The sequence below is a fragment of the Nuphar pumila genome, chromosome 11 (genome assembly GCF_984573655.1).
Source record: "Nuphar pumila chromosome 11, dmNupPumi1.hap1.1, whole genome shotgun sequence".
NCBI classification, from domain to species: domain Eukaryota; kingdom Viridiplantae; phylum Streptophyta; class Magnoliopsida; order Nymphaeales; family Nymphaeaceae; genus Nuphar; species Nuphar pumila.
The window spans coordinates 34,362,968-34,435,056 of NC_143259.1; the positions used below are offsets into that span (position 1 = coordinate 34,362,968).

General features: G+C 36.6%; 1 protein-coding gene and 1 long non-coding RNA gene across 3 annotated transcripts; one reads left to right on the forward strand and one right to left on the reverse strand.

The window, feature by feature from the left end:
- The first annotated feature begins 20,312 nt into the window (after positions 1–20,312).
- On the forward strand, positions 20,313–32,368 carry LOC149822245 (uncharacterized). Of its 2 annotated transcripts, none has more exons than XM_089980681.1 (7): positions 20,313–20,556; positions 23,170–23,271; positions 24,759–24,842; positions 25,880–26,026; positions 26,169–26,252; positions 29,362–29,500; positions 31,431–32,368. In XM_089980681.1, the coding sequence occupies exons 1-7, from the start codon at positions 20,458–20,460 to the stop codon at positions 32,261–32,263; spliced, it is 1,488 nt and encodes a 495-aa protein (XP_089836807.1). In that variant the 5' UTR covers positions 20,313–20,457; the 3' UTR covers positions 32,264–32,368. The 2 variants fall into 2 exon arrangements, with proteins under 2 accessions (XP_089836807.1, XP_089836808.1); XM_089980682.1 differs by having other exon boundaries at positions 29,374–29,500.
- Positions 32,369–44,816: 12,448 nt separating this feature from the next.
- Positions 44,817–46,673, reverse strand: LOC149822246 (uncharacterized). Its single transcript, XR_016426024.1, has 2 exons — positions 46,482–46,673; positions 44,817–45,125 (listed from the first exon to the last, which is right to left on the reverse strand). It is a non-coding gene; the product is annotated as an uncharacterized LOC149822246 (long non-coding RNA).
- Between the last annotated feature and the right edge of the window lie 25,416 nt (positions 46,674–72,089).

Here is a 72,089-nt window from a genome sequence, read left to right on the forward strand (position 1 = left end):
TTTTCTTTGGTTCCTCAGTCTTGGATTTTCTTTTGAGAAGAGGACAGTCACGTCTCAGGTGACCTGGCTTATTACACTGGTAGCACATAGAATCTTCTTTTGGGTCTTTTCTTTCTTTGTGCTTATTTGGAAGCAGGTTCCTTCTCATAAAGCGTTGGAATTTTCTGGTGAGTAGCGCAATCTCAGTTTCTTTTTCTGAGTCCTCATCCTTAGAAAGGGCTGGGAAGGCTAGAGTTTTCTTCAAAGGTTGTTCTTCTTCCCTTCTTTCTTTCATATGGACTTCATAGGCCATAAGATTGCCTATTAAATCGTCCAGGGTAAGTTTGGACAAATCTTGAGCTTCTTCAATAGCAGTAGTCTTTTTCTCCCAATCAGTTGTGAGAGATCTCAAGATTTTCTTCACCTTTTCTGTCTGAGAGTGGGTTACACCCATAGATTTCAGATCGTTGGTGATGTTGGTGAATCTGGTGAACATCTCTGTGATGACTTCATCTTTGTTCATTTTGAACAATTCATATTTTCTGACAAGAGATGAGATTTTGGCTTCTTTCACTTTGTTGGTTCCTTCATGAATTGTTACGACAATGAAGCCATACATGGTACTTCAAGTACAAGGTTTTGATGATGAGCAAGTGGAATCAACTGTATTTCAGCTAAGGCTATGAAGAAATTGAAGAATTCGGTGAAGAATCCTTGAAGACTAGTGTGCAAATGTTTAATTCATTAAAAGTCTTAGATTCTTGTAAGAGCCTTACTTAGAGTGCATATTTAGGTTGCATTTCACCTTAAAAGTCTTTAGAAAAACTTTTCTAAAAGAAACTCTTTTGAAAATCTTTTTAGAAAACTCTTTTCTTAAATTTTCATGTTTATTAGTCGACCAATAGACTTATCAGTCGACTAATCCTTTCGCGCCATATTTTCTAAAAAGTCATTTTTGTCAAATTAGTCGACCGAAGGTTTTATCAGTCAACTGGACAGAATGCATGTTTTCTGGAAAATTAGCAGCAGTCGACTAATGGTTTTTCAGTCGACTGAACAGAACATGTGTTTTCTGAAAAAATTTAGCAGCAGTCGACTAATGCTTTTTATCAGTCGACTGAACAGAATGTTTGTTTTTCAGAAATTTTTAGCAGCAGTCGACTAAAAGGTTTTTCAGTCTACTGATGATATTATCAGTCGACTAACTTTTCTCAAGTCGACTAAGTTTCAAAAGTTCAGATTTTCAAACGGCTCGATTAATAGATCAGTCGACCGACGATAACTGTCAGTCTACTAATAACTAACTATTAGTTGACTAACTGATGTTTCAGTCGACTAATTTTGCCGTTTTCCTGAAACTTCAAAAAGGCGTGTCTTTTCATTTTTCAAACGTTTTGATCGTTCAAAATGGACAATTTTGACACCCTTTCATACTCTCAACGTATGGAATATTTTAACTATAAATATGAGTGCATTCTACACTCAAAAACATCAAATTCAATAGAATTACCTTGAATTACTTCTTGCTTTTCACTCCTATTCATTCAAGTATTTGTTTTCTCACTCACATGATATTTTCACTTCAGTTTTTCACTCAAATCACTTTGAGAGATAGTGAATTCGTGAGTAGAGTATTTCAACAACCTCAAAAGCCAATTGCATCTCATTTGCATTCAAAAGGAAGGCTCATAGGTTGTATTGTAAGTTGTTATTTCTTTTGTGTAAAAAGGACTCCTTGGTGTAAAGGAGTTGTTTGCTTTCAGTATGATTGTTACTGAAAGTGGGACCGGTTATGGTCTGTGTGATCTTGTAGTTTACAAGGTTGATAGTGGAAAATCTCAAGCGGGTTTTGCTTGGGGACTGAATGTAGGTCGGGTTTGATCGAACCAGGATAAAATCTTGTGTTCTTTGTGTGTTTGCTTTGAGATTTGCAAAATCATTCAATATTCCGCAGAAATTTTTAAAAGCACTATTCACCCCCCTTCTAGTGCTCGTTGCCTCGATCCTAGTGCACTTTCATGAATAACCTCCAAAGAATGACAAATATCATATGCAGATTCACATATAGATATTCTATTGAATTCATTCTGATCGATGGCACAATATAAGACATTCATAGCCTTTGCATTTAGGTTTGCCATTTTCTTTTCTTCATCAGACCATAAGTTATAGTCTGCGGAAGGAGATGTGTATGGATGCTCAACAATTTTTCATACAAAAAAATCTATGGATTTGAGAAATATAGCCATTCTGCACTTCCAGTATCCATAGTTGGAGTTGTTGAAGAAAGGAGGACGAGATGCGTGTTGACCTTCAATATCACGAGCATAAGAGGTAGATGCCATATGTGTTGGAAGACTTGTTATGTCAAAACCAGCAAACCTGCTCTGATACCAAATGAAATTCCACTAGAGGGGGGGTGAATAGTGAAATACGATGCACGTTGATATAATAAAAAATAAAGCAATAAGGTACAACACAATAAACACAGGATTTATACTGGTTCGGTCAAAACCCTGACCTACATCCAGTCCCCAAGCAAACCACTTGAGCTTTCCACTATAACATCTGAGTCACCGGATAAATAGTACAACACCCTCTTCCTCAGAGGTCTTCTTCTCTCAACAGAGAAGGGGAACACCCTCTTTCACAGAGATCTTCTTCTCTCAACAGAGAAGGACAACACCCTCTTACACAAAGGTCTTCTTCTCTCAACAGAGAAGGGCAACACCCTCTTTCACAGAGGTCTACTTCTTTCAACAAAGAAGGGTTACAGTGAATAACAGAAAGATACAATACTTCCTATAGAACCTTCAGGATGATATGAATGCACGAATGAAGGATTCTCAGAATGTTCTGTTTGTCACTCAGAAGATACTCTTTGTCAAAGAGTTATTTTTGACTTTTTCTCTTTCTTTTCTCTTTCTTTTTCTAGGCTCTCTTTCAAATATCGAATAGGTATTTTTCTCGTTGTAAGCTCACTTGTCTATTTCATTCCCTTTTGTTTTGAATAGTTTATTTGAGTGTGTTTTTATAGCTTAAAAAATAGTCGTTGGCTTTTTGAAATCGTAGCCTTTTTGAGATGTGAAATGTCATGTCATTTCAAAAAACATCTTTAGAGAAGTTCGAGAAAGTCTTTTTTCCATAAAAGTAAAATATAGGGTACACTGGTCGTTGTAATATTTTAGGTAATATATATTTTATGTAAAAAGTCTATTTCTTACAATAGTACATTGAACGTTGGATTGTAGGTTGTCATGTAGTTTTGTCTTTATCCTAATTAATGATTTGTGGTACATAAGTACTTCTTTACTTTAAATGAGTGTAAGTACAATAAATGCTTTGAGATATTTATTTGTACATAGTCATGTCAAGAGTTTTCTTTATGTTGTGTTTTTCAAAGTCTACAGAGAGAATGAAGACTACAAGTAAGTCGACATTCTTGAGAAGGATATTTAACAAGGATTTCTTACAAGAGGTATTTAATGCTATACAAAGAGAATGATGACTTCAAGTAAGTCGACATTCTATGGGTTTGTAAAAAGGTAACTAGAGTCTTTTCAAAACCAATATTATATTTGTTTTCTTTGTGTAGCCGATTTCATGTTTTGTCTTTTTCCTATATTTGAAATCATTTCTTTAAAGAAGGTAACTAGAGTCTTTTCAAAACATATTATATTTGTTTTCTTTGTGTAGTCGATTTCATGTTTTGTCTTTTTCCTATATTTGAAATCATTTTTTTAAAGAAGGTAACTAGAGTCTTTTCAAAACATATTATATTTGTTTTCTTTGTGTAGCCGATTTCATGTTTTGTCTTTTTTCTACTTTTAAAATCATTACTTTTCAAGTTGTCTTGTATATGATATAAGGTACAATTATTACATTTTGAAATCATGTCAAAATACCTTTTTCATAAAGGGTTGTAAGAAGGTACAATTATTTGTTTTCAAAAATGAGCTTTTTGAAACTATCGTATACTTTTATGAAATAGCTTTTATGAGTGAGTATGTAATATGCAATATGCATGCTTCTGAAGGTTCTGTTACATATGACTCTAAAGAAGAAAAAATCTTCAACTTGTGGAAGCCGATCTCTTTAGATAGTCTTTAGGAGTGCATGGCTCAACAAGCTTTTTCTTCAAGGAGTATGATTGCACCATAGTTGTACTTGAACAGGAGGTCTCCATCCTTTTTTAGTGAGATATCCTTGCATCAAATACTCGTTAGATATATGGCAAAGCATATCCAGTCATTATATAACATTTTTCAAGAAATATTATCATATCATATGAAATCAAATAAGACAGTGTATCATATTATGTGACATCTACTTACATAGGCAGTTATAAATGCATGTTAAGTTGAGATTTAATTAAATAAAATCTAAAGTTTTATTTAAGTAGTTAAACCTGAAAATTTAGCCTGACATTAAAGACTGATTTTCTTTTGCTTACTATTACTAAATCCTTTTTATGTAGTAAGAACCACGAACATGATTATTTTTTTAATTTAGTTCGTGGTTGGATTTCTTTGGCTTGTCATGAATCTGGGATTAGCCATTATGTGTTATTATGTGTTTTATTCCATATGGATCTGATTCGTATACTTTTAACCATGTTAAATCAGATTTTTCAAATCACATGTGTGTGTGTTGAGTCAAGTTTGTATAACTCATATGTATGTGTTTTGATTTAAAACTTTGTGTTTTGGAATAAAAGTATCGATTCAAGAATTTGTACCTTAGGTTGGTATTGATCCAGTAATTTAGTTCGAGTTAAATTTGGTAGTTTTGGTTCATGATAAAATTTGAATGTTTGATTAGTAAAAAAATTTGGGTTTGCAGTCATGTTATCAATCGAATTTTTGGTTGGCATCTTAAATTCAATTTTTATTTGTAATATGCATTAAATTTTTAGCCATGAATATGCATCAGTATTATCATTTCCTATGAGTTTGATTTGAACACACACATCAATGTTATCTTATCCTTGTGTGTTGGTGTGCACTTAAATTTGTAATAAAATTTAAGTGCATTATTTGTGTAGTGATTATGATTGAACCACTAGTGGGCCTTTGGAGTTCACATGTTTGTGTGTTATTCTTGAAATAATAAGTCTTGAATGCATTGCAATATTGTTTTATTATGCTTCTGAGTTAATTTAGAAGTAGTATATATATTACACCATTGAAATTAATGGGGCAATGACTCAATTAGATAATGCATGATGATTTGCATAATAGTTCTTGTGAATAACGTTTAATGAATTAAGAATGGTAAAAGAGACTAAATAGTGTAATAATTTATTCTTCCTTGGTTGCCTCTAAAAATGTGGGATCCTTAGATGGCGGTCATAGGGGATCGTGAGGAAACTGAACGTCGTGTGCATTGCTTTCTCCGAGAACCGAATAAGTGTTTTGTGTTCCCTGCCACGATTATAGAAAAATTCTACCACTTTTCATGGGGGTGGTGTTGTTTGACTCAACTGCAGTTATTGGTATACCAAGAAAAGTGGCATCAAAGGGTGATGATGCCCTTGTCGTCCTGATATTAGGTGATGATTCCTAATGTTTTGATTTAGGGTGATATTCTCAACGTCGATCAAGGGACAGGTGTAGGACCTAGTTAATAAAATACAATTATGTGATAAGATACAAAAAAGGGATTGCCTTGGACCTCAAGATTTGGCCAATTTCTAGTATCTGTGGGTTTTATACAAGATGAAACTTAATGTGTTGCATTAAGTAGAGACATGCATTCAAAAGCAGTACTTGATAATTAAATTAAAAAGTCATTCATGCAAGTTGCATTGGTTCATGCATCCCTAAATGATTATATGGCATGTGGTTTTTGGTTGCCTGTAATTGAACTGTTTAAATTTCAAACTTGTTCGAAGTATGACTTGTTTGCTAGAGCTCTCTTAAACTTATGTTTGATTTGATTTGTGTTGTCTTTCTTATTGTTGAATTTTGAGAGGAACTTGTACAAGAACTTTAGTTCTTACCTCATTTTTAAAAACCTTGTTCAGGTATTGAAGTTCAGTGATGATGGGATTGGTTGGCTGGAAGAAGCAAGGGGTTATGATTTGGTGGACTAGATTCTGATCATTTTGGAAGTTTGTGGTTTTTGGGAAACTTGTTGAAGCTGAAATAGGGAATATTCAATTAATTTAAATTCAATTTAAATTTATGTTTTGAATAATTCTATGTTGGGAATGTATGTTGGTTTGTGGTTATGAAATTTGTAATGTGCCCTTGGATCTTTGGGATATCTTTCCACAATGTTTTAAAATCATTTGTTCATTTAAAAAAAAAATCTGCATTTTTTAAGGGTCAGTTTGGGGTCATTACAACTAGCCTGCTGCCCAGGTCACGACCAACTCTTCTGCATTGTGCATGCATCTTTTCCGAGCCATGACCCGTTCAGCATAGCGGATCCACTGGGTCACTTTCTGTGGGAGTTTGGATCCTAACACTTTTATAAAGTGGAGGTCAGGCCTAACCAACTATAACTACTTAAGAGACCAACCAAAAACAAGAAATAAGAAACTTGATAAGAAAAAGAGAGACATACACTAATCATAACTCCCTATGTAATGCCCAAAAAAAATCTAACCAAAAAATACATCTATTTTTTTTAAAACCACTTATAATGAAAGGACTTTATTTTTAAATCAAATCACAATGGAATTTAAAGACATAAAGTTTGGATAGAAACTTTGGGTGAGTTACAAGTAAGTTGAGTCGGCTTATGACTGACATTGATTCCTATACTGGATATTGGGTCCAGGTCTATAATAACTACAGATCTATTATTATAAAACTGAATCAGAGTTAACAAACCATTCATGAATTGAATTAAAAAGCCATTAATAAGAAAATTGAACTAATAAATGTATCAATGTTAAAAAATATCCAGGACAAGCAAATTTATGTTTTTCCCTAGGACTAAGGACAGGTGAGTGACTCGCAACATCCCGCCATCCGCTAGTATAGTATTCTGCATCTGTGTAAAAATATTGAGTTCAGACTCATTCCAAGCCTGAGTAGGGTAAGACTAACAAAGAATACATATACAATCTAACATACAAGATACATGCATTTGTTAACATTACACTTAAACAATTAATATGCTATCAACAAGCGGTTAATTAAGTCATTCATGAAAAATATCATATTCAAAGAAACTGAAATAATCTACATGTAATTCAGTATAATAGTTACAAACAATTGCTAACCAACTATAGTTACTTAAGAGACCAACAAAAAACAAGAAATAAGAAACTTGATAAGAAAAAGAGAGACATACACTGATCATAACTCCCTATGTAATGCCCCCAAAAAATCTAACCAAAAAATACATTTATTTTTTTAAAACCACTTATAATGAAAGGACTTTATTTCTAAATCAAATCACAATGGAATTTAAAGACATAAAGTTTGGATAGAAACTTTGGGTGAGTTACAAGTAAGTTGAATTGGCTTGTGACTGACATTGATTCCTATACTGGATATTGGGTCCAGGTCTATAATAACTACAGATCTATTATTATAAATCTGAATTAGAGTTAACAAACCATTCATGAATTGAATTAAAAATCCATTAATAATAAAATTGAACTAATAAATGTATCAATGTTAAAAAACATCCAGGACAAGCAAATTGATGTTTTTCCCTAGGACTAAGGACAGGTGAGTGAATTGCAACATCCCACCATCCGCTAGTATAGTATTCTGCATCTGTGTAAAAATATTGAGTTCAGACTCATTCCAAGCCTGAGTAGGGTAAGGCTAACAAAGAACACTTATACAATCTAACATACAAGATACATGCATTTGTTACAATTAATATGCTATCAACAAGTAGTTAATTAAGTCATTCATGAAAAATATCATATTCAAAGAAACTAAAATAATCTACATGTAATTCGGTATAACAGTTACAAACAATTGCAATCTAATATGCAAGTCCATAGCATACACTAATTCGATCATGCAAACAACTCAATGCATGAACATTTGGAACATGAACAAGACCCTTAACTTATTTCTCATATTAGTGCATGTATTCACACATGTTCAACAACCAAACTGTGCAAGTTTAAGGCTTTTTTTTCTCTTTTAATTAACCAACTTATCAGGTACTACAGGCCTTAGCAACAGAGAACATCACATGAAGGTTTATTATGATAAGTATTTTAATACACCATGCTACTTATTGTTACGTGATCCACCATGGACGGCCTACAACTAAGAGAAGATTCCCACTTGGTGTGATTGGATAACTGGATTGTACAACCTATGACCACTGGATTGTAAAAGTTGAGTTTGGGATGATGTGGAGTGGATCTTAGAGTTTTGCTCTGATCCAAGGCCTAGATGGACCAATTGGATCCACTTTTGACCCGGTTTGCCCCAAGGTCCGACCCATTACACTGTAAATGCAATATTTCTCTCATTTTAAGTCTGATTCAAACGAAATTCGAACCGTAGCTCAATCATACCTAAATGCATCTAAGTGTAGGTTCTAAACCTATAAATGATGCTTTTGCATATGAATAATGTGTTATCTTTACATGCAATTCATGCATCATCAAATACCCCCATGATAGAATGATTGCTAGTCATGCATCATCAAATACCCTCATGCTAGAATGATTGCTAGTCCCTAGCAATATACGCTACCCTGGCAATGAAGATACGGACTAACCTAAAAAAATGCAAATTTGTATTAACTAACTAACTCACTTTCGTAGGAATCACAGTTGCATTTAGCTTATGCAACAAGCCCTTTTTGAACCCCTAGGTTACCTCAGTGGACGAGCAAGGTCTCGTGAGGGTTTGCAAAGATGCTACTCACAAACATTAGAAATCATGCAGAAATTCAAATTTTTCTTCTAAACATGCTAGACAATTCCAGAAATCAATTTTAGCAAACATTTCATATAGTTTTCACTCTCAGGACACAATTAGAAATTTTATGCCTCCACGATAAAAAAATTTCTTTCACTCTTCTAAAAATTGTGTTTATCTATACTTGTTTCTTAGAAAATTGTGTATTATCATGCTATTGTTCATTTTTCATCACTTGTATATTTTTCTGCACAGTCTTTCATTCTACTTCTAAGCAATGAATTTTCTTTTATTAAGCTCTCATTTTCTTTTTCATTGGATTTTTCAATTTTTGCAATTTTTTAATTCTTTTTTTTCTTTTAATGTCGTGCGTGTGGTATGCTTTTGTGTCTTGTGCAATGTTAATGCCTTCTTATACCACTATCTGTATGTCAAAAATATTAACTTAGGTACAAAAGTGACTTCCTTCATTTACTCCGACATGAGGTTCAGACACTTCAACTTATGGCTGATCTTAGCTTCTAAGGTTCACAAAGTTTTCACTTTCCTTTTCGAATGAAACTCAAACGCTTCAACTTGCATCTGAATTCATCTTACTAGAGATTGTGAAATTATCCAAACAACCTAGCGCAAGCTCTTTTCTTTTTGAGCTCGAGCTTTTTTCTTTATATTTTTTATTTACTTAGTAGTTTATTTCAAACTGTGCATACTTGTACTCTATGATTCGAAATTAGCTTTTCACATTCAAATACAGTTTTTCCTTTGAACTTCACATAAATACTCACTCTTTTTAGCTTTGTTCAGAAAAAAATTTCCTCATGGGGCTTCTAAAAACTTCTAACATGTCAGATTATGTCAAAAACATTCATATATGCTAAAAAAAATTTTGAAGCGCCTAATTTATGAGTTTTAGCTACTTAAATAGGATAAATAGAACAAAATAGTGTGTATCTACTGAACCACCCCCCATGCTTGAATGACATTGTCCCTAGTGGCATGCAGAATGTAAGGATGCAATGTAGATGCACACTAAAGAACTTGAAATCAAGACGGGAGAAAGGATAGATACAACCTGATATGCGGGGTCTCTTGAGCTGATTCTTGACTTGATCATGCTCCACCACTAAGCATATACGAATGCTTAGTTTTCAGCTAACCTTGCTAATCATCTGCTCTTAAAGCCATGTCTTGAATCCAGTAACCTGTACTCATACACTAATCATCAAATAAGCCTTATGAATCAAAGCAAATGTAAGCTCATAAGAAATCAAATAACTAAACAAAAATGCTAAAATTGAAAGTTCTAATCCTACTATATATATAATACATCTTTCTGCTTAGACCCTATTCTTTGCCCTTCGGGTTCATAATAGCTTGACTCGGCAAGCTACCCTCAGGTCTCCTATTTAGTGCTTCTGCTAATTGTCCCATTTGCGATTCTAACTTTGCAATGGACTGTGTATGGGAACTCAACATCTAACTACACTTCTCAAAGGCATTTTGACTCGAGGTTTTCACCTCTTTGAATGCTTGGAGAAGTCTCTTCTCGAAAGAAGTCTGCGAGACAGACTCTTGTGAAGGTTGGGAGGATAAGGAGTGGCTTGAGGAAAGCTCGACCTCTGAAATGTTTGAGTGAATGGAGGCGGCCGAGTGGGATATGAGGGCAAAATCTGGGTGGAAAACTGTGGGTTCTTCCATGAGAAGTTAGGGTGATTATGCCACCCTGGGTTGTATATGGAAGAATATGGGTTGTTCGGGGGGGCTGGCGTAAGCCTGAGCAGCCTGAACTTACTCTTGCACCAATTGAGGGTATTGAGCTGTCGAAGGGCACTCAGTAACAACGTGTGTCAGACTGGCACATAACGTGCACACCGGATGAGATTGGGGTGGTTCTGAGAGGAGCTGGTCCAACTTCTAAGAAAATAAATCGACTTTGCTTTGTAGCTCAGTTGTGGGTCCCACCTCAAGAACACCACCCCGCTTTGATCCGCTTGGTGTGACTCTATCTGAACGTAAGGTAGATGCATGATGCAATGAATTTTTGGCAAGAGTATCAAATAAGTTCCATGCCTCATCCTCGCTTTTTAACATGAATGTCCCTCCACATGAAGCGTCGATCATCTGATGATTTCGAACAGACAATCCGTCATAAAAGCTTTGCACCAGCTGCTACCTGGGCACTTGGTGATGGGGACATTTTCTAAGGAGGCCCTTCATCTTCTCCCAGGTCTTGTGAAATTGCTCGCCATCCAGTTCTGAGAAACTGGTGATGGCTCACTAGAATTGGTTTGTTCGACCTATAGGAAAGTACTTTTTGAGGAACTTCTACTGTAACTGATCCTATGACCCTATAACGATGGTATCTAAGGATTTTAGCCAATATTTGACTTTATCCATCAATGAGAAAGGAAAGCGGGTCAACTTGAGTGTATCATTCTCAAAATTTTGGATTTTAACCGTTGAACATATTTCGAGGAACTCATCCAGATGCTGGTACGGATCCTCGTGACTAAGGTTGTAAAATGAAGGTAACATTTGTATTATACTGGCCTTAATCTAATAATGTGGTGCCTTTATAGCTGGTTTTTGAATGCACAACACCTAGGTGTACTCCGTGGGTAGGAAGTACTCCCTGAGAGGGTGCATTGGAGCTTCGGGTTCTAGGTCCCCTATTTTGGGTCGGTTCCAAGCAGAATATAAAATTCTCTTTGAATCCTCAACGAAAGGTTGAAGTGGGACACCCAAATTCTTGCGCCCTTGTATACACTGGCACTAAGTCCAGATGTGTGCAACCTAACCTACTATCTAACACTCTAACTACTTAAATGGGAAAGAAAAACAGAAAACAGTAATAAAGCATGAATTAAACTAACTACAATTAAGCTACGCTAAGCATACTTAAACAGAATTCAATTAACAGAAATAAATCTACTCTAAGTATGCTTAAGTACAAAAATAAAAATTCACACTATGTTGTCTAGAACTCACCTGTCTAATTGCTTCAGAAGCATGAAAATTTGTGAATCCTAAATGAACAGAACGTGAATCCTATATGTAGTTACTATGTTAATCCTATGTTTACTTACTAATCCTACTAACTAGAAAAACCAAATACGACTAACTAAGCAAATATCAACAAATTGTAATATTAAAAGTAAAAGAGTATATTTGTCGTTCCCCAACAATAATGCCAAAAACTTGGCCAAACTTTTAGCATCGTATTTTTAAAACATTATTTTATCATTGAAATTGTTTAGAAAATCGCCAACCAAGTTTTAATACCGATTTTTCACGTAAGTGGTGAGTTAGATCGATCCACAGGGAACAAGATATACTCTATTTAAAACTAAATTTTTCACTTTATTGATATTGAACTTGTTCAATTACAGAAAATATTATAGTGAAATTAAAATTGAACAAGAACGAATAAGACACGCGTAGTGACTTAAGCCCGCAGATGCAAGGGCATTTTCATCATTTTACTGATGCGACAATCGACCACTGGGACGAGATGCTTTTAACTTGCAACTTAATATCACCTGAACGATACAAAAACAAAGTTAGTAAAATTACGTAAAGAAATCAAAATGACTATCTCTAGATTAATTCTAAAATTTAACTATTCACCTAATTTATTCGTAAAATGAGAAATTACAAGAGTTAATTTCCTAAACTAATTATCCTGACGCTACAATGAACTCTAGACTAATATTAAAAGTCTAATAAAATACTTAAAAATGAAATTAGACAAACTACGTAAAATAGAAAATGATTGTTTTGCCCCCGCGCTACGCGAAACCCTAATTTCTTATAGGTGATCAAAAAATGAATCATAGATGACTCAAACGGAGTCCGATTGGAGTGATTTTATTGCGTTGAATTCTTGACAGAATCATAAATTCAGCAAAACTCTCGGATCTTGAATATCACTTTGAGAGCTTCAGATATAGGCATCACAAATTCAAACAAAAATATGAAATATACCTATCTAGAAATATCAAAATCGCAAAGGGCAAAACTATGAGAAAATAAACCCTAAAATATTAATTATCAAACTAAAACATGTCCATGCTAATTATAAACCTAAGTAAATTGTTGTCCTACAGAAAATACTAATTTTAACAATGGATCCTATGCTCACAAATCGACAAACCCGACTAGAAACGCGGTTCAAGCCGATTTTGACGTAGGAGTCAAGACCCATTGCGATGAAGCTCTAGAACACAACCAAAAGCAAATTGAATCTAACTAAAACCTATATTAGTCTAAATACTAACTAATCAATGCGTAAAAACAGACTGGAAACACAAACTTAACAGGAAATTAACAACCTTACCTATTATGCAAAACAACAATCGATACAAGGAAATCTACTTCTAAATGATGCTAAGATTAGAACTAAGCTAACTATAGCTAATCTATATTAACTAAAATACTTAGTGCAACATCTACTAACTAATTAACATCTAATACATGCTGGAAACATAGCTTTAACAGGAAATGCATAAATCCTATATACTACGCAATGCTAATGTCGATTACCCTAAAGTTATATCAAAACATTTCAACACAAGAACTATCTAAAATTGAAAATGAAACTTAGTAAACTACAGCTACTGTATGCTAATTTAACATACTGTATATTAGCTAAATTAACACAGACATGATGCTGGGATGGAAAATATTAATCTATGTGCTACCTAACAAACAAGCCTGAAATGAAATATCATCTAAGTAAGGTTAACCCGAAAACTTATTCTAATTCAAACATGCCATTTTGCAAACTAAAAACATTTCATACTGAAATAACCTGCAAATTTAGACTAGAAATTATCAAAACTACTGAGAAAGCAGAATGTAAACAACAATTTTCACTTGCTATTATTCTTTACAAAATGCCTAAATTGCTTAAAGTAAAAATGCACCTAAACCATGCAAAAACAAAACTCAACAACCTAAATTTACATCATACTTAACTAATCTACTAATTAACAATTAAAACAACTAATTCTAATGCTAACACAGAAAATCAACAATTAAAGACTATTTACATGAAAATGCCTAAATTGGGTAGGGGGAATCTACCTGATTTATTTGCTATTTGAATACAACTCAAAACAAAACAGTAAAAGACATCTCTATAGTATTAAAAATTGCGTAAACACACACAACAACACAACTAATTTATGCTAATTAACTGAACTAAAAATTCTAACACAAACGATTCAGCTGGCTAGAATCAATCTAGTCAGTTTTAGCTTAGAGGGAAAAACGATGCAAGTTTCATTGAAAATGCAACCAATACAAAAAATTAATAGAAACCGTAAACCTAGACTCAATCTACCATGCTGGTTTAAGCACGAACAACCTAATCCTAAGGCTGGAACAACAAAAAATGCAAGCAAAATGTAAATATAAAATCACACGCACAAGGTTCTAGCTATAAGAGAGGGGTGAGAAGAAGACTTACCGCTGGCCGGACGGTAGTCTGACGATTGAGAGGGTAGGAGGAGAGGTGGAATTTGCCAAGGAAGGTGCACACACAGCCCTCGTTGGTGTTTTCTAACCTTACTTTGTTGCAGGTTGTTGGAAGCCGCAGGTGGTGGTGCTCCGAAGGTGGCGTGAAGGACCGGCGGCGCGGGTGGTGTAGAGAGCCAGAGAGGTAGAACCGGCTAGCCATGGAAGGGCAGACGACACCCCATCCATGGCTGGCGCACTTCATTGTTGCTGCAACCTGCAAAATACATCATGAAGCATTAGTTTTAGCAAGGGGAGAAGAAGGGGAGATGTGGAAGATGAGAAATGGAAGGCATTAGAGGTGGCAACTCCATGGAAATGCTTGAAGCTCTATGCAAAACCAAGGAAGGAGGAGAGATGGGCGTAGAGACGGTCGAGAGAGGAGAAGGAGGAGTGAGAGTTGGGCAAAGAGGGCACACTTCCCAAGGCAAAGTCCACGATTTAGGGTTTTAGTGTAGTTTTTATAGACAAAACCCCAAATTTTGCTATTTCCAAATGAAGGATTAAAAAGAAAATAATGGCTAGGTGCCTTTTCTGAAGAGGCTCTTCGCAAATATTCTAAAACTCGAGTTTGGGCTGATGTGGGATGGATCTTGGAGTTTTTGCCTTAATCCAAGAACCAGATGGGCTAATTGGATCCACTTTTGACCCGGTTTGCCCAGAGGTCCAACCCGCTACACTGTAAATGTGATATTTCTCTCGTTTTAAGTCTGATTCAAATTAAATTCGAACCATAGCTCAATCATACTTAAATGCATCTAAGTGTGAGTTCTAAACCTATAAATGATGCTTTTGTGCATGAATAATGTGTTATCTTTATAAGCAATTCATGCATCATCACTACTTACTGTTACGTGATCCACCATGGACGACCTACAACTAAGAGAAGATTCCCACTTGGTGTGATTGAATAACTGGATTGTACAACCTATGACCATTGTAGTGTCCTAAAACATACTATCATAGATTTATTTAAGATAGTTCTGGTCTCATAACCTCGAAGACTGGGGACAATAAGATGCCCACGGTTCTCAAGGTTATAACTGTGTCCAACAGAGTTTGTACCCCTTATCCTTTCCAGGTAAGACATATCAGAATGGGTTATGGGAGTTGTTATATTTGACTAGATCTATTTTACAAAATTACAATCTGGATTTAAGAATACAGAAAAACAACATATTCATTATGATATATATCAAGACTTTATCATTTAACAAGATCTAACATTCAAACATGCTAAAACTGACTTTAAATCATCAAATCAATATTAGATCATGCATAATAACATCCTAACATAATTCTCACATAGATTCAAACATCATTTCATAAAATCATCCATAACATACATTGAAAATCATACCAAACATGAATCTTTCAAAAAAATTGATTTCTCAAAACCATTTTCAGGATTTGAAACCTTGAAAATATATTGAAAAACATCTAATCTCGGATCTAATTCAGATTTGGACTATTCATCATTCGTAGGATGTGCAGGGAGTAGATTCTATCATATGAATAATGTAGGCTAAGCCATACATGGGTCTAGTGTTAGAAAAATCCTACCTCGATGTATATAGGGATCAAGAATCTTTCTTTTTCTTTGTTTGAATCTTCCTTGCAATGCAACAAACACAAATAAGGTCCATCAAAGTTCCAGATAACGTTAATTGAGGTCCACCTAGGGGGTGGCATGAAGGAGGAGGGAGAATATATATATATATATATATATATATATATATATATATATATATATATATATATATATATATATATATATATATATAGAGAGAGAGAGAGAGAGAGAGAGAGAGAGAGAGAGAGAGAGAGATGTGGCTAACCTTAAAACCTTTCTTTTAAAGTATCCTCCTCAACCCCTACTCAATCTCGACCCTACGTTTAAAACTTGATATCTTCTCTTGTTGACATGTGTCATAATCTCTTAATTATTTAATTAATTAAAATAATGAAATGGTTTAATATGAGAGGAGTGCTACGTATTGCCCCACACTGAACCCTACTCTCCATTACTAAACCACCAAAATGTGTTATATCAAATCTTTTTGTTTGATTTACTTTTCCCCCACTAACCTAGTGTAGTTAATATTTACTAGGTTTTTACTAAATTTCAGGAGAGGAAAATGTCACTTGGCATCTTCCTACCAGTTCCATGGTTGGAAAGTGGGCCCTACCTCTTCCCTAAAATCATGGAGGGGTTAGAGTCCAACAACTTTCTTTTTATCTTAGATGGGCTGGATTCTTTTTCCTCCCTAAAATCGTGTGTGAGGGATTATCCTATCCAACTACCTCTAAAAGTTACCCTAACCTATATTTACTATGGTAGTTGGTTTTATTTTTACCAAGTGTTCAACATACCAAGTAAAACCTTATTTATTATTTAGTAACTCAGTGAAAGAGAGAGAGAGTAGATGACGATGTATTTGAATTCCATTTACCTACTTAGTAAAAGGGAGAGTTACCAAACTCAGGTAACTTCTCTATTTTACTTAACCTTATAAATATTTTTATTTAGATAATTATTTCTAATTTCAAAAGTTATGGGGCTCACCTGAAAATTTCTCTATGCATTATGGACTTGTTACTGGCGCGCAGAGAGTGTAAAAGACCACCATACCCTTGGCCCTCTTCACAACCCCTTATGGGCCTTCCTATGGACATGTGGCACCCCACTGGGCTGGGCGTGATCCTCTAGGCCCCACTTGCCAGTCATGGCATCTCACCAAGACTCTTGGTTGGGTCTTGAATACGGTTCGGTTCATTTTGACATATTCATTTTTTTATCCAATCCAATTGAAAAAACCCAAAATAGAGGATAGTCTATTTTGAAAAATATATTTTTTAATGCAACACAAATCCAAAATTACTAACTTAGATCTCTTACTAGATCCACGACCCGTTTCAAATCTAATTAGGGTCTCACTGTAACCTCTTAGAATTTTGCATGAATTTAATTCGATTTTAACTTGTATTTCACTTTCACTTTACATTGACTTCATCACTAATTAGACTTGAATTTGCACCTTAAATTAACCAGATTTGTTGGGTTAAATTTCAACTTTAATCAAGATAAATCAAGCACCAGTTTCAATTCATAATTGTACAAAAATTCATATTTAATTTATTTATAAATCATCGAAAATTTGTGGGTATTGCACCCTCACTACCAAAAAACAAGATTAAAGAAACCTTAAAGAAAATAATAACTAACTAGTCTAAGTAGACGAGGCTCTCTGGAAGAGGAGACACTCCCTGTGACTTATCAATTCATGATTCTCATGGGTCCACCTGGTGATTTAGTCAATTCCTTACAGTGACACATGTTAGGCTCTAGTCTCCCTATGAAAGAGTCACCCTAGCTATGACATTAGTGGTCTAGATCCCACCTAGGCCTGGACGGCCCTATTTACCTGATGTGTAGGGCGTATAGATTTTGGGACTTGAATCTGCATCATATGCTGAAAGTAGGCTGGTAACACCTTATTTGACAGTTTTTCTAAAAAGAAGCGGCCATATTTGAAATTTCATAAATGTGAGGCTCATAATTGGAATTAGAGGCAAAAGATTAGCTCTTAAATAGAATGTTCTATAAAAATAAACTGCTTCTCCATTGTATAGGATACAAGATCACTTGGGGGCACTTGTTTCATGCTCTTTCCTATGAAAAAGACCATCTTTTATAAGAAATAGGGAGGCAAAAGGTTAGCTCTTAAATAGAATGTTCTAAAAAATAAACTGATTCTTCATTGTGTAGGATACATGATCACTTGGGGGCACTTGTTTCATGGTCTTTCCTACGAAAAATACCATCTTTTATAAGAAATAGGGTCTCTTTCCTACAAAGAGTAAAACAAAGATGTCTATGAAAAATATATGATGAAATCCACATAATAAATGTAAAAAAGCAAATTTTCAGTCAAAATGAGTTCATACTTCCCTCTATGATAAATCATTTTTTCTCTGCAATGACTCTTTTAAAAAAAAGAGGCTTCTCTTAAGTGAGAGTGTAACAAACACCGCTTGAAATTTAAAACCTAGGCTGGGGTGTTGATGATAGTAGTATTTGAGAAAATTCAGTTTCTGTTGCAACATTGGGCAAGTTAAGCTTTTCCTTGGCCTCTTCATGTTTGCTAACGTGGCAGCTTCTATGTCACATGGACCAACTATTGTGGTGGAGTGTCCCTGGTGACACTAGCTGACACATGGAAAGAGACACTGACATGTTTGGTTCATTTTTTTTATATTTTTTTTGAAGTTTTATTTTAATAAAAATGCATTTTAACATAAAAAATATCAAAAAAATAATTTTTTAATGATTAAAATTTTAAAAAATTCCATGCCATTGTGTCTTTTTTTTTTCAAATTTTTTTAACTATCAAGTCAAATCCGCGTCATGCGCCCCTCGTGTCCACGTATCTTTGTGAGATAGGGTAGCTCTGATGAATGTTCCCTTTCTTTTTGCTTTTTACTGAGGGCACGATCGCATTCGCAAAAACAGGGGTAAATTGGACCACCAAAAGTTAATGCGAGGACGAGCACCCCTCTTCCCTTTGCCGAGACAGATTTGAAATGACGATTATATCCCTTAATACCTTGAGTTGACCATTATGCCCTCGGTTAACGACGTCCGTCATCTGTGTTTTCTCGTATTTATCCAAAGTTGATTCAATCCTGACATTTGACCTTCTATGTATTCGAACTGTTCGGATATGGGCTGGATCATAATTGATCTGATACTCTACCTGGTTTCCCAAAAGTTAGTTCTTATGTTATTCCCAGATCCACTGGAGCACTGACCCCCATCATTTGATATAAGATGGGTTCCATCCTACATTCAATCTTAGCCATCCAATCAACGATTAAGATTGATCCACATTTTCAGCTGGATGTGAACAGATCCTTGACATCCATCTGGATGGCTAGGATCAACATAGGATGGAACCTTTAATATGTCAAAGGATGGGATCTTTTTTTGATCCATTGAACAACCAAGCCCGGTTTGGCCAGATCGGGACGGTAAACAATTTTGGATCCGTGCAATCAAGACAGATCCATATCCAACCAACATCAGTCAAAGTTCCTAGCTCATTCTGAGTTCGAGTCCTGTGTGGAGTTTGGGTTAGAATCATGGTTGACCTGAATCGGGATACAAATTTTAGGCAACGTCCAAATCCGAACCCAAATATCCTGTTGAATCTGGTAAATTTAACCTGAAAACGTGCATTTTACATTTAAAAAAAAAAGTGCGAATGGACAACATTTGACCTGGATCTGAACCCAGGTCCTGGGGAAAATGTTGATCCAAATCCCAGTACGGAAAAAGTCTATCCATATAAGACCTATCCGATCGAAAATCACATTCAAATTCCATTTTAAGATTCGTATCCAATGCTAATTTATCGGAATCAGATTGAAAATTCCAAAGAATCGGATCCATTTGCCCACGTTGTCTTACGCGACTTGCCTAGGCATGGGTCCGGACCTCGAGGTCCAGAACCGCCCACAGGGTCCGACAATCGAACCAGAACCGGGGGTGGAGTAATCTGACACAGACTTTTGAAAATGACGATAAGGCCCACTGAACTTGACGGTGACTTAAAAAGCTCCATCCGTATACCGGAAAGAGATGTGGAGGCATGGATGTCATGTCGTAAATAGACGAGGATAAAAGGGACAAAAATTCCCCCCAAATCCAATCGCCGCTCTCCACCTTCTCCACCAAATTCCGACCACGTTAATCCCCTTATTCCGGCCGAAGAGCCCTCGGTTTCAAGGCAACTTCGATTGCCTGTCGGTGTCGAGAAAGAGCCACCTTAAATCCCTTCCCTTTTCTCATATCTCTATGCATCCTACCCTCTAACACGTGTTCCCTCTCTCTCTCTCTCTCTCTCTCTCTCTCTATGTGCGACCCTACTATTTTAACCCTCTTTCTAACGATTACGACCCTTTTCTCTTCTCATATTGAGGCGGTGAAGGGAAGGAAATGAGTGATTTTTGGGCGGAAAAGTTGTTCTGGGAGATGGGTTTCATCACTTCTTGATGGTGGTGGCCGGAAAGAGGGCGTAAGGCGCCGGATTATCTGGGGAGCTGCCGGAAAATGGGAAAGGAGAAAGGGGTTCCCGAGTGGCTGCCGTCAGGTTGGAAGATGGAGGTGAGAGTCAGGAAGGGAGGCGACAGAAAAGGGTACGCGGACAAGGCAAGACCCTCTCTCATTCTTCAATTATTTGCTGATTTTTCTCATTTTTGTTGAATAACAGTTAGAGAGTATTCAACAGACTTACGCACAACCTGTTGTAGTCTATCTTCTTGTCCGGCTTTGCGTTTTTTCTGAAACATACTTTGTGGTCCTCCTGTAGTGAGAGTTGCTTTTTAAGGCTATTTTAGTAAATTTCTTTTAGGGGGAGCAGCGGTACGAGAGTGTTTGTATATGAAATTACCTTATTGACCTTTGAGACTTACGTCATGCATGGGCCAGAATGAATTTATGAATAGCTGTAATTTAACTATTAGACTTAGACTTACGTCATCTGACTTGGTAACTAACTGAGCCCGAGCTCAGACTAGTAAGGAAAGAAATAGAACTAGTGTTTGAATTGAGGCATAAACAAAAATGTCCATCCAACTTGTGCCCAGTAAGCGCATGTTTGAATCTTGGTACAAACTACAAACACGTGCGGGGAACAAAGAGGTCCGGTGTGTGGTGTGTACCGCGTTTGATTACGCTGGACAAAGCTTGCGGCAATGTTATTTGGCAGGACGTGACCCAGGGGTGCGACTGGTGTGTCGGGGGACAAACGCTGCGGGTCCTGTCCTCACAGCGCTTGTCCCGCGATGCAAACGCACCCTACCACGAGGGTCACTTTAAGTTGATGGGACGTCATGAGTTCAAAACCCACAGGGCGTGCCGTCCTCTACCACGAGGGCTAAGCTGGGTGTACTCTCCCTAGTGAACAAAGGGAACTTGGAGTTTCACGTCAATCTCGTTTTAGGTGGATCCAAGTTTCAGCATTTGATTTGCCTTGAATCTCACTACGGCCCCATTCCATATTCGATACATGGATTAGTGATCCTTTGTTTCAAAAGAAAAGGGGGAGTCCAATGGGAAAGGTGGCACTTTCCTGTGGGAGGTAAGAGTTAAAGTAATGAATGCATTGAAATTGCTTCCTCATTGAGAGTGGCGGCGAAGCACTTTCTCGTGGGGAAGGAGGGCTCACATTTTCCGAACCATCATGTGCCCTTACATGGGAAGGGGCATGCCTCCTGCCCCCTTCCTCATCCCAGATCATGGGAAAGAGGCTCTTTTTTAACATAAAATATGGGACAGAGGCTCATTTTCATATGAAATGGAACAAACACTTTATCAACGTATTTTGCATAAGAAATCATGAGTTTCATATGAAAACGTAGTTGCAACCAAGGTTGAAAAAGAGGGAATCAGGATCAAAATGGAAGCAAGAGACGAGAGATTTATATGTACACATGAAGCGTGAAACGAGAAGTTAATATGAAGCTTTTAAGAGGTGAATTCAGAAGTTTTCTAGAATTCCATAACATTTTTGGAAATCATCAAAAACATGTTAACCATTTGGCGTTTTACTCTTCAATCTAATTAAGATAGAACAAAACATGGTGGTGCCATTATAGGAATCATAATTTCACATACTGTGACAATAATTTCCCAAAAATTTTGTTCTTCAAATTTAATTCTTTAGAATTTTAATTATTTATTTTAAGAAAAAGTGCCAACAATTTTTAAGGAAAAACGTTTATCAAACATATAATGGAAATATATTGACGATACAATGCAGTATCTTCTGTACACCTGATCCAGGAGAAATATGGATTAATCATCAGATCAACATTTTGGGTCCATAAAGAGAGCAAGCAAACCAATGCATGCAACTTCAATAGGGCATAACTTTGTCGTCCGATATTGGAATTCAACATTTTTTGTGGCATTGGAAAGTTTATTTGTCATCGCCTTGTTGCCTACCCTAGCTCCTTTGATAGGGCAAATGGGCTAGTCAAAGTTTTACATACTATATATAGCAAGGTTCAACCAGGACTTATCTCCTTATCTGCCAAGAGTTTGAGGATGGTTCAAAAACAAAATCGACATAGTCAATGAGCTTTACATAGATATGGGCTTATGTAATTTGAATATGTAACTGACCTAATTAGGTAAGTATTCTCCTTTATAATTAGTAGCAAGACCACATCCTAATTTGGAAAAGAAAGCATAACATAATTAGGAACTGGGGTAGCCACTGGTACAAATAGGGGTTTCATGTATCAAACATAGATGGAGTATTTTTGGCGGTTAATGGAAGCAAAGAGGGTATAAACACCCTACTTTCAAGTTTCCTCAAATTTTATGTGTGAGTTCTCTTTTTGGTTTCCAGTTTTCTTAAGATCTGGTTCAAGTGGATTGGAGGAAGAGATTTCTTCTTCTAATTTCGAATTTAACTGTTTAATGAGATATCAAGCATAGTGTTAATGTTGATATTGTTAAACATTCATATATATTTCTTAATAAATATATCAATTAAGAAACAACAAATATATCAATTATAATTGGCCTTTAACGATCTTGTCGAGATTATGATAAATCCACTTTCAAACAAAAGCCACCTTATTAGGGTTGAGCTTTGAGCTTTTCTTGGGAAACTTGGATCATCACCTAACATTATGCCGGGGGCTCCTTTGGTCATTTAAATCACAAAAATGAACAAGTCATTTTAGAAATTGACATGTTGCCTATTAATCTATTAGCCTACTAATTCATTAATGGCTTTTTTCTATTTTACAGTATTTCATTGAGCCTTCTCTTGGGTGTATATTTCGGTCAAAGAGGGAGGTCCTCCAGTACCTCAAGGATGGAGATGTCAGAAAAACCAAAAAATGGTTAAAAGTAGGTGTCATCAACTCCAACTCATCTATCTATTATTTGGTTGATTTTGACCTCAATAAATTTTCTCTGTTTTTGGTAGATTAGAAAATGTCCTAGTTATTACGTGTTTATGAAAAACTGCTTAATTTTTTAATCAACCACCTGATTTTCTCTAATGCATTTCGAATACTTATTTGAGGGAAAAAACACCTCTTTTGCTCTTCATTGATAAAACAAACATCTTATGTTCTTTTAATGAGACCAATGTTGAAGACATTTTGTGGTTTTCTTGTTGACTAATTTATGGTCAAGTGATCGATTTTAGGACTAGGTTTATCTATGTGGCAAAGGTGAAAAAAAGCACACATGGTTAATTGTAATAACAAAAAGTTTTCAGTGGCTCTTTTGAAATTGGGAGATAAGTTGGTTTTTTTTTTGGTAAAATACCCTTCTTTTCCATCTCTCACATGGTGAACAATAATATTTTATTTGTAGTTTTTGAATATGAAGAATGTTTAGGAAAGCATTGCTTTTTATTTCTTTATATTATGTGTTGTTGAATATCAATCCTAATAGCATCTACTTCCTCAGATATTTAGAATGTAAATTTTGTCCACAAAATGGATTTCTATAAACTTCTTTAGCATAATTGGTAATTTCAGAAAAGCCTACAACTAATTGTTAAATAATTAATATTTCATCTTCATAATATCTGTGAGAGATGCATGAACTTCTACGCATTTGTACTTGGAATTGGGTAAATTGTGTGTTAAATTGCTTCTTGAACTAAAGTTATGCACGTGTTGACTATTTTGCCAAAAAATTGTTTTTGAGAAGCAGAGTTCCAAAATGAGTTATTCTAATTTGTGTGTGTCACAAATATGGAAAATGTATGTACTTGATCCACTCTTATGATAAAGAATTAATTGCATGTTTGTCTTTGGCAAAAAGCCTCCACAAATTCTTTTCCACCACATCTAAATGCAAGCTGAATTTTGCAAATTCTTAAGTTTTTATTAGTTCCTAAAACATCCTTGACTTAAACGAAAACATAAAAACCTGGTTTAGTGTTCTGATTCTATTGACTTTCACCATAAGCTTTTCAATGATAGTGGAGGGAAGGGTGGTCTCCTATGTGGAAAGTACATTTTGGAAATTAGCTTGTTTCTGTTATCTACAGTAATAGTTTGTTATTGTTAGCTTTCTTGTTCTTCAAGTAGTTCATCAGTAATTCATCTTGGTGAAAACTTCAATCGGGGCATAAGGCACCCTGATTCATCAAGGCAATAAAAATTGAAAGTCAGACCCGAAATGAAGAACTAAAAATGATAAATCAATCTGTGCCCACCAAACGATCATTTGATTTGTTTTTTATCTCTAAATTTTATAGTTTTTGTTTGTTTTTAATAGAAAATATATTGTTAAAACTCCTCCACTCTTGGAGTAATTTCATTCAGGAAGTCTCTATTGTTCTTTTTGACAACTTCCAACTTGATTTCATGTTGCAGGGAGGGCCATGTTGGTTGCCAGATGGTTGGATTGTGGAAATTAGAATCAAAACAAGGGGTAGAACAGCAGGAAAGAAAGAGAAGGTAAGCATTATGGTACATTCATTTGTTTTCTTTAATGGTTATTGGCTAGGAAAATATTAACTACATGTATGGTGTAGACTATTGGCAGGCATTGTCAGGTTAACCTAACCAGGGCTATGACTCATTTCTGCAATGTGTCCTATGACTTGGGTCTAATTGTATCATCTCGGAATCTTGGTCCAATCCTGTTAGATGAATTTTTTCCACAAATGAAACTTGAAGCAGCGTTGGTCATAGATTTAGATCTGATTTATGAATACAAAAAAGGTTGACCTGAACTTTTGTTGGCTCAATCTTATGTTTTTTCATGTCAGCTTCGCTCAAAATCTGGCTGAAATTGTCCAATGCTTCAACTTGGTTCGGTTCATCTTGAGTCTTTTTTTTAAATATTATGTGAAGAGTCAAGACTCATGACCAACTAACTCTTTCTTCAAGAACTGCAAAGACATCAAAGGTAAATGGGAAGGGTGGATGCCCTTGCCCTAGAACACTATACCCCTGAAGATACAATAATGTTTAAATGAGAAGCTGGAAGCTTTTCTATTATCTTTCCTTCTAATTGACATTGCGATATTGACAATATGTAAAGGATTGGGCAGTTCAGTTCTTACAGAGAGAGAGAGAGAGAGAGAGAGAGAGAGAGCTTTCTTGCTCAAGCTTGACTTGTTCACACACACAGAGAGAGAGAGAGAGAGAGAGAGAGAGAGCTTTCTTGCTCAAGCTTGACTTGTTCACACACACACACACACACACACACACAGAGAGAGAGAGAGAGAGAGAGAGAGAGAGAGCTTTCTTGCTCAAGCTTGACTTGTTTATCAATAAGCTTCCAATTTAGCATTGAGCTCAGATTATGAACTTCGATATAAGAAGCTCAAGCTAGCTGGTAAACAAACCAAGCTGGAACTACTTTTGAGAAACTTGTACCATCCTTAAGCGATTGTGTATCAACTGATCAAATCTGGATTGGACCTGATAAAGGATTGTGTCAATATATGTACCCAATAACGTGCCCCTTTTCCTGTTGGCTTTTGCAGCTTTTCACTGATCCCTCATCTGGGTGTACTTTCCGATCCAAGGAAGAAGTGCTCCGATATCTCAAAAAGAATGACTCTAAAAGTCAAACAAAGCATACAAAACATGACATCATCAAAATTGATTCGAGCCCATTCAATCATTTTTCAGTTAAGCTTAAACTCAGCAAATTCCTATTCTTTTTTCTGTTACATGAAAAGTGCTGCTAAACTGCCCCTTTTCTTTCTTTTTTCAGTCTTTTAGTTCCAGATAAATTTCTCCATAAATCTTTTGAATTGGTCCATTTCACAGGAACTGTTAGAAGAGTTGCCTTGTGATTGGGTTGTTGGGACCAAAACAAGAAGGCAAGATCTAACAATCCAGAAGCAAGACAAGGTGAACACCTCATACGATATTTGGAAGCCTCTTCTCTCTCAAAAATATCAATTTACAATATAATATTCTCTTCTTTCAAGTGTTCTTTTTGGCCAACTTGTTGGCAATTGTTGAAACATTAGGCACTTGTTAGCTGCACCATGATGGGAGGCACCAGTGAATTAGGCTTATCAAGGCACTATTAGCTTAGAAGACTGGACGAAAACTTCTTTATTTGAATCCGTTAATTGTTGACTATTTTATAGTGTTGTAAGTATCATACGGTATTGTACGATACGTATTGTTACTTTTAGGTTTTGTGAAACAGTATCGGGTGTATCGTACAATACACCCCTTAATCATGTTGTATCGTACGATACACCTTCGGTGAACTTTAAAAAGGATGAAAGTTACTTTTTTTCATTTTGGGATTTAAATACCTTTTGAGGACCGACTTCTCTATTTGTCTAAAGGCCATTAGAAGTGCATTTTCACTGCTTTTTCACACAAAGAAGTAGGTTAAGGTAAAAAAAGTGCATTTCCACCATTTTTTCACTCAAGAAAATGGGTTAAGGTAAAAAAATTTATTATGAGTAAAATTACAAAGCTATTCTCCAAAAAAAAATTATCTCAGTGGGGTGCTGCCCCCCTACAACCCTCTGCGAACTTACTACGAAGTTAGATCTGCAAAAATTAAAGATTTATATAAAGGTAGAAATCAGGCTTCACATTCCTCCAACAAGGATGTCATAATATGATCTGGCATAGCAATGGGGCACTCATTACTTGAGTGGAAACTGGTTGAATATCGAGCGCAATTATTGCCATAATATTTTTGCTTATGTAATATGAAAGTATGAGTCTTATGACATGTTTTTAATTGTAAGATATTTAATATTTTGCATTGTTCTTGTGAGATAGTTGATGTTTGATGATGTCTTATGCAGCTTGAGATATAAATGTATTTTGTGCAATCATTGTTTCATGTGATATGATTTTTTTAGAATTTTTGCTATTTTTTTCTGATTTTTTTATTTTTTGGTCCACATAAAACATAGTACAAAATGCATATTCTTATTATCAGCTTCTGATATCAAATTTATACATGCTTTGATGAGTTGGAAAGCCCTTCCAGTGCTCTGTCTTCTGTATTTTAGCAGCATGAACATATTTCTTCATATTAGCGTCTAATTTGTACAAAGAATCAAACATTTTAGTTTTTATTACTTGGTTAAATAAATTTGACAATGAATTTTGGGATAATTAGTGCTTATATTTGTGGTTGTATCATGACCTAAATTAATCAAACAATTATAATTTACTTACTCTGAATATAAATTATTTATAATTGATTCTGCTTGAGTACACTTACAAGTTTAAAGTGACTACAGGCATATTGTGTATGATACATAAACTATAAAGTACAAATTCTATTAAACAAATGCATGACTTTGAATTCTAAAAGATCTAGTTTCTGCAGTTCTTATAGGTTATCACATAGTCACAGACATTGGCAAAATTTCAAAATATTGCATCAGTATCGCTGCAAAATAAAAAAAAAATCTATTTAAAGGGAAAATTTTGAAATATTTTGAAAATATCAAATATATATTAATATATGTATATGTATATAGTGATATTATCACAATTTATAGGTGAGGTCTTTCCTGTTCTGGCCTTGCAGCAGCAAAAAAAAAGCAGAGAAGAAGGAAAGAAGGAAGGAAGTTTGTCCAAATTTTCTGTTTTATTTTTAAATTTTTTTAAATACCTAGATTTTCCCAAGATTTATTGAAAAACTAATAATATCCCAAGATTTTGACTCACTGAGATCGATCTTTGTAACTATGGGTTATCATAGTATTCTAGCCCATCATGTTTTCCTACCATTCAGCTCTGCATTGGGTAATGCTGCCTATTGGCCAGTTCTTTCCAAATTGTTCTGACACTAACCAAGAAAGGTCGTACATACTTTATTATACTGGGAGCTCAAACTGAGTTATCTAGCTCATCATCCTCTGAGTCATTCATAGACTCAGCCAAGCCTGTCCAATCTTGATTAGTGTGATGAACATATCATGAAGACACTCAAGAGAGGCTCATTTGGTATATCACTTTGTCATTTATTTAGTGAAGTCTATCTAATCTTGAGTAGACCTGATGGAAAGATCAAGAAGAGAGTCGAGAGTCTTGCTAGTTTCTGGCTCCAGGCTATCCATGAACTGCCTGAGCCCAAGTTGGATCTAGTGACACTGGTCAGCTGTGTTGCTCATGCCTAGTGGAGCATTCCAATCACAGTTTGTTGTTGTTACATCTTTATCCTATAGTATTACTGTGAGATGTCAGAGGCAATTTTTGTTGAATGAGTGAGGTGCTGTACCACATTCAAACTGTCAAGCAGATATCTTACCTTTGTAATGCAAGAAACAAAGTAGCAGCCACCTCCTCCCTTCAACTGATGCGGAATGCTTGGTGAGAGTCTGTCTCTCACTTTATGGAATTTGACTTGAATGGTTAGTTCAAGGATCCCATCTGAAGTGTCTGGTGGTGCTTTTTGCTTTTGTGGTACATTAGAGTTGCCGACTCTTATCATATCTGAGCTGAGGGCATGTGTAGGTCCAAAGAGGTTCCCTGATATGGTTTGGATGCAGCAAGGATGCCGGTCAATTGCAAAATTATCCTCAATAATAATGAGGCACTATTGTAGTGTCCATGCATTTTTTTCACCAAAGCATAATGTGCATGCTTTTCAATCTTCCTGTAGTTTTATTATTCTAAACTGACTTGAACTTAGGTAGAGCTGAGGTTCTGAATCTTCATGGATTTTATGGGCTGCATTTGGCCCACAATTTGCAGTGTGTGGGCTTAGACTGGATGACCTACACTGAATCTAGATTCCACAGTACCCTTGCATCCTGAGGCTATGCACATTGAATTGTAGCACGTTGATCATAACTGGTCTCTGATAGACATATTCTATCTATCCCATGCAAAAAAATTCTGAGTCCATGCCTCTTGTACGTCATAATTTGAGTTGGATGTATCTAAAGTATGGTCCAGTGTGGAGTCTCAATTGAGTTTGTGGTGGTATTGAGACTATGATGTTTCTCAGACTCTTTTAGCCATTTATTAGAAAATGTTTCAGGGAAGAAGATACAAAGCGATGTGTCAACTTTTTCCAGGTCCAACCACAAGGCCGAAGACTCAACTTGAGGTGTCCACTAGTTCAGAAGGACAGTCACAGATGCCACCAAGCAAATTATCAGAAACATGTAAGTGATTACCTTACAACGTTTGCAAATGAAATTGTTTACAAAGATGGTTGAAATTTTTGTTTGTCATTAGAAAAGGATTTGTAGTAGGAAGCTGCTGACTGATGTGGCTAGTAGAAGTAGATACTACATGAATCAAATTTGAAGCCAAGAAAAACAGATGGGGCCAACCAAAGCCTGGGCTATTGCTCTGTTAAAAGTTGAACCATTCTTTTTCTGCTTCTTGATGCTACTAGAGTTTGAAGCTTCCTATTTGATCTTAGCAATCTCTGAAAATGCAAAAATCACTAATAGCTCTTCATTTTTTAGCTCAAAGGTCTAGATATTTTAAAAGGGACACGCATACATGTTAAATTGTATAAAAGCTTGGCATACATGTATAACTTCCTTGTGGTTCCAAGATAGATTGATTTTAACATAGAGTTTTACGTGCATGGACTAACTTATCAATCATCACACATATGGACTAACTTATCAATCATCCTGCATTGAGACTCTGTGTCCTCCGTCATAGATTATGAGTACATGATTTACTCTTTTCTTTTGTAGACCGTGATATATGATTGTGGTTGCATTCTTAATCAGGTGTGGAATTTTGCATTTTTAATCAGATGCGGAATTTATTGACAAGAATTATGTTTTGATGCATGAAACGGAATAACTAGAATACCTGGGTTCTCACTCGCCTACACCTATCTGACCTTTCCTTTGATCAGCAATATGTGGCACTGAACACCATAAATTACCTTGAATTCATCAAATCTTTGTTCAACAGTGACATGGTTTAATATCTCAATTTAGCTCAGATTGTATATTCAGGGTTGACACATTATTTCTCTAGATCTACAGAGACAGAAAGATCACTTGCAATGTGCAAAGTTTGTTCCCCCACCCAAGTGCAGTTTCTTATGGTAGGGTATGAATTTTCTAGCTAGTACTGCAACCTTTGTCAAAATGTGGAACTAGAATTGGCAGTTCATAAAACTACATACTCAGAATTTCTAGTCAACACATTTTGTTTGGCTTCTTGGAGCTTTAATGGGGATTCTAGTGCATTAGTCCTGTAGGGGACTTTCAGTTTGAACTCCACCTGCTCGCTTAGGATTGGGACTTGTGATTTGCTGCTCTTGTCATTTTCAGAACTTGGGGCTGTCTTTAGTTGGGAGCCTCAGATGAAGGAGTTGAGCCTTGGAACCTCAAGCTTGTTGAAGTGCCAAGGGTGGTCAACCAACCAAGCTTCTCACGAGAAGCTTGGCTTGGCTTGGCTAAGCGAGGACTCAGCTTGATCATGCTCATTTAATAAATGTCGAGTGCATGTCTTAACTAAAAGCTGGGTAAAATTGTTAAGAGCTAGTTAAGATTAAAGGGATAATGTTTCCTACCTTCGTGGATTATAAACCGCCTAGTGAAGAACTAAAGTTACTTTTATTTATTTGTTTATTGATTTTTTTTCTTTTGCACATCTGACTCTCCATATGTGATCTACATATTTGGTTTAGTAAAAACCAGACCTTGGATCATGTTCTCCTGACATGTTATTGGATTTTCTGGGGGTTGAAAAATCAATGACCCACAATGTACCACATTTTCAAACTCAAAAAAGCATATATTTACGTTGCAGAAATATGATCCAAGGGTGATTCCTACTATTTTGACCATGCTGAACACATCTATAGGGTCAGATTTTGTCAAAACTACCTCCCCCAATGAGTTTCAACTAGGGGATTTGGAACCCATAAGAGTAGCCAATGTTTTCCCAGATTTAAATTCAATAATATTGTTGCCAAGTATCTGTATGCCATCTCTGTGCATCTAGCCTGAATGGTTCTCCCCCAACTTGATTCAGGAAAGAAAAAAGAAGAAAAAAAGAAAGGCACTACGTTGTTGATCCTGACTCCATGAATATTGTTTTGTCATGCTGATTGTTCAGGTCATATTGGTTCCAAGTTGACAGGCTTGGTTAAGCCTGAAGTTGAGGACCAGAAAGGACCGGATCAATTCAGTGATGTGCAGATCAATCCAGTAGACTCAACTGAAGAACAGAATAACGGAACTGAAGTGCAGAGCAATCTTCCATGTGATAGCAAGCATCTCAGTCCGGAAACAAGTCTAGCTACACTTGAAGCCAGTAGATCAGCTGGTATTCAAGTTGGTTTGGTTGGGCTTGATGCAGTGGAAGAACAGCAGAAGAATGAAGCGAAAAAGCTGAGACTTGTCACTCATAAGAGCACTCGGGCACAGCGTAAGGTCATGAAACCAGCCGGTTGGTCTCGGTGTGAAAGTGACTCAAAGTCAAGAAGGCTAGTCAGGCTGAACCTGGATGGCTCACCATCCAAGCTGGCGGACAGTCTGCAGGATGAGCACGCTCAGTTGGTGAATAAGCTGCCAGAGGAGCCAACCAGTTGCAAGAAAGAATCCGAGGCACAGAATTCCCCACTGGTCTTGCCTTTTGGTGATGCATGGCCGGATCCTTGCCTGGAATTCGCCTTCAAGACGCTCACCGGTGCAATTCCTGTGCCTGACTTAGACCTGGCAATTCATGACCTGTTCCAGGAGCAGCTCAATGAGGCTCACACCCAAAGATTGGGCTATCCGATCTCAGACGGCTTCGTCCAAACTGAATACCCATTCCTGCCGGAGCTACCAGGTAAACCAGCATGTATGGACCCAGCGTTCTTCGTCAACCCAGGGTTGTCTCCGGCAAATCATCCTTCAGGGACTTCTCCGGCTGGAGATGTAACTGGGTTCAGGCAAGGCAGATGAGGTGAAAACTAATGTTGGAAGTGCCTGACAAGTACCTTTTGGTGAACTTTTAACACGCATGGACTATATACATATGTAGCAGTAGCGGTTGTCATTTGGGCTCTACCTTTCTTGTTATGTTACTCAGTCTTTACTTCTTTCTTATCGAAGCTGAACCATATGGGAGGATCAGGTGCAGTAGTGTTCTGCTGCACCTGATCACTCCCATCATCTTTCATATACAGCCTGTCAGCTGGAGGGAGGACCAGGTGCAATGTGATTGCACACTTTTAGTGTGTTGCTGCACCTGATCACCCTTCATCTTTGGGATACAGTCTGTCAGTTGTGGGTGCCCAACAGCACTTGATTGGTGATGAGGTACAGCAGCACACCAAAAATGTGCAATCACATTGCACCTGATCTGTCCTCATAAGCTGTAGAGCCCAAAAGCTGATGATGGGTGATCAGGTGTAGCAGCACATTTGAAGTATGTAAATCACATTGTACCTGAATCTCAATTCCAGACACATGGGGATGCAGAACCCAACAGCTTTAGGGTCTAATTACCTAAACGGTTGGATTCACATGATCCGAGTAGTAGATGGATCTGAGTTTATCCCGCGATCTCATCAATACCCGCCATATTTGGATGCAAATTTTTTTAAATAGAACCTTTGCAGGATCTGGTTGCCATCAGACCTGGACATAGATTTTGTTGGTCCTGCCTATGCCAAACCTTGCCAGGCTCAAACCTGGTACTACAACCGTTTACTTCATTCACAGCGGATGAAAATCACGCCTCAGCTTAGACTTAATCCATTTTAACTTTAACTAAATGGTGTCTTTGACCCGTCGTCCAAATGGCCCCAAACTTTGGGTAGGAAACATCCAGTTCCACTTTTCTTTTCTTTTTTTCCCTCAAGTTTCTCGTGTGAAACAAGTGGTTTTCCTATGAAATTTTATATAATTTTTGTTCTCATATTCAAACCAAATCAAAGAAGAAAAACTTTTCACAGACCTTAATATTTGAAACCGTAATCTCCCCATCCATCAAAATTTCAATACTTATACCTATTACAGCTGAGAAACGAATAACATGAACTTCCCCAAGGGTCGATTTTCTAACCCAAAATCTTATAAAAGTAGAATATGTTGGAGCACCCTTCGGATTGGGTCTGCAACGCTCAGGATCACTAGGTTTGATTACCGCCTTTCTAGGATCCAAATCCGGGAAACAGATTCAAGCTCCATTTTTTGGGAGTATTCTGGTACAATAAATGGACCATAGTTACGGAAATGAGAAGGAAGTAGGAGATGTGGGCCTGGAGTAGTGGGTCTGGTCTGTAATTGCAACCCAGTTTGGGCTTATAAAGAGGAAAGGAAAATTGGAGTCAGACACTGAAGATGCAGCATGCCGATGGATCCGCAGATCCTGTTTGCGGTGAGATATACTGTTTGCTTCAGGAGGTCTTAGTTGGTGTTTCCACCGATGATTCGATTTGGTGGATGTCTTGGGCTTATAAAGTTTTACCTCCGAGTGTTGCCGCTTCTCAGGGTAATTGACTCCCTTATCTCCGTGCATATTTCAAAAGGGATCTTATCCTTAAAAAACAGTTTTTCAAAAATAATTGTTACTTGGATAGTCGATTACCCGTGGTTATTGTCCATGTAAATGAAATGAGTGAGCCTTACTTATTTCAAATGCATGGGCCCTACTTGAGGGGCGCTATGGCGATAGACCCACTAACGTGGACCAATATCTCTCACTTGGCCATGAGAGCTGAACTGTAATGCAGTGTTTTAACTCTTGTTATTTTGGGGTTTTTAATTACATTTGGAACTAGTTACGAAGTGTTGTACTTTAATTTAGCGGAAAATGAAGGTATTGTATGGGTAATATGATGTGTTTTTTTACAAATCCTATAATTTTTTATATTTTTTTATGACCAAAATCACAAATAGCTATATTTAAAAAGACCTTTTTACCCTTCACCATATGCGAACTTTTTTCTCAAATATGTGTGTTTTTCATAACAATTCATGTTTTCATATTTGTTTATCTCCGATCATATGTCAAAAACTTGTTTTTATAGTCGTTGAAAAGCTGAAACACACGCCTACAACTTTCATGTTTTAAGTAAGAACCAAAAATTCTTTTAGGGTTCCCATTTTTTAGTTTCGTTTTTTAGTTTCAAAATCAGAGTAAAAACATACTCTGCAGACTGGAAAAACCGAACAATCTATCTTTAGAGGATGTTTTGACCCATAAAATGAAAGATTCTGAAAAAACACACAAAAAAAAAACTAGATAAAAAACTTAAAAACTTGTCGACCCGTAAAATGAAGGATGCACCTTCTTAAAACATATATTTTAACTATTATTGCACAATGTTTTTCTTTCGTTTTGACTTAAGCATACATTCAACATAAAGCAATGATTTTAACAATTAAATGCATCCAACCATTAGCATTAGCATGCATATGTCATTCATTTCAATGTCAATATTCATAAACACTTACACATTCGAACCCTTTTCGTCCAATTCATTAGTGAATGATCATAAAGGTTAATTAGTGCATGAGCACTTCATTCAATTCGTACCTCATATTGTACACTCAATTCTTGCATAAAATTGTTTGCATCAGTTCATATGCAGTATGATACTCATTCACAAAAGCATACTCGAAAATCATATAAAAATCACATGTATATGCTAACTGAGCCTTTAACCAGTTCAGAACTTGTTGAACATTAATTCTGTTCGACGGTTACAACTATCACAAAAAAGTGTATATTCATCAGATAGAGCTAAAATTTTTACAAGTTGCAGATAATTCTGTCAGCTTTTCAATGCCATAAATCGTTCATAAAAATTCCTTCGGATGAGAGAGATACAACTGGTTTCGTGCATGCCTATATTTTTTGTTCTGACTGTCATGATTCAATGCTTAGTCCAAGAACAGTGTTAGCTTTCCAACACAATAAATTGTTTATAAAAACTCCTCCGAAAGAAGGAGATACAAACAATTTACCAGTCAGGTGTCAGACCAGAAATACGTATTAGTGGGCAATATGCATTCGAGTGAGCAGAAAAAGGCCACCCAAATTCATATTTTTTTTATATGAACCCAATAAATAAAATCTCTAAAATAACAACACATAATTTTTATATAATCTATCATAAACAAATCTCATTTTGCGCAGCTATTAGGCTGAAAAATTGATCTGTCTTCTTAAACTTTATTTTCTAAGAAATAATTTTGATATTTTCACAATTTCAAGCATAGAGATGCATATTTTTCCATGACAAAAATAACAAAACATGATAAACAACATACCACATGCATATGAACATTATATCACAAATTCTAACTAAGATTTATGCAAGAAAACAATAGGTTTTTACCCTACTTTAATTAAAATACAATTTTTGTTTCTAAAATCTCATAACACATAACATGCATCAATTTATTCATTTTCTTTTTTAAGTAGAACGTTCTCTCAAGGAAATGAACCAATTTTTTTCTAAGAAAGTCAGACTACACTCCTATTCATTAATTTGAATTAGATTTTACGAAAGATTTTCTTTTTGACAACATGATAATTCAAATTCAAGAAAAAATAATTTTTGAGAGCAGTTTTTTTTTAAAACCCTCTTTATTTTTATTTCGATAAATCCAACACCAATCTCATGCATGGGAGGTTTGGTATAGGGTTTGTTTTATTAGAAATCAGAATAAATGCATACCTATGAGTTCTGATTCACGTGTAGAGAATAGAATCTCCTACCTTTTGTACAAAAACACTCTTCTAGATCGAAAAAACTGATCTTCACAAGCGAACCGACTGTTCACTTCGTATGGTGGCTGCGACTAGATGATCAAACCGCTCTACCAACTTACGTAGGTTCACCTCTTGGTTGCACAAGAGGAAAATCACAAGAAAAGAATAAACAAGAAGGAGAAGAAGGAGAGATGAGAGAGAAAACACAAGGCACTAGTAAGGGGGCAAATAGGGGGGCGTGAGCCCCTCCTCCCTTTTTATAAGCCTATGAGATTAGGTTAAGGGTTGGACAGATCTCAGTCCTTAGTCTAATCTCAATCATCCTTCCTTTCTTCTCATTCTATATATATATATATATATATATATATATATATATATATATATATATATATATATATATATATATATATATATATTAGTTTTCTTTTTTTTATATACTAGACTTATATTAGTGTGCAATATGTATATAATGTATAGTATATGATACACTATATATATTAAGGCATATGGGCTGGTCGACACCCCAATAGGGGTTTCAACCTTCCATATTGCATGTTGTCAAACTTGCTTGCTTGGCAAGCAAGTTTGACTTTGTCAAGCTAATCAATTTTTTTTCTTCTTTCTTTTCTTTTTTTCACTTTCCACATTCCTTCCTTCTAAATTTTTCAGTCTTCCCATCCTAGAAAGGTCTAGGATGGGATGCCCCCCTCTCTTGAGAGGCTTCCCTTATCAATTAGGCAAGTTTTGACTTTATGGGTTAAATTTTGGTTTTTGGTAACTTTTAAAAAAACTTTGTATTTAAAGCTTTAATTTCATTTTTCTTTTGTTTAAGTTAATAAGGAGGTGCCACATAGGATGGGATGGCCCACCTATGGACTTCTACCATTTTATTCAATTTAGTTGAATTAAATTTTTTATTTTATTTAATTATTTTCCTAATTAGCTTTATTTATTATTTTGGATTTCAATTCTGTCAAAACTATAATTTAAGTTTTAAATGGAATAACTCTAAATGCAACCCAAATTATTTTTAAATGTATGTGAACTTCTTCTAAACTACAATTTGTCTAGCTTAAATACATTTTTTTTCTAAAAATTCTATTTTTTCATAAATGTATTTCAAAAATAATTTCCACTAGGGTCGACAGGACCCCCTTGGCATTTTGAATGTATTCTATATTTTTTTTTTAAGTCTTATTCCAAGACCTAATCTATGCATATTATCTAATATATATTATCATTATCACATATAAGGACATTTGAGAAAATTTACGAAAATTCCTTGAAAAATCATGGGCATTACACTACCTCCTTGTGTTGGCCCTGCAGTGTTGATTAGATCCCATCGCCACACCCATGTGACGCCTCTTGCAACGCCGTTCGGAGCTTACCACAACCTGCAACATCGCCTACTCCATCAAACCCTATTTCGTTGCCTGACCCCTACTGTCTGATGGATGCATTCCAGGTCTCTAAGGTGGATGTGTGCACCTTTGCAATGAACTCAGTGGTTCATAGCAACTAGGGGACCAATTGTCATGGCTTCCCAAGTAATCACCTTGCAACTTCTGTCGCTATTGGAGGGGTTTCGGTCCTAATATTTTATGATGAATGTACTTTGAGGGAGGTGCTCAAGGCTATGAAAGTCAAACTGGATGGAGCTCAACCAGCTGCTTCCATGCCAGCTGAACCCATAACCTCCTCTGCAGCTCGGGTCGGCTTGCGCCATGTCGTTGATCCAGTTTGTGACAATCTGGTGAATTGGCTCACCCCACCCATTTGCCCCTGGATAGTGCTATATTGGATAAATTGAATGATCTGGAACCAGCTACATGTAGTCATTAAGGGGGTGAAAGCATACTCAATGTGGCTCTTGATACAACTAAATTGCAATTGGCACCTACGTCCTGAAACTCAATTCTATTGAACTTGAAGACAACTAGACGGCGGTTCCAAACGAAGTCCATGATGGGATCTTTTGCTAGAAAGTGAAGTAGTTTCGTCTACAAGGGTTGCAACCATATTTGTTTAATTATTAAGATCATGATGTGGAATGCATGTGGCCTTGGTGGGTGAGACAAACAACTTTTCATTTTGATTGCGATTAGGAGGAGAAGACCGGACATCATTTGCATTCAAGAAACGAAAATGTATAATTTTGACTGGTCCTTTCTCGATGATCTTTAGCGGGGATGCTCTTATGCAAGTCTTCCGTCCAAGGGGTGTTCGGGGGGCATTTTAATGGCATCGAGGCAAGGGCTGGATGGCGTCTATATTCATCATGAGACCTACTCTATCTCAGTAATTTTTTTAAGGCAAGTTTCTTCTTACTTTAATGTATGGGCCAAACACGAGTGCCATTTTGGGCTGAATTGAAAAACATCAACGAGGGATTCCATTCGTCCCTTTTGGATGATTGGTGTATAAGGGGTGACTTCAATTCAATCCTTAATTAAGGGTATTCGAATTGTAGACAACTATACACAAGGCACATGCGCCGCTTTTCTAGTTTCATAGATGATATGCAACTATCGGACCTCCCTTTGCAAGGTCCAAAATTCACATGGTCAAACAAATGAGTGCCACCAATTATGAGAAAGCTTGATTGCTTCTTGGTGTCCTCTGATATGGTGCACTATGACATGAGAGCTAATACCGATCACATTGGGCCGTCAGACCACTCCATGATTTGGCTTTCATGGGGAGATGGGCTCAAATGGATTGGACATGGGTTCAAATTGGAAATGTGGTGGTTTTGAGAGCCAGGCTTTATAGAACTTTTACGTGAATGGTGGAACTCGGCTCCCCTAAAAGCGGGTTGGGTCACCCAAAGAATTCATGCAAAGCATGGTTTCGCAAAGAAAAAGATTATAGAACGGAATAAGTCAAGGTGCCAATCGAAATTCAAGAATATAGAAGAATGGGAGTCCCGCCTTCTCCAATTGCAATTATGAGAGGCGGCAACTAGTGATATGGTGGAAGCTTCCAACTTGAAGTTGGAAAGGCAACTCCTCCTCAATCTTATAAGTGAATGAGAATTCGTGAAGGCTTGCAATGGAAGCAATGGGTCAAGGCACATTGGCCCACTTATGCACCTCAAATCGGAGGAGGGTCAACAACATTGCATCACTTGTCATCAATAGGGATAGGTGGGAGGGGCCCCACATTGGGCCACATGCCTCCAAATATTTCAAGGTGTGTTTCTCTATGGTTGTGAATGTGGTTTATGATCTCTCTCACATGTCTTTCACTTCCTTGAACACGGAAGAAAGAGAGGGAATTTTCAATGTCTTCTCCTTGGAGGAGATCAAAAAGGCCTTATGGTCACTCCCCAATGAGAAGGCCCGGGGTGTTGATGGCTTCCCTATTGAGTTCTTCAAACACATGTGAGAATCCCTCAAAGGGGACTTGCTCCAATTGACGGTGAACTTCTATGTAAATGCAAAAATCTCCAAGGTCTTGGGTAAGTCTTTACTTATCTTTATCACTAAGGAATTGCAACCCAAGGACATTGGTAGATTTAGACCCATTTTATTGATGAGTTTCATCTTCAAAATTATTTCAAAAACACTGGCAACAAGGATTAAGGGCATAACAGGGCACCTCATAACGGAGTCCCAAAGTTCATTCATCCCGAGCCGGCGGATTCATGATGCATGTATCATTGCATAAGATATAAAATTCAACATCCTTTGTCTTGAAAATAGACTTAAAAAAGGCTTTTGACTCACTTGATTGGAGGTTCTTATTGGAATGTATGCATACAATGGGACTAGAGAAAAATGGACACATTGGATTAAGGGGCTTTTATTCAACACATCCATAGCAGTGTCAATAAGTGGGAAAAACAGGAAATTTTTTAAGCCTAAAAGATGACTAAGGCAAGGTGACCCACTTTCCCCTCTCCTCTTCATAATTTCCATGGAGGTCCTTTTGGTAATTATCACTTGCATAGAAAAAGAAGAAATTTTTAAAGGGTGTAAGCTCTTAGACTGGGTCTCAATCTCACACCTACTTTTTGGGAATGATTGATTTTTGGGGAAGCAACAGAAGAAAATATGTGGGTACTATGGCTGATCTTAAGATGCTTCTCAGAAATATCGGGTCTTCCAATGAATGAAGGGAAGAGCCAAGTCATGTTCCTTAATGACACATTAGGCTCCTCTCAATCTTTGGCTTCATCCATTTTCAATTGTGGAGTGGGCCTCCTCTCAATGAAATACTTCGGCCTCCCCCCTCCACTTGGGGGTCTCTCGAGAATCTCATTGGAGTGTGGTGGAGGACTCAATTCACCAGAAAATTCAATCATGTTAATCCCACCTACTCTCTAAAGCGGGTAAGGTGCAACTTGGTCGCTTCAATATCTCATGTACAGTGCTCCACTTCATGCAAATCTTTAAAATCCCTAAGAAAGTGGAAATGCGCCTCCAGTCTCTATTTTAAAAATTTATATGGCATGGGTCGTTGGAAGAAAAGAAAAAATCTCTTGTAAGTTGGGACACGATTTCCCAACCCTTGGAGATGGGCGGTTTGAGAATCCATAGCTTGAGGCAGTTCAACAAAGCCCTTTTATCCAAATGGCTATGGAGAATTAGTGGAAAGGAGGGTTCTCTTAGTCTCATTTTTTTCAGAAAAGTACGAGTTGGTGGGGTGGTCTTAGGATTGCTCGAAAAAACATAGAAGGCTTAGAAGATCCAATATATGGAAGGGATGGTCCACAGTATTGGATCCATTCAATGAAATGGTGAGAGTGAAAGTGGATAGAGGAGATTGCACGTTATTTTGGCAAGATGTATGGCGTGGTGACATTAAGCTAATGGACTCTTTCCCTTCGGTGTATGAGTTGGCTAGAGCCAAATATGGTACAGTGAAAGACTATGCTCTTACCTCGGGTGAAGCATAGAACATTGTATTGCATAGGGGGACCAACCTTCTTGGTTTTTCAACAATGGGCTGCTCTCATGGACCTCTTATCCAGTTTCGCACTTGCATAAAGGGAGGACATGATCTCTTGGACACTCACTAGCAATGGGACTTTTTTCACCTCCTCTATGTATGTTTTCCTTGGACCCCTTTCTTCCGCTTGGCTCCCTAGGCACGCCCTATGGGTTTCATGGGCTGACTAGTTTTACATGATGCCAACAATACAAAAGTTAAGCTTAAGAGGCGTGGTATATACTTGGCTAGTCTTTGTTCGCTATGTTATTGCGGTAAAGAAAGTGCAATACATCTCTTTTGAAAATGCCTCATCTTCTGTACTTTGCTACTTCAGGCATGGAATGTTGTATTCTCAAATTGGGATGACCTACCCTTCCCTAGGGGGGGTCTCATCACTCCACATATCCGTCATAAGGGTGCTCGATTGGTTGTTTTTTTGGCGGGCTTGGGTATTGACAACTTAGAGGCTTGTTTGGCTGAAAAGAAATCAACGCATCTTTAGTGACAAGGCATGTGATCTGGAGGGCATACTTAATTGTCTGCGTTGGAAAATCGCTCAGCGGGCCCACATCAAATGGCCTAACCTTCCCATGAAGTAGATCAGGGACTGCAAGGCCACATTCTCTCCTCCATCATGATTCGAAAAAACTTGTCTTGAGATGTGATATCTCATCACCCCCTCACTTTTATGTAATCTTCAATTCAATAATGCTGATGTGTACAAATTATTATGATTAATACATTACCCCTTTAAAAAAAATGGAAGTAGTTTTTCTTGTTTGCTTGTTTTACTTAAACATTCTTATGTTTCTTAATTAGCTGCACACATTGCTTTTGTTGAGGGCCAACCAAACTTTTGAATCTTTAAAATTTGTTAAATTTAGTTTAGATTTTATCTACTTTTGTCAGTTTCGCTTATCCATTTTCATCCATGCGATATCTTCATGGTTTGGTAGAATGTTTTGGTCCTGTTCAAGTAATAAAAAAAAAGTTTTGCTGAGAACATATGATTCAATTGCAATTCACGAACCAATGTTTGTTTCATATGAAATTTCACTATATATAAATTCCATGGCTACTTGTAGAGCTCTTAGCAGACCTTGAATTTGGTCTTAGCATTCAGCATATCATTTTATATTTAATAATGGTTAAGTGCCACACTGATGGTGAACTCCTTGGAGTTGGTTAGAATCACCAACCAACAGTAATTCTTCTTTTTTTGCCTTTTCAGTTATCATTAGATATTGCAGCATATTATTTTTGTTTTCACATGATCTATTTACATGTTTGTGCATACAATCAATGGCATGCTGGGCCTTTATGAGAGGCCTATGTTTCATGAAGATGCCTATGCCCCTCGCTGAGAATGCGTGGGTCTCATTCCCAACAACGAGGCTTAAGACTCAATGCTCAATGTTTAGAACTACAATCAATGAATAATGCCAAAATCAACATGGACCTCGAAATATTGGTGTGCCTTTGCATTGTTAAATAATTTGATGGCAACTTGCTTTTCTTAAAGACTTTTTATCTTGACGGCAACGCATATTGATGCATCATGAATCTCAGTAATTTCCGTGAAGTTTGCCCTAACACCCATTACAAGATGATGATCATGCTATAGCAAACAATTTTCTACCTGAATCTTAGAAGATTCTATGACATTTTCCCACGAATTTTGTCCTATTTATGCATGCTCTCCACTGGTGCCATTTTTGCAACTGAACCCTCTATGGTTGGCACGTGAATACCACATGTAAGCTGCCAAGTTTCCAACCCAATAAATGATCATTTTTTTTTTTGCGCATGACAAAAAGCTGTACATGAGCATGTGCTACCAAAGACACCAGGAACATGAAGTTGTGAATTTCCAATCGCGGTTTCATCAAGAAAGTAGCGGAATTTGTTGGGGATATTGCTACTTGTATTTGAATTGCGTAGATGTACATGGAGGGGGATATTGATAGGATGGAAACAAACGAAGAACCATATTATTGAGCTGCCCGGTGGTAATGCCTTGATAAAAAACAAGAGGAAATTTCTTAGTTTCATGAAAATGATTAAGCCAGGATAAAGGAAATGGGCAACTTCAAGAAATCAACTGCTCCCAATTATTTGTAGTTAGAGTATGCTCCGAAGGGCTAACCTTTCTGAAGACACAGTGACAAAAGTTGAAAACGGCAATGTCTGGGCTGTGAATTTCTTGCAAGATTTTTGAAATTTTGTATTTTTCTCGAGTTTTTATCGTCAAAATCTTAGAAAAATTAAAAAAAAAAAAACAATTTTTTTTCAATTGTTTTAAAAATAATAAAATGATCAAATGAACACAAACTGATTAAACAATTAAAATTTACATGTAGAAACAAATAAAATCCATTTTTAATTCCAATAATCATATCTAGCAAGTATAGCTATCAACCATCAAGCTTGAAATATGAAGAATAACACAGTGTTGACAAACATGATTTAAGTTCCATCATCTTCTAATCAACCAGGAGTTCTTTGATATGGTACAATAAGATGAAATCAATCTTAGTGCATCTCCTAGTAAGGTTGATTGACATATGCATGCATGTCATAAGAGAATTGGTAACATGAATTAAGAACTTTGCCCCAAGAATGGGACAATAATATATATGGAGCAAAGTCACAACATTTTTAATTAAGAACTATCCCATGTGCTAGCAAATCATACACCTTGCTCAAAATAGCACTACTGAACATGATATTGCGATAAGAGAACATATGTTCTAGATTATTTTACTCATACCAATAAGTCAAGCAGAGTGACAGAGAATCTATTTGTAACTTTAGAGGACCATTAAAAAAACAAACTTTAGAGAACCATAACCATGTTTATGCACACAGTAGCATATTTATAACATATATCATTATGATCCGAGTATGTTTGCAGCATGCCACCAAAATGACAGTGCTAGGAAGAAGAAGAACTAAAACCCATCACACCCTAAGCTAGTGGGCAACATATACTTCATTGAAGGAGTTTCAGTGTAATTATACAGGTGATAATCCGACCAACATGCAGTGCATCCATGATATGGGGAAGCACCATTTTCAACAAGAAACAAAAGGAAAAGCGATGAAAAGAAATGACCAAAACCCTATAACAAATCCCAAACAGTAAGCAAAAATGGGGGCCCCACTTACAGCCACGTAAAAGAGGGAAGGAGTCAATTATTCTGCCCATTGGAATCGGCTGGGAGGACCCCCAACTGAGAGAGAGAGAGCTGGACTCACCAGTCAGTCAAGGCACCACTGCCGATGACTCGCCCTAAGCCGGAAAACCTCAACTTCACCACAATCTAAGCTTTGATGCGGCTAGGGTTCCATCGTTGGGCGGTGCAGAGAAACGAGAGGGGCAGGAAAATGAAAAAGGGGCAAAGACGGGTGATCTTTTGTTGAAAAACAAAAAGGAATGAAAGCCAAACAAAAAGGGGAAGATAAAATCACGGTATTTTCAAAATACTGCAATATTATCACAATATTTAGTCACAAAAGTTAATTTCGAATATTTGAATTTCTTGCCAGAAAAACAAAGTTTTTATCATTTTATGAATTTCTCTCATTTTTTTTTCGGGAGAAATTTATATTTCTCGCAATATTTGTCACGCCGTCTGCAGGAAATAGAAATTAATGTATGTTGTGTATGTTGGAAACCAAAAAAAAAAATCCTTTTAATAGGTTGTGAAAAATTTATTCATGATGAATCTTCATCGGCTCCACACCTTTTGCATCGTACACCCACCCACCCCCCAATTAAGTGGCCTATAGGCCCCATAAAAGCAATAATATGGTTGGAAAACAATTTAACTGATTCATATCAAGACAAAATTAGTAAAAAAACCCAATCAAAGATAAAGAGAAAAACACATATATAAAGTAGTATGTCCAAGATTACACCGAAGTTTTAGAATCACTAGCATGGAACTGAAAATTCTCCAAGTTCACTACTATTTTAAAACAGATACCAGCTACTGCACTTTTCTAACCAACACATATTGAGCCTACTAATTGCATCATTATCAGTTTTGGCTGTGCCTAACAATATGAGTTCTATCATTGTACCCTGACCCGTCTTCAGCTCTCTGAAGCATTGACTAAACTCAACTGCAAAAACTTCCAATGTATCTTCACATAAATCTAGAAACCAACGGAAATGTACCATCACAACAGAAATTAAGCTAAGTGAACTTGATGAATGTCAAGAAACCCAAAAAAACCCAACAAGGGTCCATATAAATTCATCAGTTCAGGTACTCCTATTATGGTTGTTTCTAGTTTACAGTTCAAAAGAATAGGGCAGACAAATGAGCAGAAAACTTAAACAAGCTGAAATGTTTTCAAGCAATGGATCCATTGAGATTTATGTTTCAAATTAAAAATGTACTAGCTGTTAATTCAATGGAAGGAAATGAGTAAACAATATAGTTTTCTACAAGATCAAAATGTATTGATTTTCAACACCATGAATTAAGACGCCATAACCATCTCACTTTTTTGCGAGCACCAACACATATCAAAATACAAATCAACCTGAACTACTGCAAGATGGTGCAGAAGCTTCCAATATGGCTACTTAAAAAGAGTCCGTCAAGCAAAGCATATAGTATTTCAGTGACTTGATGAGGAATTAGTTTAGTATATGCTAATCCATCCAAAGAATTTTATTCGACAATGGAAAAGGTTGATTTAAAAATGAAGGAGATCTTGATTGGTGATGCTTTTTAGTCCTATAAATACAAGCCTATACTAGCCTCTCATCATGATTACAAACAATGTGTTCCAAACTCCCCGTGTTCTACCTCTTTTTCTTTTTTCTAATGAATAATGTTTTGGTATTTATATTATTACTTAAACCTTGGGATTTTCAAATTTAATATCCAACTGTTCTGAATATTGTCAATGCATTGCAACTGCTCAGAACATGAAAACAAAGTACCGAGCATCACAAGAAACCAAAACTTCAACATGGGTAGCAATTGAAAAATTAAGAAACATAAAAAAAGAAAAAACATATAAACAAGGTGCCCGAACATTATAACAAAGTCATGCTTCTAGTATATTTCTTGACCCTTGAGGAGGTGCTTCGATGCACGTGCATATATCTCGAGTCCAATTTGCTACTAATAATCAACCCATAACTAAATAAGAAAATGAACATATTCAATAATACCTTTTAAACAAAAAAAAAAAAGAAACAGTTGTTCTCCCGTCACTCGTCACCACCAGATCATTTTCTTTGAAAGCACATGAATCACAACAGATACCAAGTCCCATACATCAGAATGGAGAAAAAAGACACTAGGAAGAAAATGCCATCAAGTTCAAAATCACTAATTTCAACATAAGAAAAACATTCTGATCATTTAAGACCAAGCACCAATTTGAACACAAGGAAAAATCAACAAAAAAAATAGATATTACCCCAAGCACCCCCGAGAATTTGAGGCTGGAGAGAGAAAGAGGGGGGGGGGGACACCAGTTTGTAGCCATTACCTTTGACGTCAGACAGGGCAGTTGGCTGGAGTAGTCACCGGAGGGACAGTAATAGTGCATTTTTTCCTGTTGGAGGAAGGTAATGACAGCAGTAGGTTTGCCGTAAGAAGGTAATGGAAGTAGAGACTCGCCAAAGAAAGGTAATGTCACAGCAGACTCGCCGGAGGAAGACCGGAGGATGTTGATGGCAACAGACTCTCCGGAGGACGTTGATGGTAGCAGACTTGCCCTAGGAAGGTGATGGTGGCAAACTCGCCCAAGAAAGGAAGATAATGGCAGCAACAACTATATATATATATATATATATATATATATATATATATATATATATATATATAGGGTTAATCTACCATTAAACCAATTAGATTTAATATTAGATGGATGCAACTTTATGAAAATGAATAAAACACACTAAAATAGCATTTTTGAAAATGCATGGTCACCTTTTTATTTCATTTTTTAAAATAGCATTTTTGAGAGTTAAAAGAGGTGACTTTGATTGCTTCATAAAGTTACTTTTTTCAAGGTGTTATAATGCTAAAAACAAAAACCTTGTATTTTAAAAAATACCATACTTTTAAAAATATTTTAGTCATTTTTATAAGGCTGAATTCATCTAATGTTAAACATAATTGGTTTAATGATAGATTAACCCACATATATATATATATATATAGATAGATAGATAGATAGATAGAGAGAGAGAGAGAGCAAAAGGGAAACACAACTCAACCACTTTTTCCTTTCTATTTTTATTGTATTTTTTATTTTGTAAATGAAGCATTTAATGGTGTAACGCTGTTAGCTCTTGCTGAGCGGGGAAAACTGTCGATGACACGATCTTAGAATGTCCCTCGACCAAGGTTGCCAAACTAGGAAGCGGAAGCAGGAAACGATACGGGAAGCGAGAAGCGATGCATTTTAAAATGTATAGGAAGCGGGGAAGTGGGAAGCGGGAAGCGAGGAATAAAAATATATATATAATAATTGAATGTGAATCATAATGAAACATAAATAAAAACTAAAATAAAAGTGACTAATATTAAATTTCATGATTTTTAGTGTAAGAATTAAATTTTTAACAAAATCTAAAAATGATGATTACCAATTTAGAGAAAGCACATGGAAGTGAGTGAGAAGAGTGAGAGAAAACACATAAAAAATATGAAAAGTTGAGTAAGAGAACATATAAGATGAATAAATGAAGTGTGTGGAAAGCATAAGAGAAGCGTGGGGGAATCGAGGTTCTCATCAAGTTTCGGAAGCAAGGAGTGTCGCGCTTTCGAAGCGAGTTTCCGGGAAGCGAGTTTCCGGGAAGCGAGCTTCCCACCTATCTAAGAAGCTTCCAGTAACTCTACCCTCAACGGTCAGGATTGTCAGATGAGGCTTATGCTCATTTGACAAATGACCTGATCCGAATCCTTTCCTACCTGCTGCTTCACACCCACCCTACTCCCCTATGAACAACCCTTCATCTTCCCACTTGGTCATTGTCTTGCATTGAAAAAGTGTTGTCCTCACATTGCACTCCTCATCAGCCATTGTTTCTACTTTTCTCTCGCGATGACCATGGTTAAATTCAGGTGGTCTGCATCTCTAGAATGGCCATGTTCTAATAGATTGTGTTGGAAAAGGTTGGTGGGGTGCTACCACAGGAGAAAGGAACATTAGCAAAAAACATATCAAAAGTTAGACATGTAAAATGTTGAGTGCCGCTGAATAGGCTAGTACCACATCTGCTTGGCGTTGATAAGCATGTATTTTTTTCTTCTTTGTAATCCTTTGGTTTCTTTGTTCCTTCATTAGTATATTAATCTAGGAACCCCTCTTTTATCTTGTATATCTTTGTTTCTTGAGACCCAATATTAATCTAGGGACCCCTCTTTTATCTTGTATATCTTTGTTTCTTGAGGCCTATCTTGTCTTGCATAACTAATGAAAAACATATGCATGAGTTAAAAAAGCTCTCTCTCTCTCTCTCTCTCTCTCTCTCTCTCTCTCTCTCTCTCTCTCTCTCTCTCTCTCTCTCTCTCTCTCTCTCTCACCTTGAAATCTGCCAACAATCACAACACAACAGGAAAAGGCCCCAACAATCTCCACAACCTTTTTTTGGATAATACAACAACAACAACAACTACGCCTTCATCCCAAAACAATTGGGGTCGGCGATATGAACCAACAAAGAAAATCATTCTGGGTCTTCCACATGAATCCTTCTCCTCCAATCATTTCTATCCAATGCCATGTCCTCGGTGAGGTTCAAAGCATTCATATTCTTTCCTATCATCTCCATCCAAGTCTTCCTAGGCCTACCCCGACCTTTTTTTGGATAATCCAAGGGAAAAAAAAACCCTCATCACCGACCGCACCTTGGCTGGCCTCCTGTTGGTAAAACCTTTGAGGCCCCCTGAGTACACTCAGCTTTGGCCTTGCGGCAAGGGATGCCATCCATGGGATTCAAACTTGTGATGTCCAGTCAACTTGGTGACATTCACAAGTCGCCCCTACCAGATGAGCGGAGCCCTTGTGGGCAACAATCTCCACAACCTTAAGATCTGCTAAAGGGTCGGCACAACACGCAAAAAAGTGTCCCATGCCGACATCATTCAGCCATAATAGTATTGTATTTTCTTTTTACGACGAGGAACCCTTGGCGAGGAAAACCCCGGATTGGACCCCAAGACCACTCTGCCTTACCACCTATGAAAGCTACGGACACACCAGTGGGGTTTGACCCAGTGCCTTCATCCCAGCTCCCTCAAAGCCATAATAGTATTGTAAGATTTGCGAGTACGATCTCATCATTTAGGTCCACTTATGCATTTAGAGAGTTGGGCTTGATTCTGCCTTTTCACGGACACACAATTCATTTTCTTGCTAGTTGTGGCTATCTGTTCTCCTAATCAAGGGCAATCTCAATCCTTTTTCAGGAAAGGAATAGGAGATTTGATTTAAGCCTCCAGGCAGTGGGCAACCATCTACCGAACATGCTAAATATTGTCAGAAACTGTTTCAACAAAATGGATACATTTCTACCATCACTACGTTAATCCCTTAACATGAATTAATCATATCGTCAAACAACAAATCTTACACATTCAGAGAAAAGAACTGCATTCAAACAATGTAAAAAAGGGACAAACTCGTCCACTCTTCATTTGCAATTAAGGAAACCAGAGAGAGAGAGAGAGAGAGAGGGCTCCTCAGATGTCTCTTCATTTCCACATTCAAGTTCGGAAATTGGAACGACAAAGGAGAGGCTTCGAAATAAAACCCCTCTTTTCAGCATCATCATCATCAGAGCAAAACCTCACCTCTTCCCCAAAAAGGAAAGCCTTAAGCCTCAAACACTAACCCTAAAGCGACGAGTTCAAGCATGAGAAAAACAAGGCAAAAACAGCAAAAAGAAAAAGAAACCCAAATTGGTGCAGTGAGAGTAGCGGTGCAAGGACTGCTTCAATGGCAACAAAGCAAGGGAAGGAGGCAATGGAGTCACAAACTTAGATTAAAAAAGAAAAGACGAGTCGTCGTAAGGGATCGCTTACCCAAACACTCTCCTCGTCTTAGCAGGCAAACAACCCGCCCTTTACCACGGAAGCCTTGGCCGGAATAAAATGCGCCAAGCCAGAGGCCCACCTCTGATGAAGGGTGCCTTTATGGGAATATTTTCTTTTACGCAAATGCCCTTTACACCTTATCAAATTTACGCGCTTAGATCCTTCGGTTATTGCGAAGCAACCTGTCCTCTCCTCCCTGTAAATAAGATTTGAAAACTAATCAGACAAAACAAAGTAGGACTTAAAACTCAACCACAATTTTTAGTTTACTGTTTCTGAGCCAACAAGTTGTTGTGTCACAAACATGCGGGTACAACCTGACACGTGACTCGAACACGATGCAGTTCAAAACCTTTTTGAACCAAAAAAAACATTTATTCTTTTAAATGTTAAAAAACTATTCTTTAATATTTTAATATATAAAAATAATTTTTAATTAAAAATTGCTCAAAATATTAAATATATCCCCGCTGTCCATATCAACATGGCACAGGGTGTCCAATCATGTTACCAAAGGCGTGTGGCCAAAATGGTGTCCTTTTTGACATAGGTTAGAGATGACACCAACTTGAACGAGAATGAGGGGATACCGACTTATAAGTGGGTGCATTCAAAGTTCCAGGCTCTTATTTGAAGCTTCGCAGTATCCTTCACTTCACTAAAATTGTAAAATTGTGTGTGTGTGTGTGTGTGGGGGTGGGTGGGGGGGGGGGGATTTTGAGTAAAAATGAACTAATTTACAAAATATGCAAATACAACGTAAAAGACTTTTTTTTAGTATTTTTATAAATTACTAAAAAAATACATAAAGAAACATATTGCGAAATGGCACATTTTTTGAAATACCTATAATTTTGATTCCTAAACATTTTTACCCCTTTGTAAATAAAATATGACCTTCGAAACTCTTATGACTGAGTGAACCTCCGAAATAAAAAGGCACAGGAAGGAGGATATTTGTGTTACGGACCGAATTTTAAAAGATGATGCAAATCCGAGTTTCAAGATCCACATGTCTTTCTCTGCAGGCAGTGAGGGTCGTTCACGCTCAAGTGGGGCTCATAAAAATGATATGACAAGTGACATGGCTCTTATAATGGTTGACAAGTCAAAGCTCCAGAGCATTAATCAAGATCAGGAGAAGTTGAACATATGCCGAGCCCAGAAAGCATGGCAATTAAGGAGTGAGGTTCACTTAAGGGGACATGTGATGCTAGAGAGTCATATGAGATGTCCCTGAGTTCTAAAAGTTAATTATCATTAATTAAGTTTAGTTAATTATGAAAGTCTTTTATTGGGTTTGTTCTTATGAGAAATCCTTACCTAAGTAGGAGTTCTAGTTTAGTTGGTCTTTTGACTTTTCTAAGTAGATAAGGTTTCATAAAAGTAGGTCTCAACCCAAACTCTATCGATATAAGGAGGCCTTGGAAAGCCACATTGAGCATTGAATAATAATATTGAGTTCCTCCAAGGCTTAGTTGTCCTCCTCTCTTTCTTCTCTCTTCTCTCCTTTCTCCCTGGCGTCCCTACCCTCTAATGTTCTCTTTTCTCTCTCCTCTCTCTTGGACATCCCTACCTCCCTGAAGTCTTCATCTCTTCTCTCTTTGATCTCACCTGGCACTTCGTGTATGGTGGTAGATTCAACCTATGCAAAGGCCCAAGCCCTTCATAAGTTTCTTTCAAAGATTCAAGAAGGCTACTCTAACATCCTAACTTTTTCAAACACAATAATATGATTATATTTTGAATTTAATATGAGCATTTTTGTGTTATCAATGTTTCATTGATGATAAATATTTATTTTTTATGGATCTGGATCTTAAATCGGTCGAATTTGGGTTTGAATAGGATTTGTTGTGATTGAGGGGCATAATCATCATTTTTTGAAAAAATTGTGGGTGTTTTGGGCAAAAGGCATGCCCGATATTCTTGTTAATGGTTAAGGGCATTTTTGTCTTAGGAATATAAATGGAATTTATGGTAAAAAAGGTTGATTTTTAAGGAAAATGGTAAGGTTGTTATTTAGAATCCATATAAGGGCATTTTCGATAGGCAAAGGACCTACCTGGGACTATTTTTCTTTTTTAGGGCATTGTTGTTATTTTAGTATTGTGTAGAGGCTGAGTGGCCCCACCCTCTCCTGCTCTTAACCACGTATACCCATGCTTGTGATAAGCTTAAAAACCTTGTTTAAGCTAATCACCCTTCCTTTCCCATGTATGCATATCCTTTTCCCTCAACTTCTCCCTCTTCACCAACGTATACAACATTCACAACCTTTCTCCTGCTCACTCAACTTCTTCATCTCACTCTCTCACTCCATTACTGAGTGTTGCTGCAAGAAGGGAGAGGCTGCACTTGTTGAAATTGCATAGGGGTTGGAGTTTGGTACCCTTGGGGACTCTTGCGAAGTTGAGATTGATTTTGGTTGCATATTTTGGTATTCTTGCATGATTAAGAGGTATGATGCCCTACTCACATGATCTTTATGAAGTATGCAGCATGTAGAGAAATTTTTATGCATGTATTTAGAAATCATGTCTAGGAAAAGAGTTTTCTAAGAATTTTGCATGGTGATGCTAAATTCATGATCTGAAAATTTGTTTTAGCATGTTGAGTACTTCATGAGTGTTTCTCCTTAGACTCAAGACTATATTTTTTAGGAAAAGGCATGTCTATAGGCCTGTTATTCAAAGATTTCATGTACAACATGCTCTATGTCTAAGAAAGTATGTTTTAGCATATTTTTTGAATTTGTATTAGTTTTGGTTCTTTGGGTAGAGGGCTATGTTGAAAATGATGCATAGAGATTTGAAAGTAAAATCTGTGTTGTGAGAGTTTGAAAAGTGAGATTTTGGTTTGTAAAATGTGTGTTATAGCCTTAGTAGTCAAAGTTTGTACCCATGCCTATGGTTGCTAAGAACCATTATATGCCTTAGATTTTTATGAATTATGAGTGTTTGATTTGTTCTATCTCACCATTGGAAGGTTGGGGTAGAGTTTGATGGGGTAAAAGCATTGTTGGGTGGAGTTAGGATGTTTGTAACCGTGTATTGGTGAAGCAACCAGACTCTACAAAGAACAGGAGTCGACCTCTGTTGAGCAAGAGTTGACCCCTACTGCTTTGCAAGTTGTTGGGATGACCCGAGGGTTGACCGCTGCTCCCTAGGAGTCGACTCCGGTTGGGGTTAAGTTGACCCCTATGTTGTAAGTGTTGACTTTTGCCTTTGGTGAGTAAACTCTTGATTTAAAAGAGTCAATTTTTTTTTTGAGAGTTTACCCTTGTTTCCTGTGAGTTGACTCCTGATTCAGAAGAGTTAACTTCTGCAGAGGAAGAGTCGACTCATGTTGTAATATCGTGTGTTTTTCTATGATTTATAACTTCAAAAATTATGAAATTCCAGCTAAGTATTTAATGAATATAATAAAAATCATGAAAAATAACCTTTAAAATAGGTGACATTACCTGGGTCTATGTGTGGCCCAAGGCCCACTGACAAGATCTAAATGAGACAGTTAATATTTGTATTTTTTTTTTGTTTTCAACCTTTAAATTTGAGCAAAATTCATGTTAAATTTAGCTAAATTTGGAGGCAAAAATCAGGTAAGAATACCGTTAGATGCGTCTCGTAATTCTGAGAACGTTGGTGCTTTGTTTTTCTAAAATTGAGTTGTAGTTGACCCAAAAATCACATTTTTCAAAATGACCCGTATCTATTTTTACCTTTTTTAGATTGGATCAGACTAAATTCGCTCTGTTTGATCCAAGTTAATACGAATCTGGACCCAGTTCAGGATCCATATTGACTAAGATCTGATTCAGGTTGGATCCTTATGGATTTGGATTAAAATCTGACTCTGAAATCCATCCATGATAATTCTAAAACTACTTTTAATTTAAAGTTTAAAAACAACTTTAAAATAGAATAAAAATGAGTAGAACTCTACCCCATATGGGCTTCCATAACACCCTTAGAATATTCTTTAAGAATATTAATTTAAATAAAATAAAAAAGATAAGATCTAGATAAATAAGGAAGGTAGAAAGTAGAGTTCTACATATGGTAGAACTCTACCTATATGAGAGGCCTCTAGAGGGGACGTCACCCCCTCTCTAGAAGACCGAAAAAAAAAATTATATAAGAGGTCTAACTCATGCCATTGGGAGGGACGTTGCTGGTGCAGTCAGCACCACTCGTGCCATTGGCACTGCTGGAAAGCCATGACCTGCCCACACATCATCAAACAAGAAAAAAAAAAGAAAAAAAAAGAAAAACAAAAACAAATTTCCACATGTGAATAACCTACTTACACAATGTGTTAGTTGGTGGAATTTTGCGATTTTGCTAATCAGCTCGACCAACATGCCGTGGGACTCTATCGACCCTACTCGGTTGATGTGCTGCCATGTTTTTGGTTCACATCCAGTGTAAGTGTTAGGTTGGCTTGGGAGCAGCAAACCGTTGCAACACTACGCGTTATCCCTATAGGGTTCGTTGCGGTACTAGCTTGACTTACAAAAGGTATATATGTATTTCCTCGGTTTGGTAGGAATTTTTATATCCGATTGATAATTGAATTCAGGTTGTTCACTTAGTTGCACATTAAGTCGGATTTGGTAATGCCTAAATATGACCCGAGTTAGGTTCAAAAATATAAGTATTCATACGGGGTTTTTCTTTTGAGACCTTCCAATATCTAATATTAGATATACCATGGATACTACATGTTGATGGATAGTCACATACTGACGATGGTTTTAAGAGTATAAAAATACATATAATAACTCCCTTTGATCAACGAGGGTTTTATGAAATCTTTAGATAATAAGGGCTCGAATTCGAAAGACATCAATTTTATACACATACTCATTTTTGTTCGACAACCTAAATTAATATGAGAAGTCAAATGGTTTTGTTGCTATCATCGTGTACACATACATACTTTCACAAAAGTTATACATTGTCCAATTTCGTTCCCTGAAAATGAGGGTTTCTCTTATTTATGAATTTATCGATGTCACATGATATTTCAAATGATATGAATAAAAATGGGAAATTCGTGACCATGCACATACTCACCTTAGGACTCAAAACTCACCAATGTATAAGGACATTGGTGATGGCACACCTCACTATAACGCTCATGTCTAAAATGGCATAATTCGTGTACTTTCTACCTAGAGAGAGAATGTATGTAATGAGTTAGTCCCAATGCCTATGGTTTTGTATGTGGTTTGTCAATAAATACATACGCTGGCTATAATTGTTCAATCAACGAGAAACTACAGTGGCATGGTGGTAGGATATTATAATTGTACTTACAATACTCTTGTAATGCTCTATGACCATTTATGATATGCATGAATTTCATGATGATCGTGTTTAAATAATTATCTCCATGTTTAGTGTCGGTCGTATGTGATCGTTTTGCAAATGAATAAGATGCTCGTGATGTATTCAAGGCGCACGTAGTTTTGTATGTGGTTGGAATATGAAGGTTGCGACAAATGTTTCAGTGCATGAACCACCGATTTGCATATTTTTGTTACGATAGCACAAGTAAGAAACTCTACAAAGGACACATTGTTACAAATTGAAAGTGAGCATGTCAAATCCTTGTGACGCCATATATGCACCTATGATGCTATGAGAATTGCATATAATTAAATCATGATTTCATGTTAGGACATGTTTACGTGCTAGCAGATTTATGTATTATGCAAAAGTTTGCATACATGAGGACATTTTCACGTCATGATCACGTGAAAGCTTAAAATCGAGACTGCAGCTTCGCAACAAGCTGATAGTGCCATACGAGCACTTATGAATTGTTAAAATTGGGTTATGCCATGTTGTGGCACAACCAGTGGGGTACGATATATATACGCTAGCACCAAAAACACAACTAAATTAATACACTGTGACATAAAGGAAAATTCTAGACTCTGGGTATACCGAAAGACGGTATATGTTACCAGTTTCTATTTGGGATTCTGGGTATACCTGAAAGATGGTATATGTTACTGGTTTTCCAAGGTTCTGGGTACATCTGAAAGACGATGTATGTTACTGGATCCAAACAAAACAAGAATGAAAATTATGCACATATAAAATAATTAAGGGATTCTGGGTATACCTGAAATGGTATATGTTACTGGTTTCTCGGGATACTGGGTATACCTGACAACGGTATATGTTACTGGTTTTCCAGGGCTCTAGGTACACCTGAAAGATGGTATATGTTACTGGACCCATGGTCTACCTTGGAGAGGGTAGATGGTACAAGCTCCGTGGGATAATTTTTGTTTTGGTGAGAGCGAGGCGTCTCACTCGGTCCCCAGTCCTCGGAGTTAGGGGACCAGGACTACCAATTCGTCCTAGGTGGTAGATCCAAGTCTTCTGCAGAAGTACAGGGTGCATCCTAATTCTATTTCTTGCCATTGGGGAGTACTCTCTCGGTCGTGAACCGTCCCCTTTGGATACCCGTACGGCTAGTCACCCGGGTTATAAAATAATAAACCCTCGTGTGGTCTCGGTCCGCTACGATGTCGAATGCCTGTGCATACCCACAGGGTAATTAACAAGATGAAACATAAAGTTAGTGCATTAAGAAAGATCTTTAAGTAGTTGCATACTGCTCGATGTTGAAATTGTTGGAGTAAGTTGTGACTTCTGTAGAGCATGATTCAAATTAGTTTTGCGTTACATGGAAATTGTGATAACTTATGAATGATGTGTTGAATGTTAATGTTTGTGCTTTATACACACTTTACATTAATTGCTTTAGTTAAGTCAGGTGTACAACCTCATTAGTTTCAAAGTTGTTAGTGCTTATATAAATATGGTTCATGCATATGATGTATCATGCTTTGACGTTGATGGAATATATCATGAAATACTTGAGTTTAGTGACCTGTATATTTATCACTTGTTAAATGGTTATTAGTTCTATCTAAACATGTTGCACATATACTTGTACACGTGACACTGTGCACATTTATATGGATATTATGCTTCTTACTCATACGTGGTAGTCTGACCCTTTCTGAATTAATGCTTTTCAGGAAACTGTATGACGAGCAATTGCGGTCATCGCTACGACAGTGCCATGTGACCATATCTTCTTCGGATGTCCTGAGGAATATGACATGTAATAAATCATTAAGTTGTAAATAATAACTTGTAGTATTTCAATGCAAGAATTTATTTTACTTAAATGCCTTGAGTCTGTGCTATTACTTGTAACCCGCCCAAATAATTTGACGAAGGATTTAATAAAGCTTTTCCACTGTTGTTTAGAAAAAAAAATTATTCCAAAATTTTCAAGTTAAATATTTGGAGTGTTACAAGACGTCACCCCCTCTCTAGAAGACCGAAAAAAAAATTATATAAGAGGTCTAACTCATCTCTCTCTCTAGATCTCATTTTTTAGAGAGAGGGGGGGGGGGAGAGATAAAAAAAAAAAAAAAGAGAAATGAAGAAAGAAGGAAAGAAAGGAAAGGAAAAAGAAGAGAAAGGAGAGAAAAAATCCATCTTTCTTGCCAATCGTCCAATGTTTTTCGGTCTTCTTTCATATTCAATCTAATGTATGAGTTCCTCTCTAGATTTGTACAGGAAGAAAGAGTTTAAAATCAGGTTCATTTGAAATTTTAGATGGAAAAAGGAAAATCTGATTAAAAAACATTGATAAAATTATGCATTAAGTCATGATTTCATGTATTTTTTATTTGATGTGAGCATGCCATTGATTTCTTCATTTTTAAGCATGTGTTTAATATTGATTTATTCTTAGATTCGTATATCATAGAAATACATGTTGATTTCTGCTTCTAGTCTTTCTATGATGAATATATATATATATATGTGTGTGTGTGTGTGTGTGTGTGTGTGTGTGTGTGTGTGTGTGTGTGTGTGTAATTTTTGTTTGGGGATCTATTTTGACCCAGATCAAACCTACCAACAGGCATACATGTTGCTTTTATGGCTGAATTAGTTCTATTCTCATGCTTTGATGCAGATAGCATGTTGCTGATAATTTTTTTTTTAAATTATCAAAACTGAATTGCCTACATGATATTGCGGTGGATTGTTATAAAAAAATCTGTTTTCAAGTGGTTATGTTGTCTGTCATTAAATCAGATTTTTACAAACTATTTTTCTTGTTGTGGTTAAATCGAAATACATATGTTACCTGTTATCAAATTTAGCAACCTGTCAGCTTGAAGACTGTAATCAGATTCGCGAACAAGCTAAATTTGTTGACTGTTATAGAATCAGATTTCCCTGTTTCTGTATTGACAGTTACCAGCTATGTTTTCGTGTTATTAAATCCGATTTTGTGATGGTTGTTAGCAGGCTGGTTATACACTGTTTTAATGATGTTATGTTGTTTAACATCAAAACTGTTTAATATTGTTTGACATCATAAACTATTTTAATGTTGTCATGTTGATTGGCATTAAAACTGTTTTAATGTTGTTATATTGACTGTTGTTAATACTATTTTGAAATTGTTTTGATGTTGTCATGCTGATTAGCATTAAAATAGTTTTGATGTTGTTATGTTGACTGTTGTCAACACTATTTTGAAATTGTTTTGATGTTGTTTTGTTTATGGGCACCAAAACTATTTTGATGTTGTTATATTGATTGTCATCAAACCTGAATTTATACTGTTATGTTGTTTACTATCAATCTCGATTTATGTTGTCATGTAAACTACCATTAGCATAAACTTATGCAGTTATGTTAATTGTTATAAGACTTGCATAAACTTGTTTATTTGACTATTCACAAATCTAATCATTTGGTAAAGTGTTGACTGTTTCAGTTGCATTTATATGGGTTTTTGTGAGCTATTATGGCCAACACAACAACGACTTGTTCACAGAATGTTGTTGTGTGTATTGTTGTATCAACAACATGTTGATGCTTATATACGAGCAGTGTCAACATGTTATTGTGCCCATTTTGCAGCAACAATATGCTGCTAAGAGCATGTTGTTGCGCACTTTAGTGCAACAATGACATGTTATTGACAACATGTTGTTGAGCAGTATTATGCATTAAAAAACCATATTTTTCTGTCGAGCTGGGTACGGTGTTGTAAACACCCCAAATTTTCCTCATCCATTTTCGAACACACTCCCCGTGCAGTGCCATCCCTGTTAGGTCAGTGTAGGAGTCCAACCCCGAGTCTGTGTCAGAAAACTATCATTTTACCCACTTTCATTAGGAAAATTACCATTTTACCCCTAGGTCATCCCGGACCCCAGTCAGTCAGAGTCAACCAAGCTCATTAGTCAGTCCATAACAGTTAGAATATCACTCATTTCAAGCTCACCTGAGCTCACAGTGAACATACCATTTTCATTTCTAACCATTTCTGCCAAAATGAGATCATTTCTTCAGAAATAAACTCATTTCTCACTCAAGTCCAAGCCAATTGTCTCTGAGTCAGTCATTCTCAGTCAATCCTATTCTCTTGAGTCTAGCTTGAGCTCACCAGAAATTCAAGTGTTACAGTTTCAGTTCAAAACCATTTTCAAGTGTCTAGGAGCCTATTTTATCCCATTTCAGCTCTTTCAGCTGAAATTGAGCTGGGTTCAGTCAGTTGAGCTAGTGTTTGAGCTTTGATTTCAGTTCATCTCAGTATTACTAACCTTTGTTCCAGCTCAAACCCAGCTCTGGTTTGTAATTCACTTCACTCCAGTGACCATTCAATACCATTTATCTAAAAATGGCAGCTTTTCTTGAAAATCTATTCAAGGAGTTCAGTTGAGTCAGTGTCTTGTCAGTCCAGTTGAGTTCTGAAACCCTAGAATCCAACTCAATCCAGTTTATTTCAGTTCAATCCAGCTCAAACCCAATTTTCAGTGTCACTCTGGTCCGGTAGAATCTAAAAACCATTTCTTGAACCATTTTGCAAATTTTATCAATTTTAATACTTTTTAAACTGGTACAAATGTCAATTAAAGTCCAATATCCAAAATTCTTCATTCAGGGTCTGCATTTTGCATAGCATTTCATGTCATTTCTTATCATTTCATAACATTTCATTACATTCCATTTCATTTTCGAGATCCAGAACTCCACTTTTGAAAATTCCAATCCAGATTGACTTTTAAAAGTTTTCAGAAATCAATTTCAAACCCTGGGTTTCCAAAATTGACATTTTTACTCCTAGGATTCTAAATTTGGAAATATTTTCTCGAGAAAAATAATTTGGATTTCTTTCAAACTCAAATTTTCAAATTCTAAACTGGATTTGCTTTGCAACGGGATGCGGAACTTCAAATTCGGAGCTCATTTCAAAAACTGCCAAAAATAGCTCATTTCATCGAAAATATTTTCTGAAAAGACTATTCTACACCTCTGATCTTCAAAATGAATTTCAAAATTAGAAAATGAGCCCACTCTAAGATGGCTTCTCTATTTACATGTTCTTTTTAAATAAAAAAAGAAGAAGAAATCTTTTTATGTTGTTTGCTTTTCTTTTTATTTTTTTTATTACTTTTATAATTTTTATTTTCGTGGGACCCACCAAGGTGGTCGACCAAGCCTCCAGCCCCCATTTCTTCTTCTTTCCTTTTCTTTCTTCCTTTTCCTTTCCTTCATCTTCTTCCTTTCTCTCCTTTTTCTTTTTCTTCTTCTTCTTTCTTTCATTTCTTCTTCTTCCCTTTGTTTCCTTCTCTTCCTTCCTTTCCCTCCTCCTTCGTCCAGCCCATTCACGTAGACCCTTTTCCCCCCTTTTCATTAGCCCCTAAATACCTAAGTCCATTCCAATTAAACCCTAAGTCTTTTTGTTAAAAAAAAAACACTACACGGCTGCCCTAATACCCATCTCTCTCTTTCCTTCTCTTGGACTCTCTCCACCCTCCCCTTGGCTCAAACTGCAGCCTCCTCAACCTTCTAGCAGCCTCCTTGCATCCAGCTTCAACCACCCTTTGGAGTCAACAACACCTCCAACTTGGCCAACACCTCCAGCCATCTTTTGTTGCAACCACAACACCACTCCAGCTGGTTCGCCATCACCTGCAAATTCTCAAATAGTTTCAACATTCTTCATCCCCTCCAAAAGGCATCCAACACATCTCCATTTCAGCCACCACCTGTTGCAATCAATTCAGTCATTACAACCTTGGTGCAGCCCCTGCTTCGACGCAAGAAGTCATCTTCGGTCGATCCCAGCAAATCCAAGGTAGAGTCTCTATCTATAACTTGGATTTTACTAAGATTCAAGGATGATTAAGATGCAATGGATTTTGTGGGATATTCTCATAAATATAGCTGAACATTAATTCAAAAAAAAATGAAGAAGAACAAGGATAAGATGGATGAAGCATTGATTATTTATGATTAAAGCTATGTGGGAAAGGGGATCAATATGATGGATGGATCGGATCCCCTCGCATTAATAGCACACATTAAACATGTTTTCTACCACCCTATGATAAATTTTTTATCATTTTTATAAATTTCATGTTATGAGCATTGTAGTTGATTTCATTTTGCATGCTTAGGTTAGTTTATTTAGATTTCTTTATTAATCTTATAAATTTCAGTCGTATGCCTTGCCCATTCATTATTTCAAGCTCAAATTCTAGTCGATAAATTCTAAAAAAATATATATTGCATGCATTTACTTGTTAATGATCCCCTACCAAAAACCCAGATCCATTCGGGTTTTATAATCCCATAAAAAAAAACGGATCTCAAACTGAGATTCCACCCTCCAGAAATTCCAATTTCTGTTTTAGCAGACAAAAACTTCCGAGATCTCCTAGATGAACGATCCGAATTTACCTCAAAAAAATACAGTGAGTCCCTGTTAAAGTCTACTATTTTTCAGTATTTTCTTAGCTTTTTTCAAGTAGATTTGATCCCTGCTAAAAATCAATTTTCTCAGACCTTTGAGAAAATCTCACCTTTTCCTTGTCAGGGTCTAGACCGACCCTAACCTAGTGTGTCCATTCAACCCATAGACTGAACACCAAAACTTCCAACATAGAAGTTGTTCTTAACCCTTCCCACTGTCTTTTCCCAAAGTTTAGAAATTTTTAAAATAGCCTAAGTATTTTTCTCGGAATTAATTTTCCTGTCTGTCAGATTCCCATGTCTGAGAATTTCAGAGATCCAGGTCTCTGATAATTCTCTGCTCTCTCTCAAACCATAACCCGAATCCCAATGCTATAAAAGAGGAAATTTGCCTATGTTTGTCAGGGACATTTTTCCAGAATTTCATCCATTTTCTCATCTGTCTTTTATTTTTCCTATAGTTTTTCTTGAAACCTATCAGTCTGCCCTAAGTCCTAGAGTTGCCGGATTCTGATCCGATTTGCTGGAGCTGTCCAGCTCCGACCATAGGTCAAAACCAGAATCTCTAAAAGTAAAAAATCTTTGCCTAACTGTCCTATGTCACCCCATAAAATTTGAGAAATTTTTATGGAAGTTCAGTACCCGAAATTCAATTTAGAGTTAGCATTCTAGGCAAAATCTTGATTTTTTAGGACTTTTAGTTATTTTCCACATAAAAAATAACAAAAAAATAATTTTTTGAGATTCATTCTGTTTTTAGAGTTAGTCTAGATGTCCATGCCAAATTTGGCTCAATTCTAAGTTCATTTGCTTTGTATGTTAGTTTATTTTTAAATTCAGAGGCGAAAATCATGTGAAAATCAAGATAAATTTGATATTTTATGATATTTTTGCCATTTTAGGATTTTTATCATGTAAATAAGCATATAGAATCATATTAGGGTTAATTTCAATGTCATTTGAATTTCATATTTCCCATTTTTGCAAAATTTATTTCAGAAAACCCTGGTTTCAAGGCCATAGTCTTGTTATTAGGGGCATTTTTGTCATTTTGACCTCAATTTCGAAATTCTAAACTTTAATTTTCCAAATTTTTATGCATATCATCATATTTCATCATATTGTGTTTGATTTATTTCATTTGATTTTCAAATTTCCAAATTTTACAAAAATTCTTTCAGAAAACCCTGATTTCAAGGTCATCAGGGTATTTTGGTCATTTTGACCCCAATTTCGAATTTTCAAGTTCATTTTCAAAATTTATTCTTTATTTCTCATGTTTATATCAAGGGAGATATGAATTAGGGTTTATATCTGAATAATATCCGATAATTTCTAATATTTTGGATAAATTCAGAAAAACCTACATTTTTGTGCTAACATTATTTTCTAGTTTTGCAGCAACATTCAAGAAGAAGACTTTATTTGCTTATTTTATTTCAGTTCAATGTAATATCAAGTTGTAGTAATTTAGAATAAGAGTTACATTTCCTGCATAGAATAGGACTGCATTGCATATAGTTTAATTTCTGAAAATTTCAATATCTGATGTATCATTCATACACATTTTTTTCAAAATTCACTATGGTTGACACGAACGGCACGTGCACAAGCTCTTATGGAGTTTATAAACTCGGTGGGATTCGTATTTATGGCCATAGTCAGAATACGAACAAAATCAAGATTTGTGATCTTCGTATTAGCCACATTCAGCCTACACTCTTAGGCTAATTTCAAAATGCACTACATTTCTCAAAACTCAAAAGGATTTCCCAATTTCTCAATGAAATATCTTTCAAATTCATACTCATTCATCCAATTTGCATCATTTTCAAACTCTTTTCCCAATTCCATTTCAAAGATATTGATTTTCCCAAAAATTTCAAGTCTTTCTCAAGATTTGATTTTCTCAAAATTCTGAATTTTCAAATGAGATTTCAAAATATTTTCCAAGTTCAAATCATGATTTTCCAAGATTTCCACGTTCTCAATTTCATGTCCAAATCTCAAAATCGATTTTCTCAAAGTCCAAGTTTTCCTCAGAATCCATTTTCCAATACAATTTCTGATTTCCAATGAAACTCAATGATTTTCCCAGGAATTCCATTTTCAAGCACTTTTCCAATCCTTTTCCAAGCATTTTCCAAAGCAAACATCATATTTCTCAAAAGCTTGCATTTATTTCAAAATTCTATAGCACATGCCTGATTCTTTGTGCATTCTAGGAAAATAGAGCATAATTTAGATATTTGAGTCAAGTTAAAGCGCACAATTGATCCTTGGTTCGATTACCCCTGGTAAAGGCGCCAGGAACGATTGAACCTCGTACCGACAGGCGGATCTCATTCCATGGAATTTTCTCGCAAATTTTTAAAACGGAGGCGATTAATTTTCAAAAACTTTGGTCGAGTTTGACTCACAGGATCGTTTCTTCTCTCTCACAAAGGGAGGGAGAAAAATTTTGCGATGATAACAGGTTTGGCGACCGTGATGGGACCTGTCTTCACCTGATCAACTGTGTGCTTTGACTTAACTCAATTATCAAAATCATGTTCTATGGAATGTCAACTTTACTTTCTGATATTATGTGAACCTAGGAGCCTAGACTCAAACCCAGCTAACATAGACTGCATGTAGACTAGACATGGTTTGGTAAGACCAATTGAGGAGGATTATTCATGCTCACTTAGACTTAGGCCTGAAATACAATACTCTTCAATCTAAGACTTGTATGAAAACAATGTTTGCTTCTTCAAATATTTCAAAATTCTATCTCTTTAGGACTTAGAGCCTTCTGTTTGCCTGCATGTGCTCATGTTTTCAAAAACCACCCCACCTATGTCTACCCGGTCTTTACGTTGCTGGGCTTTCTTCTAGAACCATAGTTTGGGACAAAGCCTCACAACTGGGCCACTTATTTGGGCTGACGCCCCCCTGCCACGTACCAAGGGCCATAGTCCAACGTATATTGACAGACGCTCAAGGATGTTGGGAAAACACAAGCCTAGAACCAGAGATGAATTTTTATGCCACATACATCGAGCCTCAGCTCGAGTATATCGACATAGCATGATTAGACACAACTGATCTGAGCCTAGAGTCAAAATTAGGGTCCTAAAGCTCTTTCAAAACTGATGCATTTAGAGTCAGCTTCTTAGGAAATGCTGTATGTGCATAATTGTTTGTGCAGAATGTGATTGAGTGTATTATGTTTATTTTTCTCTTTATTTTCTCATATTTTTCCTATTTTTTCCCAAAATACTGGACAATTTTTTCAAAATACCTCATTTTTTATCTCTTGTGAAATATCTCATTTTTCTCAAAAACCCTGGACAATTTTTCCAAATTATTCACTTTTTCTTCAAAACTCCAGGTGATTTTCCATTCTTCCATTCCTTTGGACTTCAAATTTCCAGCTTTTCCATTTTATCCTGCCTGCAATTTTTCAAGTGTTCAAATTTTATCTTCCAAATTCTATTCAAAATTTTTATCTCTTTCATAATCCTCAATATTTCCTTCATCATTTACCTTTCTCTCTCAAAAAAAATCTTCAATCTAAACCATCATTTTGTCCCACAGAGAATTTTGGAGTTGTAGAATGGTTCAGACCATATCCGAGAAGAAAACAGCGTCGCCTCAGCACCCTAGCAGTGGCAGCGAGCAAGAAAGGGATTCATCACGATCTGCCAGGAAACAAAATCAACAAGCCAATGATGATGTCGATCCCCAGATGTATGCCATGTTTCAAAAGATGATGAGTAAGATGATGGCAGAGCAAGCAGAGGCCAATTTCGGCAAGATTTCTACCAAGAAAAAGATTAAGGGCCGAACATTGAAGAAACAACTGAAGATATCCAAGAAGTGTATCAAGCATGAAGATAGATCTGACGAGTCAGAATCGGTTGGTGACACCGATAAAGAGTTTGAGACCCAGCAGGCATTTCAGAAATCAACCCAGGGACAAGGGTCGACCCACAAACTCAAAGATCAGTCTGCTAATGATTCTAACCAACCACAATTTAGAGATGTGATCAGGATGGTTCGAGATCTGCAAGCCCGCAACAAGGGCAAGAAAGTCTTCACCAGTGAAGACTTCTATGATTGTCTGGAAGGGGATGACAGCCTAGAAGATTTCCCCTGCAAATTTGTCAAATTTGACGGGACTGACAATCCCAAAGCACACCTTGCCATGTTCTTCGCTGAATGTGCCAAATTCAAGCGAGATAATCAGGCTCTTTTTCTTTGTTTCCCTCGCAGTCTGGAGGGAACTACCACCAAATGGTATTTAGAGCACATCAATTTCATTGAGTTGAAGGAATTCGACAAGGTGGTCAATCTTTTTATTGAGCGATTTTTGTTCAACATAGAGATGCTACCCACCTTGAATCACCTTTACAATCTAAAGCAGAAGGACACTGAAAAAGCCAAAGACTTTATCCACAGATGGAGATCCACCTGTAATCAAATAAAGGATCCGATATCAGAAGGGCATGCGTTGTCGGTCATCCTGAATAATTTATCCCAACCTTTAAGAGGCCTGATCTCTACTTCCCTTGCACGATCTTTCATTGAATTGATAGAACGAGCTGAATGGCTTGAGATGGGAATAGAGAATGGAGTATATGAGAGCCTCACACTCTCAAGAACAATTAAGATACCAAGAAGAAGTCAAACTTCACATTCTCTGTGAATGCCCCCGGCAAAAGCAAAAGGGGTGACAGAAAAAACCACACCGGCAGATCAGGGAGTCTAAATTCCAGCAGAGATGACCATACAAGACAAGAGGACAGAATCAACATGCAGAATAACAACCCTCCCGCGAGCATCCAACTAGAATTAAAATCCTAAGGGAGACCAAAGCATGAGGGTTGGGGATACAACCACAATTTTACTCCCTTAGAACAACCGCTCGAGCAAGTTTTGGAATACATGATAACCAAAGGGATGGTTAGACTCTCCAAGATAGTGGATCCTCCTGTGACCATGGGAAGATTTAAAGATCAGTTCTGCAAGTTTCATCGGACAATGGGTCACAACACCGAACATTGCTTTGTCTTCAAGAATATTGTTCAAGACTGCATTGACAAGAATCTCCTTGTTGAAAATGAGGAAAACACTAGTCATCCTGACTAAGCCTTTTCCTCAATCACTCAAGAAGTTGACAACGCCATCATTTTCCCATTTCTTATCTTGCTTTCATTATTTTGAATGGATAATGTGATCCCATTTATCTTTCCTTGATTTGTCATCTTTCCTTCAATACATTAATAAAATTATCAATTTTCTCATAAGCTTGTTCTTCTTCTCTGCAAAAATATCTCTTATAAGGGATGACTTCTCTCAGGGTGTCTCTCTAATCAATCAAGAAGCCAGTCGCTTTGTCAATTATCTTCCTTTCATCCAAAATTTGTTTCCCCTATTACACTAGGGCATTTTTTTTGAAAATTTGTTTTACTTCAAAAATGTTTTGTATGCAGGCAAGATTAAATAAATCTCTCATATTGCACGCATGTGCACCCATTTACATCATTTTGCATTCATTTGCATACATTTGCATTTGCATGCATTCATTTGCATACATACACATCGAATTCATTTCCCTTTCAGATTAAGGGATAAACCTGAGTTATCCATTCAGGATAAGGGATAAATCCCAAGGCCCCAACAATCATTCCAATTCCAATTCCCAAATATTTTGAGAGCGCTGGTCTCTTTCAATAAAATTCAAGTCTCAATTTAAAAACAAGGCACATTTTTCAAGACCTAGTGCTCGAACTGGTACATTTTCAAAACCCAGTGCTCAAACAGGTATATTTTCGAAATTCAATGCCTATATTGATACATTTTCAAAACCCAATATTCATACTGGTATTCTTTCAAAATTAAGCACTCGTGTCAGTGTCTCACTGGTTGGTCGTGTCAGTCGACCTCTTGGGTTTAGTCTTCGTGCAGATCATTCATCATAATTCAAGCTCTATACCAATTTCATCCCTCAGGCCACCCAATTTTTTATTTCGACCTTCGGGTCACCCAATTTCCAAATTCCCAATTTCAACCTTCAGGTCATCCAATTTCTAATTTCCAATTTCCAATTTCCAATTTCCAATTTCCAATTTCCAATTTCCAATTTCCAATTTCCAATTTCCAATTTCGACCTCCGGGTCACCCAATCCTCTATTTCGACCTTCGAGTCACTCAATTTCCCAATTTCGACCTTCAGGTCATTCAAATTCTCAACTTCAATCTTTGGGTCATTCAATCCCTCAAATTTTGATCTTTGATTTCCCATTTCGACCCTTTGTGTCATTCAATTCCCAATTTTGACCTTTGGGTCATTTAATTCTCAATTTCGACGTTCAGGTCATCTAATTTTGTCAATCAGGCCTCTGGGCCGCCCACTTTATCAGATTCTCAAATTCAAGCATTCGGGTTACAATCTTTACCAACATCAGTCTTTTTCCTGCCTTCGGGTTACAACTTTATCAATATCTATCATTTTCCAAGCCTTCGGGTTACAACTTCATCAATGCCAATCATTTTCAAATCATCAAATTTAATCTTTCAATTAAAATTCTGCTTTCGAGCTTGTGAGTCAACAAATCCTGCTTTTGAGCTGGTCGGTCAACAAATCCTGCTTTCGAGCTAGTCGGTCAACCCAAATCCTGCTTTCGAGCTAGTCGGTTAACAAATCCTGCTTTGGAGCTGGTCGGTCAACAAATCCTGCTTTCGAGCTGGTCGGTCAACCTAGATCCTGCTTTCGAGCTGGTCGGTCAACAAATCCTGCTTTCAAGCTGGTCGGTCAATAAATCCTACTTTCGAGTTGGTCGGTTAACCCAAATTCTGCTTTTGAGCTGGTCGGTCAACAAATCCTGCTTTTGAGCTGGTCGGTCAACCCAAATCCTGCTTTTGAGCGGGTCGGTCAACCAATCCTGCTTTCTAGCTGGTCGGTCAACAAATCTTGCTTTCGAGCTGGTAAGTCAAAACAAAAATCATGCTTTCAAGCTGGTAAGTCAAAACAAAAATCCTGCTTTCGAGCTGGTAAGTCAAAACAAAAATCCTGCTTTCGAGCTAGTAAGTCAAAACAAAACCCAACTTTCGAGTTGATCTTTTATTGAGTCTTTTCAGAACTCAATTTAGTCATGGATGTGTCAATTAGACCTCAAGCAATTTCTTTTACCAAGGATTTCAAGAACATTTTGTCAATTTGTCGTCAAATACTTGTTGATTTTGAAATCTTTATTGCATAAAAGAATTACCTCAGAATACCTTCAATATTACTTCTGAAAGGACAAAGCTTTCGCGAAGAAGGATTTAAAATTCAAACTCTTTCTATTGGCCAACCAAAAGGATGAAGAATAAATCCTTGTTATGGCCAGCAAAGGAAATTCAATGTTGTTGCAAAGCCATAAGTAATCGATATTGATCACAGTCAATGGCACATTTTTAAAGATAATTCTTGAAAAATAAGGCAGTCAAAATATACTGGGTGATACAGAAAAATCCATTCAATTTCCATATCTCTTCAATCGTTTAAGTTGCAATTAAATATCTGCAAAAGGGATCTCTCAATTGTCGTCAAGATGAAGACAAATTATGCAAGTTAGACCCCCGGGGCCAAAGAAGATCTGGATCATCTCCAAGATGAAGGAGTTTGTGACGGATCCTTCTAGGGAAAGTTTAGATCACTGCCAAGTTGAAGGCGACTGCGATGAGCCTCCCGACAAACCCTAAAAGATATTTAATTTCTACTATCATCAAGAGATTTTCAACCAATGATCCAATACCATCAAGATAATCCCTGAGGCAAAGAAGGATCAGAACATCTCTGAGATGAAGGAGTTTGTGACGTACTCTTCCAAAAAAAAGAGAGAAAAGTCAGGACATCTTCAAAATGAAGGATGATGTAATCCCCAAAGACCCAAGAGAGCTCTAACTCTACTAAAAAAAAGGAGTGCAAAAAGATCATCATGAGAAAAGAATCCCAGGATATCAGACTGCCAAATATGCCAAGAATTCTCTTTAAATTCTGTGAAATTCTGTTATCGATATTTTTTCACCAATTGCTTTCACAATATCAAAAATACTCTCTTTTCTGTTCATATCAAGGAAATTTATAGCTTCCTTGAAAAAAGTCAATTGCAAGCAATTTGAATTCAAATCTTGATTCTACAGAGTTAAGCCCAATCAGAAGTAATACCTCAGGTAGAAAAGAGAGAATATTTTCAAAACAATGTGCATCACTTTCAACTATTTTGAATCAACAACAATTTTCAACATTTTGATAATATTTTCTGGTTATCCTAGCGTGAAGCGAGAGCTTGAGGTTCATCTTTGACGCATCCTCACACCATTTGTTATCCCTTTTAGAACTTGATAACAGGATTTTTCAAGATTCCTTTCCTTCTGTTGGTATAATCTGAGCACCTAGGCTCTTAGATTTGCACACTTCCCTGTGTCTCCACTGTCCCACCATAGATAGTCCAATTTTGGCTTGAGGTTAAGCCACAAATTATTTTCTCGCAAAAGGTCATCAATTTTAAAAGTTATTTAGTCTCATCAATGAGGCACCCAAAATCAAACCCCTTTTCAAGCTTTAGAGACCCAATTTCATCATTTTGCAAAACCCCTATCGGATTCATTGTGCGGAAGTCTGAAGGTTCCATCATGGGTTCTCTTTTCGAGAATCCCATTATTTTCATTTTTCGGTTAGGTTAAGAGTCAAACCTGAGCCTCATTTTTACATGAGGTATTTCCCGTCCCATCCAAGTTAAGGGCAAAACCTGAATCTCAGTTCTTTGAAGTAAATTCTTTCTTCTTCATTCTCCATTTCATATCTACAATTTTCATCAGGGCTAATCTCTTTATAACCAGTAAGATCCTTCTAACTGGGGCATTTTTATAACCCAAATTTGGTGTGTTTTTCTTTGCCACTAAGCTCGGCCCTAAACCGACTTAGTAGCAAAGAGGGGAATCTATAAACACTCCAAATTTTTCTCATCCATTTTCGAACACACCCCTCGTGCAGTGCCAACCCTGTTAGGTCAGTGTAGTAGTCCAACCCCGAGTCTATGTCAGAAAACTACAATTTTACCCACTATCATTAGGAAAATTACCATTTTACCCCTAGGTCATCCCGGACCCCAGTCAGTCAGAGTCAACCAAGCTCATTAGTCAGTCCAGAACAGTTAGAATATCAGTCATTTCAAGCTCACCTGAGCTCACAGTGAACATAACATTTTCATTTCTAACCATTCCTGCCAAAATGGGATCATTTCTTCAAAAATAAACTCATTTCTCACTCAAGTCCAAGCCAATTGTCTCTGAGTCAGTCATTCTCAGTCAATCCTATTCCCTTGAGTCTAGCTTGAGCTCACCAGAAGTTCAAGTGTTATAGTTTCAGTTCAAAACCATTTTCAAGTGTCTAGGAGCCTATTTTATCCCATTTCAGCTCTTTCAGCTGAAATTGAGCTGAGTTTAGTCAGTTGAGCTAGTGTTCGAGCTTTGATTTTAGTTCATCTCAGTATTACTGACCTTTTTTCCAGCTCAAACCCAACTCTGGTTTGTAATTCACTTCACTCCAATGACCATTCTGTACCATTTATCTAAAAATGACAGTTTTTCTTGAAAAACTATTCAAGGAGTTCAGTTGAGTCAGTGTCTTGTCAGTCCAGTTGAGTTATGAAACCCTAGAACCCAGCTCAATCCAGTTTATTTCAGTTTAATCCAGCTCAAACCCTAATTTTCAGTGTCACTCTGGTCCGGTATAACCCGAAAACCATTTCTTGAACCATTTTGCAAATTTTATCAATTTTAATACTTTTTAAACTGCTACAAATGTCAATTACAGTACAATATCCAAAATTCTTCATTCAGGGTCTGCATTTTGCATAGCATTTCATGTTATTTCTCATCATTTCATGTCATTTCATGTCATTTCATAACATTTCATCACATTCCATTTTATTTTTGAGATTCAGAACTCCAGTTTTGAAAATTCTAATCGAGATTAAGTTTTAAAAGTTTTCATAAATCAATTTCAAACTCTGGGTTTCCAAAATTGACATTTTTACCTCCAGGATTCTAAATTTGGAAATATTTTCTCGAGAAAAAAAAATTGGATTTCTTTCAAACTTAAATTTTTAAATTCTAAACTAGATTTGCTTCACAACGGGTTGCAAAACTTCAAATTTGGAGATCTTTTCAAAAAACTGCCAAAAATAGCTTATTTCATC

Coding starts and splice junctions, on each gene's coding strand:
- LOC149822245 (XM_089980681.1), top strand. CDS start 20,458: ATGGGAAAGGAGAAAGGGGTTCCCGAGTGGCTGCCGTCAGGTTGGAAG. Junction 20,557..23,169: donor GAAAAGGGTACGCGGACAAG/GCAAGACCCTCT, acceptor TCTATTTTACAG/TATTTCATTGAGCCTTCTCT. Junction 26,027..26,168: donor GCCCATTCAATCATTTTTCA/GTTAAGCTTAAA, acceptor TCCATTTCACAG/GAACTGTTAGAAGAGTTGCC.